Raw genomic sequence first — 72,089 nt, 5'->3', positions numbered from 1 at the left:
CCAGAACTTTCTGCCACAGAAATGTGAGGAACATGTGTTTTTTTAGCCAAATTTTGAGGTTTGCAAAGGATTCTGGGTAACAGAACCTGGTCAGAGCCCCACAAGTTACCCCATCTTGGATTCCCCTAGGTCTCTAGTTTTAAAAAATGCACAGCTTTTGCAGGTTTCCCAAGGTGTCGGCTGAGCTAGAGGCCAACATCTACAGGTAGGCACTTTGCAAAAAACACCTCTATTTTCTTTCAAAAAATTGGATGTGTCCACGTTGCGTTATGGGGCATTTCCTGTCGCGGGCGCTAGGCCTACCCTCACAAGTGAGGTATCATTTTTATCGGGAGACTTGGGGGAACGCTGGGTGGAAGGAAATTTGTGGCTCCTCTCAGATTCCAGAACTTTCTGCCACAGAAATGTGAGGAACATGTGTTTTTTTAGCCAAATTTTGAGGTTTGCAAAGGATTCTGGGTAACAGAACCTGGTCAGAGCCCCACAAGTCACCCCATCTTGGATTCCCCTAGGTCTCTAGTTTTCAAAATGCACAGCTTTGGTAGGTTTCCCAAGGTGCCGGCTGAGCTAGAGGCCAAAATCTACAGGTAGGCACTTTGCAAAAAACACCTCTATTTTCTTTCAAAAAATTGGATGTGTCCACGTTGCGTTATGGGGCATTTCCTGTCGCGGGCGCTAGGCCTACCCTCACAAGTGAGGTATCATTTTTATCGGGAGACTTGGGGGAACGCTGGGTGGAAGTAAATTTGTGGCTCCTCTCAGATTCCAGAACTTTCTGCCACAGAAATGTGAGGAACATGTGTTTTTTTAGCCAAATTTTGAGGTTTGCAAAGGATTCTGGGTAACAGAACCTGGTCAGAGCCCCACAAGTGACCCCATCTTGGATTCCTCTAGGTCTCTAGTTTTCAAAAATGCACAGGTTTGGTAGGTTTCCCCAGATGCCGGCTGAGCTAGAGGCCAAAATCTACAGGTAGGCACTTTGCAAAAAACACCTCTGTTTTCTTTAAAAAAATTGGATGTGTCCACGTTGCGCTTTGGGGCATTTCCTGTTGCGGGCGCTGAGCCTACCCACACAAGTGAGGTATCATTTTTATCGGGAGACTTGGGGGAAGGCTGGGTGGAAGGAAATTTGTGGCTCCTCTCAGATTCCAGAACTTTCTGCCACAGAAATGTGAGGAACATGTGTTTTTTTAGCCAAATTTTGAGGTTTGCAAAGGATTCTGGGTAACAGAACCTGGTCAGAGCCCCACAAGTCACCCCATCTTGGATTCCCCTAGGTCTCTAGTTTTCAAAAATGCACAGCTTTGGTAGGTTTCCCAAGGTGCCGGCTGAGCTAGAGGCCAAAATCTACAGGTAGGCACTTTGCAAAAAACACCTCTGTTTTCTTTCAAAAAATTGGATGTGTCCACGTTGCATTTTGGGGCATTTCCTGTCACGGGCGCTAGGCCTACCCACACAAGTGAGGTATCATTTTTATCGGGAGACTTGGGGGAACGCTGGGTGAAAGGAAATTTGTGGCTCCTCTCAGATTCCAGAACTTTCTGCCACAGAAATGTGAGGAACATATGTTTTTTTAGCCAAATTTTGAGGTTTGCAAAGGATTCTGGGTAACAGAACCTGGTCAGAGCCCCACAAGTCACCCCATCTTGGATTCCCCTAGGTCTCTAGTTTTCAGAAATGCACAGGTTTGGTAGGTTTCCCTAGGTGCCGGCTGAGCTAGATGCCAAAATCTACAGGTAGGCACTTTGCAAAAAACACCTCTGTTTTCTTTCCAAAAATTGGATATGTCCACGTTGCGCTTTGTGGCATTTCCTGTCGTGGGCACTAGGCCTACCCACACAAGTGAGGTATGATTTTTATCGGGAGACTTGGGGGAACGCTGCGTGGAAGGAAATTTGTGGCTCCTCTCAGATTCCAGAACTTTCTGCCACAAAAATGTGAGGAACATGTGTTTTTGAAGCCAAATTGTGAGGTTTGCAAAGGATTCTGGGTAACAGAACCTGGTCAGAGCCCCACAAGTCACCCCATCTTGGATTCCCCTAGGTCTCTAGTTTTAAAAAATGCACAGGTTTGGTAGGTTTCCATAGGTCCTGGCTGAGCTAGAGGCAAAAATCTACAGGTAGGCACTTTGCAAAAAACACCTCTGTTTTCTTTCAAAAAATTGGATGTGTCCACGTTGCGCTTTGGGGCATTTCTTGTCGCGGGCGCTAGGCCTACCCACACAAGTGCGGTATCATTTTTATCGGGAGACTTGGGGGAACGCTGGGTGGAAGGAAATTTGTGGTTCCTCTCGGATTCCAGAACTTTCTGCCACAGAAATGTGAGGAACATGTGTTTTTTTAGCCAAATTTTGAGGTTTGCAAAGGATTCTGGGTAACAGAACCTGGTCAGAGCCCCACAAGTCACCCCATCTTGGATTCCCCTAGGTCTCTAGTTTTCAAAAATGCACAGGTTTGGTAGGTTTCCCAAGGTGCCGGCTGAGCTAGAGGCCAAAATCTACAGGTAGGCACTTTGCAAAAAACACCTCTGTTTTCTTTCAAAAAATTGGATGTGTCCACGTTGCGCTTTGGGGCATTTCCTGTTGCGGGCGCTAAGCCTACCCACACAAGTGAGGTATCATTTTTATCGGGAGACTTGGGGGAACGCTGGGTGGAAGGAAATTTGTGGCTCCTCTCAGATTCCATAACTTTCTGCCACAGAAATGTGAGGAACATGTGTTTTTTTAGCCAAATTTTGAGGTTTGCAAAGGATTCTGGGTAACAGAACCTGGTCAGAGCCCCACAAGTCACCCCATCTTGGATTCCCCTAGGTCTCTAGTTTTAAAAAATGCACAGCTTTGGTAGGTTTCCCAAGGTGCCGGCTGAGCTAGAGGCCAAAATCTACAGGTAGGCACTTTGCAAAAAACACCTCTGTTTTCTTTCAAAAAATTTGATGTGTCCACGTTGCGTTTTGGGGCATTTCCTGTCGCGGGCGCTAGGCCTACCCAACCAAGTGAGGTATCATTTTTATCGGGAGACTTGGGGGAACGCTGGGTGAAAGGAAATTTGTGGCTCCTCTCAGATTCCAGAACTTTCTGCCACAGAAATGTGAGGAACATATGTTTTTTTAGCCAAATTTTGAGGTTTGCAGAGGATTCTGGGTAACAGAACCTGGTCAGAGCCCCACAAGTCACCCCATCTTGGATTCCCCTAGGTCTCTAGTTTTCAGAAATGCACAGGTTTGGTAGGTTTCCCTAGGTGCCGGCTGAGCTAGATGCCAAAATCTACAGGTAGGCACTTTGCAAAAAACACCTCTGTTTTCTTTCCAAAAATTGGATATGTCCACGTTGCGCTTTGTGGCATTTCCTGTCGTGGGCACTAGACCTACCCACACAAGTGAGGTATGATTTTTATCGGGAGACTTGGGGGAACGCTGCGTGGAAGGAAATTTGTGGCTCCTCTCAGATTCCAGAACTTTCTGCCACAAAAATGTGAGGAACATGTGTTTTTTTAGCCAAATTGTGAGGTTTGCAAAGGATTCTGGGTAACAGAACCTGGTCAGAGCCCCACAAGTCACCCCATCTTGGATTCCCCTAGGTCTCTAGTTTTCAAAAATGCACAGGTTTGGTAGGTTTCCCAAGGTGCCGGCTGAGCTAGAGGCCAAAATCTACAGGTAGGCACTTCGCAAAAAACACCTCTGTTTTCTTAAAAAAAATTGGATGTGTCCACGTTGCGCTTTGGGGCATTTCTTGTCGCGGGCGCTAGGCCTACCCACACAAGTGAGGTATCATTTTTATCGGGAGACTTGGGGGAACGCTGGGTGGAAGGAAATTTGTGGTTCCTCTCGGATTCCAGAACTTTCTGCCACAGAAATGTGAGGAACATGTGTTTTTTTAGCCAAATTTTGAGGTTTGCAAAGGATTCTGGGTAACAGAACCTGGTCAGAGCCCCACAAGTCACCCCATCTTGGATTCCCCTAGGTCTCTAGTTTTCAAAAATGCACAGGTTTGGTAGGTTTCCCAAGGTGCCGGCTGAGCTAGAGGCCAAAATCTACAGGTAGGCACTTTGCAAAAAACACCTCTGTTTTCTTTCAAAAAATTGGATGTGTCCACGTTGCGCTTTGGGGCATTTCCTGTTGCGGGCGCTAAGCCTACCCACACAAGTGAGGTATCATTTTTATCGGGAGACTTGGGGGAACGCTGGGTGGAAGGAAATTTGTGGCTCCTCTCAGATTCTAGAACTTTCTGCCACAGAAATGTGAGGAACATGTGTTTTTTTAGCCAAATTTTGAGGTTTGCAAAGGATTCTGGGTAACAGAACCTGGTCAGAGCCCCACAAGTCACCCCATCTTGGATTCCCCTAGGTCTCTAGTTTTCAAAAATGCACAGCTTTGGTAGGTTTCCCAAGGTGCTGGCTGAGCTAGAGGCCAAAATCTACAGGTAGGCACTTTGCAAAAAACACCTCTGTTTTCTTTCAAAAAATTGGATGTGTCCACGTTGCGTTTTGGGGCATTTCCTGTCGCGGGCGCTAGGCCTACCCACACAAGTGAGGTATCATTTTTATCGGGAGACTTGGGGGAACGCTGGGTGAAAGGAAATTTGTGGCTCCTCTCCGATTCCAGAACTTTCTGCCACAGAAATGTGAGGAACATATGTTTTTTTAGCCAAATTTTGAGGTTTGCAAAGGATTCTGGGTAACAGAACCTGGTCAGAGCCCCACAAGTCACCCCATCTTGGATTCCCCTAGGTCTCTAGTTTTCAGAAATGCACAGGTTTGGTAGGTTTCCCTAGGTGCCGGCTGAGCTAGATGCCAAAATCTACAGGTAGGCACTTTGCAAAAAACACCTCTGTTTTCTTTCCAAAAATTGGATATGTCCACGTTGCGCTTTGTGGCATTTCCTGTTGTGGGCACTAGGCCTACCCACACAAGTGAGGTATGATTTTTATCGGGAGACTTGGGGGAACGCTGCGTGGAAGGAAATTTGTGGCTCCTCTCAGATTCCAGAACTTTCTGCCACAAAAATGTGAGGAACATGTGTTTTTTTAGCCAAATTGTGAGGTTTGCAAAGGATTCTGGGTAACAGAACCTGGTCAGAGCCCCACAAGTCACCCCATCTTGGATTCCCCTAGGTCTCTAGTTTTAAAAAATGCACAGGTTTGGTAGGTTTCCATAGGTGCTGGCTGAGCTAGAGGCAAAAATCTACAGGTAGGCACTTTGCAAAAAACACCTCTGTTTTCTTTCAAAAAATTGGATGTGTCCACGTTGCGCTTTGGGGCATTTCTTGTCGCGGGCGCTAGGCCTACCCACACAAGTGCGGTATCATTTTTATCGGGAGACTTGGGGGAACGCTGGGTGGAAGGAAATTTGTGGTTCCTCTCGGATTCCAGAACTTTCTGCCACAGAAATGTGAGGAACATGTGTTTTTTTAGCCAAATTTTGAGGTTTGCAAAGGATTCTGGGTAACAGAACCTGGTCAGAGGCCAACAATTCACCCCATCTTGGATTCCTCTAGGTCTCAAGTTTTCGAAAATGCACAGGTTTAGTAGGTTTCCTCAGATGCCGGCTGAGCTAGAGGCCAAAATCTACAGGTAGGCACTTTGCAAAAAACACCTCTGTTTTCTTTCAAAAAATTGGATGTGTCCACGTTGCGCTTTGGGGCATTTCCTGTCGCGGGCGCTAGGCCTACCCACACAAGTGAGGTATCATTTTTATCGGGAGACTTGGGGGAACGCTGGGTGGAAGGAAATTTGTGGCTCCTCTTAGATTCCAGAACTTTCTGCCACAGAAATGTGAGGAACATGTGTTTTTTTAGCCAAATTTTGAGGTTTGCAAAGGATTCTGGGTAACAGAACCTGGTCAGAGCCCCACAAGTCACCCCATCTTGGATTCCCCTAGGTCTCTAGTTTTAAAAAATGCACAGCTTTTGCAGGTTTCCCAAGGTGTCGGCTGAGCTAGAGGCCAACATCTACAGGTAGGCACTTTGCAAAAAACACCTCTATTTTCTTTCAAAAAATTGGATGTGTCCATGTTGCGTTATGGGGCATTTCCTGTCGCGGGCGCTAGGCCTACCCTCACAAGTGAGGTATCATTTTTATCGGGAGACTTGGGGGAACGCTGGGTGAAAGGAAATTTGTGGCTCCTCTCAGATTCCAGAACTTTCTGCCACAGAAATGTGAGGAACATATGTTTTTTTAGCCAAATTTTGAGGTTTGCAGAGGATTCTGGGTAACAGAACCTGGTCAGAGCCCCACAAGTCACCCCATCTTGGATTCCCCTAGGTCTCTAGTTTTCAGAAATGCACAGGTTTGGTAGGTTTCCCTAGGTGCCGGCTGAGCTAGATGCCAAAATCTACAGGTAGGCACTTTGCAAAAAACACCTCTGTTTTCTTTCCAAAAATTGGATATGTCCACGTTGCGCTTCGTGGCATTTCCTGTCGTGGGCACTAGACCTACCCACACAAGTGAGGTATGATTTTTATCGGGAGACTTGGGGGAACGCTGCGTGGAAGGAAATTTGTGGCTCCTCTCAGATTCCAGTTCTTTCTGCCACAAAAATGTGAGGAACATGTGTTTTTTTAGCCAAATTGTGAGGTTTGCAAAGGATTCTGGGTAACAGAACCTGGTCAGAGCCCCACAAGTCACCCCATCTTGGATTCCCCTAGGTCTCTAGTTTTCAAAAATGCACAGGTTTGGTAGGTTTCCCAAGGTGCCGGCTGAGCTAGAGGCCAAAATCTACAGGTAGGCACTTCGCAAAAAACACCTCTGTTTTCTTTAAAAAAATTGGATGTGTCCACGTTGCGCTTTGGGGCATTTCTTGTCGCGGGCGCTAGGCCTACCCACACAAGTGAGGTATCATTTTTATCGGGAGACTTGGGGGAACGCTGGGTGGAAGGAAATTTGTGGTTCCTCTCGGATTCCAGAACTTTCTGCCACAGAAATGTGAGGAACATGTGTTTTTTTAGCCAAATTTTGAGGTTTGCAAAGGATTCTGGGTAACAGAACCTGGTCAGAGCCCCACAAGTCACCCCATCTTGGATTCCCCTAGGTCTCTAGTTTTCAAAAATGCACAGGTTTGGTAGGTTTCCCAAGGTGCCGGCTGAGCTAGAGGCCGAAATCTACAGGTAGGCACTTTGCAAAAAACACCTCTGTTTTCTTTCAAAAAATTGGATGTGTCCACGTTGCGCTTTGGGGCATTTCCTGTTGCGGGCGCTAAGCCTACCCACACAAGTGAGGTATCATTTTTATCGGGAGACTTGGGGGAACGCTGGGTGGAAGGAAATTTGTGGCTCCTCTCAGATTCTAGAACTTTCTGCCACAGAAATGTGAGGAACATGTGTTTTTTTAGCCAAATTTTGAGGTTTGCAAAGGATTCTGGGTAACAGAACCTGGTCAGAGCCCCACAAGTCACCCCATCTTGGATTCCCCTAGGTCTCTAGTTTTCAAAAATGCACAGGTTTAGTAGGTTTCCTCAGATGCCGGCTGAGCTAGAGGCCAAAATCTACAGGTAGGCACTTTGCAAAAAACACCTCTGTTTTCTTTCAAAAAATTGGATGTGTCCACGTTGCGCTTTGGGGCATTTCCTGTCGCGGGCGCTAGGCCTACCCACACAAGTGAGGTATCATTTTTATCGGGAGACTTGGGGGAACGCTGGGTGGAAGGAAATTTGTGGCTCCTCTTAGATTCCAGAACTTTCTGCCACAGAAATGTGAGGAACATGTGTTTTTTTAGCCAAATTTTGAGGTTTGCAAAGGATTCTGGGTAACAGAACCTGGTCAGAGCCCCACAAGTCACCCCATCTTGGATTCCCCTAGGTCTCTAGTTTTAAAAAATGCACAGCTTTTGCAGGTTTCCCAAGGTGTCGGCTGAGCTAGAGGCCAACATCTACAGGTAGGCACTTTGCAAAAAACACCTCTATTTTCTTTCAAAAAATTGGATGTGTCCATGTTGCGTTATGGGGCATTTCCTGTCGCGGGCGCTAGGCCTACCCTCACAAGTGAGGTATCATTTTTATCGGGAGACTTGGGGGAACGCTGGGTGGAAGGAAATTTGTGGCTCCTCTCAGATTCCAGAACTTTCTGCCACAGAAATGTGAGGAATATGTGTTTTTTTAGCCAAATTTTGAGGTTTGCAAAGGATTCTGGGTAACAGAACCTGGTCAGAGCCCCACAAGTCACCCCATCTTGGATTCCCCTAGGTCTCTAGTTTTCAAAATGCACAGCTTTGGTAGGTTTCCCAAGGTGCCGGCTGAGCTAGAGGCCAAAATCTACAGGTAGGCACTTTGCAAAAAACACCTCTGTTTTCTTTCAAAAAATTGGATGTGTCCACGTTGCGCTTTGGGGCATTTCCTGTCGCGGGCGCTAGGCCTACCCACACAAGTGAGGTATCATTTTTATCGGGAGACTTGGGGGAACGCTGGGTGGAAGGAAATTTGTGGCTCCTCTCAGATTCCAGAACTTTCTGCCACAGAAATGTGAGGAACATGTGTTTTTTTAGCCAAATTTTGAGGTTTGCAAAGGATTCTGGGTAACAGAACCTGGTCAGAGCCCCACAAGTGACCCCATCTTGGATTCCTCTAGGTCTCTAGTTTTCAAAAATGCACAGGTTTGGTAGGTTTCCCCAGATGCCGGCTGAGCTAGAGGCCAAAATCTACAGGTAGGCACTTTGCAAAAAACACCTCTGTTTTCTTTAAAAAAATTGGATGTGTCCACGTTGCGCTTTGGGGCATTTCCTGTTGCGGGCGCTAAGCCTACCCACACAAGTGAGGTATCATTTTTATCGGGAGACTTGGGGGAACGCTGGGTGGAAGGTAATTTGGGGCTCCTCTCAGATTCCAGAACTTTCTGCCACAGAAATGTGAGGAACATGTGTTTTTTTTAGCCAAATTTTGAGGTTTGCAAAGGATTCTGGGTAACAGAACCTGGTCAGAGCCCCACAAGTCACCCCATCTTGGATTCCCCTAGGTCTCTAGTTTTCAAAAATGCACAGCTTTGGTAGGTTTCCCAAGGTGCCGGCTGAGCTAGAGGCCAAAATCTACAGGTAGGCACTTTGCAAAAAACACCTCTGTTTTCTTTCAAAAAATTGGATGTGTCCATGTTGCGTTTTGGGGCATTTCCTGTCGCGGGCGCTAGGCCTACCCACACAAGTGAGGTATCATTTTTATCGGGAGACTTGGGGGAACGCTGGGTGAAAGGAAATTTGTGGCTCCTCTCAGATTCCAGAACTTTCTGCCACAGAAATGTGAGGAACATATGTTTTTTCAGCCAAATTTTGAGGTTTGCAAAGGATTCTGGGTAACAGAACCTGGTCAGAGCCCCACAAGTCACCCCATCTTGGATTCCCCTAGGTCTCTAGTTTTCAGAAATGCACAGGTTTGGTAGGTTTCCCTAGGTGCCGGCTGAGCTAGATGCCAAAATCTACAGGTAGGCACTTTGCAAAAAACACCTCTGTTTTCTTTCCAAAAATTGGATATGTCCACGTTGCGCTTTGTGGCATTTCCTGTCGTGGGCACTAGGCCTACCCACACAAGTGAGGTATGATTTTTATCGGGAGACTTGGGGGAACGCTGCGTGGAAGGAAATTTGTGGCTCCTCTCAGATTCCAGAACTTTCTGCCACAGAAATGTGAGGAACATGTGTTTTTTTAGCCAAATTTTGAGGTTTGCAAAGGATTCTGGGTAACAGAACCTGGTCAGAGCCCCACCAGTCACCCCATCTTGGATTCCCCTAGGTCTCTAGTTTTCAAAATGCACAGCTTTGGTAGGTTTCCCAAGGTGCCGGCTGAGCTAGAGGCCAAAATCTACAGGTAGGCACTTTGCAAAAAACACCTCTATTTTCTTTCAAAAAATTGGATGTGTCCACGTTGCGTTATGGGGCATTTCCTGTCGCGGGCGCTAGGCCTACCCTCACAAGTGAGGTATCATTTTTATCGGGAGACTTGGGGGAACGCTGGGTGGAAGTAAATTTGTGGCTCCTCTCAGATTCCAGAACTTTCTGCCACAGAAATGTGAGGAACATGTGTTTTTTTAGCCAAATTTTGAGGTTTGCAAAGGATTCTAGGTAACAGAACCTGGTCAGAGCCCCACAAGTGACCCCATCTTGGATTCCTCTAGGTCTCTAGTTTTCAAAAATGCACAGGTTTGGTAGGTTTCCCCAGATGCCGGCTGAGCTAGAGGCCAAAATCTACAGGTAGGCACTTTGCAAAAAACACCTCTGTTTTCTTTAAAAAAATTGGATGTGTCCACGTTGCGCTTTGGGGCATTTCCTGTTGCGGGCGCTAAGCCTACCCACACAAGTGAGGTATCATTTTTATCGGGAGACTTGGGGGAACGCTGGGTGGAAGGAAATGTGTGGCTCCTCTCAGATTCCAGAACTTTCTGCCACAGAAATGTGAGGAACATGTGTTTTTTTAGCCAAATTTTGAGGTTTGCAAAGGATTCTGGGTAACAGAACCTGGTCAGAGCCCCACAAGTCACCCCATCTTGGATTCCCCTAGGTCTCTAGTTTTCAAAAATGCACAGCTTTGGTAGGTTTCCCAAGGTGCCGGCTGAGCTAGAGGCCAAAATCTACAGGTAGGCACTTTGCAAAAAACACCTCTGTTTTCTTTCAAAAAATTGGATGTGTCCACGTTGCGTTTTGGGGCATTTCCTGTCGCGGGCGCTAGGCCTACCCACACAAGTGAGGTATCATTTTTATCGGGAGACTTGGGGGAACGCTGGGTGAAAGGAAATTTGTGGCTCCTCTCAGATTCCAGAACTTTCTGCCACAGAAATGATAGGAACATATGTTTTTTTAGCCAAATTTTGAGGTTTGCAAAGGATTCTGGGTAACAGAACCTGGTCAGAGCCCCACAAGTCACCCCATCTTGGATTCCCCTAGGTCTCTAGTTTTCAGAAATGCACAGGTTTGGTAGGTTTCCCTAGGTGCCGGCTGAGCTAGATGCCAAAATCTACAGGTAGGCACTTTGCAAAAAACACCTCTGTTTTCTTTCCAAAAATTGGATATGTCCACGTTGCGCTTTGTGGCATTTCCTGTCGTGGGCACTAGGCCTACCCACACAAGTGAGGTATGATTTTTATCGGGAGACTTGGGGGAACGCTGCGTGGAAGGAAATTTGTGGCTCCTCTCAGATTCCAGAACTTTCTGCCACAAAAATGTGAGGAACATGTGTTTTTTTAGCCAAATTGTGAGGTTTGCAAAGGATTCTGGGTAACAGAACCTGGTCAGAGCCCCACAAGTCACCCCATCTTGGATTCCCCTAGGTCTCTAGTTTTAAAAAATGCACAGGTTTGGTAGGTTTCCATAGGTGCTGGCTGAGCTAGAGGCAAAAATCTACAGGTAGGCACTTTGCAAAAAACACCTCTGTTTTCTTTCAAAAAATTGGATGTGTCCACGTTGCGCTTTGGGGCATTTCTTGTCGCGGGCGCTAGGCCTACCCACACAAGTGCGGTATCATTTTTATCGGGAGACTTGGGGGAACGCTGGGTGGAAGGAAATTTGTGGTTCCTCTCGGATTCCAGAACTTTCTGCCACAGAAATGTGAGGAACATGTGTTTTTTTAGCCAAATTTTGAGGTTTGCAAAGGATTCTGGGTAACAGAACCTGGTCAGAGCCCCACAAGTCACCCCATCTTGGATTCCCCTACGTCTCTAGTTTTCAAAAATGCACAGGTTTGGTAGGTTTCCCAAGGTGCCGGCTGAGCTAGAGGCCAAAATCTACAGGTAGGCACTTTGCAAAAAACACCTCTGTTTTCTTTCAAAAAATTGGATGTGTCCACGTTGCGCTTTGGGGCATTTCCTGTTGCGGGCGCTAAGCCTACCCACACAAGTGAGGTATCATTTTTATCGGGAGACTTGGGGGAACGCTGGGTGGAAGGAAATTTGTGGCTCCTCTCAGATTCCATAACTTTCTGCCACAGAAATGTGAGGAACATGTGTTTTTTTAGCCAAATTTTGAGGTTTGCAAAGGATTCTGGGTAACAGAACCTGGTCAGAGCCCCACAAGTCACCCCATCTTGGATTCCCCTAGGTCTCTAGTTTTAAAAAATGCACAGCTTTGGTAGGTTTCCCAAGGTGCCGGCTGAGCTAGAGGCCAAAATCTACAGGTAGGCACTTTGCAAAAAACACCTCTGTTTTCTTTCAAAAAATTGGATGTGTCCACGTTGCGTTTTGGGGCATTTCCTGTCGCGGGCGCTAGGCCTACCCACACAAGTGAGGTATCATTTTTATCGGGAGACTTGGGGGAACGCTGGGTGAAAGGAAATTTGTGGCTCCTCTCAGATTCCAGAACTTTCTGCCACAGAAATGTGAGGAACATATGTTTTTTTAGCCAAATTTTGAGGTTTGCAAAGGATTCTGGGTAACAGAACCTGGTCAGAGCCCCACAAGTCACCCCATCTTGGATTCCCCTAGGACTCTAGTTTTCAGAAATGCACAAGTTTGGTAGGTTTCCCTAGGTGCCGGCTGAGCTAGATGCCAAAATCTACAGGTAGGCACTTTGCAAAAAACACCTCTGTTTTTTTTCCAAAAATTGGATATGTCCACGTTGCACTTTGTGGCATTTCCTGTCGTGGGCACTAGGCCTACCCACACAAGTGAGGTATGATTTTTATCGGGAGACTTGGGGGAACGCTGCGTGGAAGGAAATTTGTGGCTCCTCTCAGATTCCAGAACTTTCTGCCACAAAAATGTGAGGAACATGTGTTTTTTTTGCCAAATTGTGAGGTTTGCAAAGGATTCTGGGTAACAGAACCTGGTCAGAGCCCCACAAGTCACCCCATCTTGGATTCCCCTAGGTCTCTAGTTTTAAAAAATGCACAGGTTTGGTAGGTTTCCATAGGTGCTGGCTGAGCTAGAGGCAAAAATCTACAGGTAGGCACTTTGCAAAAAACACCTCTGTTTTCTTTCCAAAAATTGGATGTGTCCACGTTGCGCTTTGGGGCATTTCTTGTCGCGGGCGCTAGGCCTACCCACACAAGTGAGGTATCATTTTTATCGGGAGACTTGGGGGAACGCTGGGTGGAAGGAAATTTGTGGTTCCTCTCGGATTCCAGAACTTTCTGCCACAGAAATGTGAGGAACATGTGTTTTTTTAGCCAAATTTTGAGGTTTGCAAAGGATTCTGGGTAACAGAACCTGGTCAGAGCCCCACAAGTCACCCCATCTTGGATTCCCCTAGGTCTCTAGTTTTCAAAAATGCACAGGTTTGGTAGGTTTCCCAAGGTGCCGGCTGAGCTAGAGGTCAAAATCTACAGGTAGGTACTTTGCAAAATACACCTCTGTTTTCTTTCAAAAAAATGGGATGTGGCCACGTTGCGTTTTGGGGCGTATCCTGTCGCGGGCGCTAGGCCTACCCACACAAGTGAGGTATCATTTTTATCGGGAGACTTTTGGGAACATAGATTAGCAAAACAAGTGTTATTGCCCCTTGTCTTTCTCTACATTTTTTCCTTCCAAATATAGGAGAGTGTGTAAAAAAGACATCTATTTGAGAAATGCCCTGTAATTCACATGCTAGTATGGTCACCCCGGAATTCAGAGATGTGCAAATAACCACTGCTCCTCAACACCTTATCTTGTGCCCTTTTTGGAAATACAAAGGTTTTCTTGATAGCTATTTTTTACTCTTTATATTTCAGCAAATGAATTGCTGCATACCCGGTATAGAATGAAAACGCACTGCAGGGTGCAGCTCATTTATTGGCTCTGGGTACCTAGGGTTCTTGATGAACCTACAAGCCCTATATATCTCCGCAACCAGAGGAGTCCAGCAGACGTAACGGTATATTGCTTTCGATAATCTGACATTGCAGGGAAAAGTTACAGTGTAAAACGTTGAGAAAAATTTATGTTTTTTTCACCTCAATTTCAATATTTTTCTTTTTCAGTTGTTATTTTCTGTAGGAAACCCTTGTAGGATCTACACAAATGACCCCTTGCTGAATTCAAAATTTTGTCTACTTTTCAGAAATGTTTAGGTTTCTGGGATCCAGCATTGGTTTCATGCCCATTTCTGTCACTGACTGGAAGGAGCCTGAAAGCACAAAAAATTGCAAAAATGGGGTATGTCCCAGTAAAATGCCAAAATTGTGTTGAAAAATTGGGTTTTGTGATTCAAGTCTGTCTGTTCCTGAAAGCGGGGAAGCTGCTGAGTTTAGCACCGCAAACCCTTTGTTGATGCCATTTTCATGGGAAAAACCACAAGCCTTCTTCTGCAGCCACTTTTTCCCATTTTTTTGAAAAAAATGAAATTTTCACTGTATTTTGGCTAATTTCTTGGCCTCCTTCAGGGGAACCCACAAAGTCTGGGTACCTCTAGAATTCCTAGGATGTTGGAAAAAAAGGACGCAAATTTGGCTTGGTTAGCTTATGTGGACAAAAAGTTATGAGGGCCTAATCGCGAACTGCCCCAAATAGGCAAAAAAAGGCCTGGCATTGGAGGGGTTAAACATACACTGCACCCTGCCCATGGGGCTACCTAGGGCCTACCTTAGGAGTGCCTTACATGTAAGAAAAAGGAAGGTTTAGGTCTGGCAAGTGGGTGTACTAGCCAAGTTGAATTGGCAGTTTAAAACTGCACACCCAGACACTGCAGTGGCAGGTCTGAGCCATGTTTACAGGGCTACTCATGTGGGAGGCACAACCAGTGCTGCAGGCCCACTAGTAGCATTTGATTTACAGGCCCTGGGCACCTCCAGTGCACTGTACTAGGGAGTTACTATTAGATCAGATATGCCAATCATGGAAAGCCAATTACACATACATTTTACATAGGAGCACTTGCACTTTAGCACTGAATAGCAGTGGTAAAGTGCCCAGAGTATCAAAAACAGCAAAAACAGAGTCCAGCACACATCGACAACCTCGGGAACAGAGGCACAAAGTTAGGGGAGACCATGCCAAGGATACCAAGTCTAACAGGCAGGATCATCTTTGATTGGTTAGAGGCTTAGGCTCAGGATAACTAAAATGTGTCTGATTTGCAACCACTATGGACTTAAAGTCTGCTTTCAACTATGTGAATCACACTAAAGTTTGGAGCATTATGTTGGAACTGGGAGTGGAGGCTAGTATTCTCAATGTTCTTAAAGAACTATTCAGTGATGTGTGTTCCTCTGTAAAGTTTGACCCTGGAGGGAAACTAATGATAGTTTGTTATTTTCTTGGGGTGTCCGAAGTGTATTGGCACCTCTTGGCACTTTTTTTATTTACACTTTACACCAATGGCCTTCATCTTCACCTGTTCAATTTAAATGCAGACATGTTGCTTATTGGTACTCACTTGGTCCCTCCACTACTTTATGGGGATGACACGGTATTAATTGCAGGAGGAAACTTGGTGTACAGAAGGTCCTGGCTATGTGAACTTTACGAACAATTTGGAGCTAACCGTGTACCATTCTAAAACTTATATCATGTTTTATGGGCCCAAAACGAACAAGTGAAGCACTTTCTTTTATTAGCACTACCAAAATTGTGCTTGTTTCATCATTTCTCTAACTGGGTTTACATTTTGACGATCAATTTACTTGAAATCAACATGGCACAGTTTCTGCAGCCAAGTTTGCACGTATTGTGAAAGGCTTCTTTAAGTTCATAACAAATTTAGGTTCTAAGCCCTTCAAGGAGTTTGTGACAGTTTACAAAGCTAAATGGCAGTCAGTTGCTACCTACAGTTCTGGAGTTTTGGGGACTAAAGATTTTATGGATATCCAGAGAGTTGAAAATATTTGTCTGAAAACTTTGTTTGAGGAGTTCCAATCAGTACAGCTACCTATAACAGCCATGTAGAACTTGGCCTTGATTATGTTATCACTCTTATTAGAATTCAACCACTCCTACAGCTGTTAGCAATCTGAACAAAGACTAAAGTCAACTTCAGCCTTAATGAGATTAAGGAGTGCATGAAATTAGAAAAAGCAACTAGCATCCCTTGTCTAATGCATATTAAAAACATGAGCAATATTTTGGCTTCACTTACTTTTATAGTAGCCCAGAGACCTTTTCTTCTGCTTTTAGTCAGACTATCAAAGAACATGTTTTGGACTGGTCTAGGAGAAACAGTAATGTGCAAGCCTTCGTTCCATTCCCAGTTCCTAAGAGTACCTCCTCAATTTTCCCTAATCCTAAAGTACCACAACCCACTAAGGAGTCCTGTCCTGAAGTGTCCACAATTCACCTCTGTTAGGTCTTCCCCCAACCTTTTCCCTGCCTCCCTCCATTTTTCTGATCTCATTGTTTCTGGTTTCAAGACTGCTCAAATTTACCACTGCTAACTAATGCTAAAGTTGATGTGCTCTCTCCTCTAAACATGGTAACATTGGCTCCTACACAAATGGCATATTTAATTTATCCATAAGTCCCCATTAAAGTGGACCATAAGCACCCTCTATAAATTAAATGCTACTAGTGGGCCTGCAGCACTGATTGTGCCACCCACATAAGTAGCCCCTTAACCATGTCCCAGGCCTGCCATTGCAAGGCCTGTGTCTGCAGTTTCACTGCCACTTTGACTTGGCATTTAAAACTACTTGACAAACCTTAAACTCCCCTTTTATTACATATACATCACCCCTAAGGTAGGCCCTGTGTAGCATACAGGGCAGGTTGCAAAGTAAGTAAAAGGCAGGACATATACTTATAAGCTTCACATATCATGGTAGTGAAAACCCCCCAAATATGTTTTTCAGTGTTGCGAAGCCTCCTCCTTTTATAGGCCAACATTAGAGATTCCCTTATATGCTTTTGACTGGTAATTTCTGATCTGAAAGGAGTGACATTGTCATGTTTGGTGTGGTTGAAATGGTAATGAGAAATCCTGCTTACTGGTGACTTTGGATTTATCAATACTATTTTAGAAACAACACTTTTAGAAAATTGTCATTTCTCTGCATTTACTGCTCTCTGTGCCTTACAGCCTGCCCCTCTGCTGCTTGAAAGCTTTGCTTGTGTATTCCACCCAGACAGCCATAAACACAGGACTCTGCATGCTGACGGGTCTTCTGGGACAGGAAGGGTGGAGTGGCTCTCCAGTACACTTCAAATGCTAGTGCCCTGACCTCATACAAATGACTGATAACCCCCACAGATCTCCTGTGTAGGAGGCTGGCCTGGCTTATAGTGGGTACCTGAGGGTACCTACACCTTGTGCCAGGTCCAGTTATCCATTATTAGTAGATTAGTAGTGTTCTAGCAGCCTAGGCTGATAGAGATAGCTATAGCAGAGCAGCTTAGGCTGAACTAGGAGACATGCAAAGCTCCTACTATACCACTTATATCATATAACACTATATCATAAGAATCACAATACTCAGAGTTACTAAAAATAAAGGTACTTTATTTAAGTAAAAATGTGCCAAAAATATCTCAGAGGATAGACTCCCTTAGGAGGTAAGTAAAATACACAGAATATACACACAAACCAAAATCAGGTAAGTAAACAGTTAGAAAAGTAGTGCAAACACTGTAGAATCCAATGGGATGCATTAGGCCTAGGGGCAACACAAACCATATACTAAGAAAGTGGAAAGCAAACCACTTAGGGGCCCCAGACCTAGTGTAGTGTGTAGAGAGTTGCTGGGAGTGTAAGAAAACACTAAGGGTGTCCAAGATACCCCAACCCAAGACCCTGAAAAGTAGAAGTAAATTGACCCTACTTCCCCTGAAACACATTAAAGTTGTGATAGGAGATTCTGTAAATGCAACAACTGACTGCAATGCACTGAAGACGGATTCCTGGACCTGAGGACCTGCAAAGGAAGGGGACCAAGTCCAAGAGTCACGCAAGTGTCCAGGGGGGACAGGAGCCCACTAAACCCTGGATGAAGGTGCAAAATGGCTGCCTCCAGGTGGAAGAAGCTGAAGGTTCTGCAACAACGGAAGATGGCAGGAACTTCTCCTTTGCACAGAAGATGTCCCATAGCGTGCTGGAGGATGCAGAGTTATTTCTGCACAGAAAGACCGCAAACAAGTCTTGCTAGCTGCAAAGATCATGGTTGACGAAAATGGGTGCTGCCCGGGCCCAGGAAGGACCAGGAGGTCGCCCCTTGGAGGAGGAGACAGAGAGCCCACGCAGAAGCAGGCAGCACCTGCAGAAGCACTTGAACAGGTGTTCAAGAAATCTGAGCACGGCGGTCATCTCAACACTACAAAGGAGGGTCCCATGAAGTCAGTGGTCAACTCAGCGAGTTGAGCAATGCAGGACGGAGTGCTGGGGACCAGGGCTATGCTGTGCACAAAGGATCCCTTGTAAAAATGCAAAGAAGCCCTAGCAGCTGCAGTTCACGTAGTACACAGGATTATTGTCTGGCATGGGGAGGCAAGGACTTACCTCCACCAATTTTTGACAAAAGGACCTCTTTACTGTCGGGGTCACTTGGATCCAGCTCCTGTGTTCCAGGGACCATGCTCGTCGAGATAAGAGGGGACCCAGAGGTCCGGTGATGCAGAAGTTTGGTGCCTGCGTTAGCAGGGGGAAGATTCCGTCAAACCACAGGGGATTTCTTCTTGGCTTCCAGTGCAGGGTGAAGGCAGACAGCCCTCAGAGCATGCACCACCAGGAAACAGTCGTGCTACAATGTTGCTGGTAGTCGTCTTGCTACTTTTTTGTGGTTTTGCAGGCGTCCTGGAGCAGTCAGCGGTCGATCTTTGGCAGAAGTCGAACAGGGAGATGCCGAGAAACTCTGGTGAGCTCTTGCATTCATTTTCAGAAGAGAAACCCACAGGAGAGACCCTAAATAGCCCTCAGAGGAGGATTGGCCACCTAACCAGGTAAGCACCTATCAGGAGGGGTCTCTGACGTCACCTGCTGGCACTGGCCACTAAGAGGCCTCCATTGTGCCCTCGCACTTCTGCATTCAAGATGGCAGAGGTTTGGGACACACTGCAGGAGCTCTGGGCAACACCCCTGGGGGTGGTGATGGATGGGGATGTGGTCACTCTCCTTTCCTTTGTCCAGTTTCACACCAGAGCAGGAGCTGGGGATCCCTGAACCGGTGTAGACTGGTTTATGCAAGGAGGGCACCATCTGTGCCCTTCAAAGCATTCTCAGAGGCCAGGGGAGGCTCCTCCTCTCAGGCCCTCAACACTTATTTCCAAAGGGAGAGGGTGTAACACCCTCTATCAGAGGAAATCCTTTGTTCTTCCTTCCTGGGACTGGGTTGCCCAGACCCCAGGAGGGCAGAAGCCTGTCTGTGGGTTGGCAGCAGTGATAGCTGCAGTGAAAACCCCAGAGAGATAGTTTAGCATGCTGGAGCCTGGGATCCATGCTGGAGCCCCGGGGATGCATGGGATTGGCACCCCAATACCAGATTTGGCATGGGGGGCAATTCCATGATCTTAGACATGTTACATGGCTGTATTCAGAGTTACAATTGTGAAGCTACGTATAGGTATTGACCTATATGTACTGCACGCGTGTAATGGTGTCCCTGCACTCCCAAAGTCTGGGGAAATTGCCCTGAACTATGTGGGGGCACCTTGGCTAATGCCAGGGTGCCCTCACACTTGGTAAATTTGCACCTAACCTTCACTAAGTGAGGGTTAGACATATAGGTGACTTATAAGTTACTTAAGTGCAGTGTAAAATGGCTGTGAAATAACGTGGACGTTATTTTACTCAGGCTGCAGTATCAATCCTGTGTAAGAATTGTCTGAGCTCCCTATGGGTGGCAAAAGAAATGCTGCAGCCCATAGGGATCTCCTGGAACCCCAATACCCTGGGCACCTTGGTACCATATACTAGGGAATTATAAGGGTGTTCCAGTGTGCCAATCAGAATTGGTTAAAATGGTCACTAGCCTGCAGTGACAATTTTAAAAGCAGAGAGAGCATAAGCACTGAGGTTCTGGTTAGCAGAGCCTCAGTGACACAGTTAGGCACCAAACAGGGAACACATTCAGGCCACAAACTATGAGCACTGGGGTCCTGGCTAGCAGGATGCCAGTGAGACAGGCAAAACAAACTGACACACAAGTACAAATGGGGGTAACATGCCAGGCAAGGTGGTACTTTCCTACATTCTGGCAGACAGGACTGGGTTGAAAGGGGAAATGGAGCACTCTTTGAAGATGTCCTCCACTTCAAAGGAAGCTTTGAGTCCCTAAAATCAGACACTTCTGGACCTACAACTGGTCTCTGTCAAAGGGGCTGCCATACTGCCCTAAGGATTCATCTGGATTGCTTTTCTGGAAGGATTGCTCTCCCGCTTATCTCCCTGTTGCCTGCAGGCCCGACTCTGCTAGAAGGATTCTGCCTTCACCCACAAGCGCTCTCCATGGACTTGGACTGAAGTTGTCCACTGTTCTGAAGTCTCAGGATCATCAAAGACTTAGGGGCATATTTATACTCCGTTTGCGCCGGAATTGCGTCGTTTTTTTTGACGCAATTTCGACGCAAAACTAACTCCATATTTATACTTTGGCGTTAGACGCGTCTAGCGCCAAAGTCCATGGAGTTTGCGTCATTTTTTAGCGTGGACACCTACTTTGCGTTAATGAGATGCAAGGTAGGCGTTCACGTCTAAAAAATCGACTCCGAGGCATGTGCGTCGGATTTATACTCCCGGGCAAAATTCACGCCCGGGAGTGGGCGGGTCCAAAAAAATGACGTACGGCCGCTTTTGCGCCGTTTTTTAGCGCCTGCAAAAGGCAGGCGTTAACGGACCTGTGGGCTCTGAAGGAGCCCAGAGGTGCCCTCCCATGCCCCCAGGGACACCCCCTGTCACCCTTGCCCACCCCAGGAGGACACCCAAGGCTGGAGGGACCAATCCCAGGGACATTAAGGTAAGTCTTTTTTTTCATTTTTTTTGTGGCATAGGGGGGCCTGATTTGTGCCCCCCTACATGCCACTATGCCCAATGACCATGCCCAGGGGACATAAGTCCCCTGGGCATGGCCATTGGGCAAGGGGGCATGACTCCTGTCTTTGCTAAGACAGGAGTCATTTCTATGGGGGTTGGGAGTAAAAAAAAATGGCGCAAATCGGGTTGAGACGAAAAAATTGCCTCAACCTGACTTGCCCCATTTCTTGACCCCCAAGCCCCATATCCCCCTACGCCGGCGCTGCCTGGTGTATGTCGTTTTTTTCCACGCACACCAGGCAGCGCCAGCAGCTAACGCCGGCTAACGTCATTGATTAAATACGGCGCCCGCATGGTGCTTGAGAATGGCGTTAGCCGGCGCTAATTTTTTTTACGCAAAACTGCGTTAGCGCAGTTTTGCGTCAAAAAGTATAAATATGGCCCTTAATCTGAAGAAGAAAATTTGGCTGTGGTGCAAAATTCAATGGAGTGCCTGCAGATTCGACACAGCACCTGTTTCAGGGCTGAAAAGGTGCTGTATTTTCTGCCGGATCAATGCAGCGGCTGTTGCCTCTTCCCAACACGCTTTAGATTTTCCATGCATCATCCGAGGACGTCAAACTATCCTCACATTGCAGTGAGGAGCCAAGGTTACATGTCCGAAAATCGATGTATCACCTTGCTGTTTGGAAAGAAACAATGCATCACTTTCACTGCAACAAAAAAACAACATATCACTTTACTTTCTGATGCATCTCATCCTCTGCAGCCCTCTGTGTCGTTATTTTGACACATCCCAGGTACTGAGGTCCTCATTACGACTTCGGTGATGCTGTGGGTACCAGAAGACCACCAGTGCTGGCGGTCTTCCGACCGCCATATTACGACTACTGAAGGATTGCCATCACAATTCGGTCTGTGGCACAGAGGTGGCTCCACAGCTGTCATCCCAATGCCAAAAGGACTCAGCCCGCCGTATTACGAGCAGCAATATGGCGTGGCACTGTCCTGATGGCAGGGTGCTGCCGGAAGTGGAAACTCTGGGTCCTGTTCCTTCGCCGGACAAATTAAGTCGATCGCCCGACAAGGGAGGAGGGTGTAAGGTGTAGTGTGTCCGTTTGTGAGTGGATGTATGTCTGTGTGTGTGAATGTAAGTGTGTATGCATGTGTGACTGTTAAAGTGAGTGTGTGTTGGTATGTTTGTATGAATGTGTGCCTGTTGGTGCAAGTGAATGAGTGTATGTAAGTGTTGGTGAATGCGTGTATGTAAGTGTTGAGGAATGCGTGTATGTAACTGTTGGAGAATGCATACATGTAAGTGTTGGTGAATGTGTGTATGCGGGGAGGGTGGTGCTGTAATGGAAAGGGGGATGGGGGGTCATGAAAATGAAGGGGGGTTGGGGAGTCCTCTGCTAGCAACAGCAAAGGAATTTCCTGTCGCTAGCAGCCTTTCCGCCAGGGTTTTCATGGTGGTGCTCGTACTCATACTACTGCAGGCGGTCTTCAGAGGACCACCAGCCGGGAGATGCTGTCCTCTGGCTCGGCAGTCCTACCGCCCTGGCGGTACCAGCTGAGATGTGGCAGTTTGGCAGAGGTCAAACCACCACACTCGTAATGTGGTGGTCTTCACAACCGGCCCATCAGAGGTAAAACTACTGTAGTGTGGTCAGTTTCATGTATCCTTTGCGCATTAGCTTTAGGCTTTCGGCCTTCGTGCACTTTGCCCTGGATGTATTTTATTCCTTTGCTCGCAGCATAGAGCCTTCGTGCACTTTGCTCTAAATGCTTTTTATTCAGCTTCGTACTGTTATTTTTCAAATAGCCAGTTCTACGGTCTTGTATTATTTTTTAGATCACACTGTTTAGCCTACTTCAGCACTGGAGTTTTCAATAACATATTCTTGTTCACTCTGTGCTTCAGTCAAGGATACAGTCTGGTACATTGCCGATAGCCGTGGTAGGAGTTTAGTCTTTGGCATTCTTGCGCAGGGACATTTTGTGATCACACTGACATGTTATTTAAAAAAACACTTCCTTGTCCTAATAGGGGAAAGAGGGAGATTCCGACCAGGGAACCACAACTAGACGCTGACTGCCTCGTTGCAGATGCTGAACCAGATCACAGGTCTTTGCTCAAGTATGAGGGTTGATGGTTTCCCAGGGAATCTAAAAGGCAAGTTAGAAGCTTAACATGCTGTGCTCGAAATATAACTAATTGAGAGAGAGTAGAATTTATTAACATCATGATAGCGTTATTCTTATGTTTTACTCTCCTCGTGACTATTTCAATCTTACTGTGTTGTATGGTTCTGGTTATTGCGGCTCACGCCTTAATATCTAAAAATGCAGTCGTTTTATTAGAACAATATATAAAACTCAAACTGCCTTTGTCATTTGTATATGAGATCATACTGTAAATGAGAGAATTGGTTTGGATCTGAGTGACCACGACTTCCCTGAGAAGTTCCAAAGATGTCATGCGCTCAGCTGCCCAATCATCCCTCCCCCATGGGAGAGATGAGGCACTGCTAGTTAGCCGGAGCAAAACCGGATTTATGGTGACAGAGGTCCTTCCAAGTGGGTCAGACTTAGTCCCCCACACCGGGAACGATCCTGATACCTAGAAATCCAGTAGTCCCATTTAGGATAATGAGAGCCCACGCGACATGGTGCCGCCAACGATTGGTCTGGCTCTAATTTTCGCGTCCGGCTGACTCTCTCGGTCTCATATATCTTTTGACTCCTCAGTTCCATTAACAGAGACGTCCTTGGCACTGAGGTTTTCCGCCACCACAATACAGGTACATCCTATTGTTTTGTGGTCGGTTGCTCAAGCTTGAACTCTGAAAGGAATCCCCCGATTTTGGTGTGCCTTCTCTGACCTAGCGCTGTTTTCATAATGGCGAATCCCCAAGTGATGAACATAGCAGTTAATATGCGACAACCGCTCACAGGACATCTGATAGCACATGGTCTGACGAACCAGGGGGGTCCGGTCACTTTTGTGGTGGATGCCCATGCAGCCTATAGAACAGAACATTTTTATTCTTGGGTCATATTTCCTGCAGTTGATGGGAATTCAAACACATTTCATGATTACACTTTAGCGAATGTCCCTGGACAATACAGGGCATATGCATATTTAGAAATACCTCTATCTTATCAAGAACATAATAATTGGCTTGATGGCGCCCTACCCCACTCCATAGCACCTGTTAGGCTAGGTCCACTAAGTAACGATGGTCCTACCTGGCCTTTATTGGCTACATATACACCACATCCAGCGGTTGCTCAATTGGCGGTGGCTGAAGTTCGTCGTTTATATACAGAATTAACGGCTACATATAGACGGTTAGTTCAATTTGTGATTCAGACACTTAACACAAACCCAGCGCGTGCTGCTCCGGCACAACCACATGCAGTGGTTCCGGGTATCAATCCGGCCACTGTACACTCGGCTATGTGTAAAGTACTGGCTAATCGAGAGGAAACTCCATTTTGTCTGGCGCAAAAAATTAATATGCTGGAAGCAGTATTTCCCCATATGGGACCTCAGGATAAACATAGAATATTGACGATGTGTTTGCCGTATGGAATGGTTCCTACAGTGGATCATTGTAATACCTGGGGCACGGTGTTTGCTGCGCTCTACACTACAGCACACGGTGCACCGACATTGGCTAATTTACCGGAGGTGCTCAAACAAATTGAAGATGGATATGGGGCTGCCCCGGCCTTAGATTTAGGGATGCAACTGATAGGCAATTTTACCACAGTTTCTTCCATCATATTGAGTAATCTAAAAGGGGGGGCAGTGGCACTAGCGGCGCGTATGCGTCTTCGAGACGTCCCGCAGCTTAATCAAGAGCGGGAGCTGCCGAGAATAATAGCAGAAACATATTCAAGTATCGGTCGTGATAGCCTAGGGGCTAGACCGCAGAAACCACAGTTTCAGGTTAAAGGTAGTAAGGATACTACTAAACAACAGCAACCTGAGGGTACTAAAAAGCACTGGGAGAAAAACAACAAACACCTAAAAAAGAAAGGGGAGAATCTCCGCAACCGGAGACCCCGCAGGCTAGGTATAATCTCAGGAATAGGGATAACTTGAAGACCCCTGATAGATATCAATATACTGATACACGCCAATCTCGTTCCTTTCAAGACTCATCGGAGAAGAGAAATGAGAGAGGTGGGCGGTCAGAGCGGAGGACAGAGTATGTGAAACCGAGACAGGAATCACAACGCTCATCGGAAGTTTCTGTCAAGAAGGAAGAGAAACCGGTCCGACAAAAACAGCAGTTTAAAAAGAAGAAAGTGGCGGCGGTCTCAATTAGACATGCCACACAAGAAGAGAGTTCTCTTGAAGAACAAGACATGGGCACTAGCACTGTTAGACAGCGCGGCAGAGGTCACAATAGTTCGCCGGAATCTTCTAGAGCATCTGGAGGTGAAAGCAACTGATGACTTCATACAAGTCGAAACGGCAGATATGCGTGTCTCTGATAGAGTTTATACAGTAACTTTGCAATTAGAAGGGGACATTGAGCGCACTATAAATGCCATCTTTTGGGATCGTGTAGTCAAAATGTATGACATTCTGCTAGCCGAACAAGATTGGCCCCCAGGCTTTGTTCGCGACTGTCCAGTTAAGGAGGAGGTTATTACACCTTCTTTCTCACCACTTGTTCCAGGAGAACTCGCAGAGTCCTATAGCATTGAGTGGGCTCTGGCACAAGCACCCGCTTTATATAGAAATCATGTGGGGTGGGATAGGGATTCACCTTACCATGTAATTCCAATTAAATGCGAGCCTCAGCCACAACCGCAATATCCTATAAAATTTGAAGCGAGGGCATCGGTGAGGAATATACTTACACAATTGGAGTACCAGGGAGTTATTGAACCCTGTATCTCGCCGATGAATAATCCCTTATTTCCTGTAGCTAAACCGGACCATTCTTATAGGATAGTGGTGGACTATAGACATTTAAATGGCCATACACGCACCTATGCAATACAAAATTCACACAGCGCTGCGCTCATGAATAATATTGTACGTAAGAAATACAAAACAACTTTAGATATCTCGAATGGATTCTTCTGCCAGAATATAGCGCCCGAAAGTAGGGACTATACGAGCTTTAGTGCGTTTGGCTCTCAGAAAAAGTTTTGTAGTTTGCCTCAGGGGTATAAGAATAGCCCAGGACTATTTTTGGCTTGTGTAACTGAAATTCTGCACAAGTTAGACCCTGAGGCTTTGTCATATGTTGATGACATATATCTGACAGACGATGAGTTACTACAACATTTAAGTCGGGTAGCCCGCATTGTTGTGGGATTTGCCGATATTGGCTACAAATTTAACTTCCAAAAGTTGAAAATTGCCTTCCTCAGCATAATTTTCCTGGGATATGAGCTGTCGAAGGAGGGAAAGAGCTTAGCGTCACACTTTTTGGAAAAATGTGCACGGTTGCAACCTCCTAATACGATTAAGAAACTCCAGTCATTGTTGGGATTTCTAAATTTTGGCAGAACTTACATTCCTGATTATGCTACACGTATAAAACCATTGTACGAGTTGATACGCCAACATTTTTCGAGTAGATTTTGGACGATTGAGCATACACATATTCTTCGAGATTTGCAAACTGATCTCTTAGCGGTAAAGCATTTACACACATGGGACAATAAGACACATCTGGTCATCAGGGTTATAGCTGGGGCCGTTGGGTTTACATATGTTACCTTTAATGAGGGTGAGACAGTCCCGATAGCATACAAGTCCCACTTGTATTCTGCTGCAGAACAACGTTTTGCACAAACTGAGAAGATTCTCACTGCTGTACAGATGGCTGTGATTAAAGAACGACCTCTTGCCCAGGGCCAACACGTCATTGTCGTTTCCCCGATTCCAGCCTTAGAGGCTGTTACAAAAGCGAGTGTTCCTAATTCGAAAGCATTACACCCGCGATGGATACAATGGGCAACGTCTTTGACAGCCACTGATGTAGATTACATATTTGACCCGAACCTGCAGACACAGGAATTTCTCCAATATGAAATGGAATACCCAGTTCCCGCTGGTACGTTGCCTATTGATCAATATCAGGTGGTCATGTACACTGATGGCTCCGCGCAACCTGCGGTGGGAACTAAACAACAGTATTCTGCTGCATTTGCGGTGGTGTGCGGCCATATGGAGGGGGAGAGGTTCTGCCCCCAACATACTTATACGCAGACCTTGGGAGACTGTACGGCACAGTTGGCTGAGCTGAAAGCTCTAATATTGGCCTTGGAACATGCTGATCCGGCACAGTTTACACTGCTTGTTTGTGATTCCTATTACTGTGTGCAGTCTTTCAATGAATATTTACATTACTGGAGGTTGAATGGGTTCAGAGATTCCAAGGGTAACACCATTAAACACAAATTACTGTGGGGGAAGGTTGCGGATCTGAAGGAGACGCTTCCTAAGGTCCATGTTGTACATACACTTGGACACCAGTGCGTTGGAATACACATGGCTGGAAATGCTTTCGCTGATGAAGCCGCAAAGTCGGCAGTGGCAGTTGCCACTGTGGCCGCAGTGACTCGTTCGAGTTCCAAACCAGACACAGAGATTTTGGCTGCCGTGAAGGCTACGGCTGATGGCACGCCATTTCCTAAAGGATTCCCTTCTAAATATAGTTACTGCATGGGTGGTATGCTAAACGCTGTAGTTAAAATCCCAGGCGTTGGTGTACGTACTGTGCCCAATAAAATTGAGCGACCTCAATTGATCACTGCAGCTCATGAGGGGGCGGCGTCTGCACATGCTGGCGTGGCTGCCACAATTTCGCTCTTACAGGCCCGTTACTGGTGGCCTGGTCTCTATAAAGAGACAAAACAGTATGTCCTTTGTTGTGATATTTGTCAACAAATTAAAGTTTCTACGGCTAGACGGCCGCAGCAGACACCCCTTCTAATATCGAATAAACCATTACAGTGTGTGTACTTGGATCATTGTGGTCCTTTGACCCCTGATAGTGCATACAAATATATATTGGTAGCTGTAGATTCGTGCTCCAGATGTGTGGGTCTGGCCACAGCGCTCGGCTGACGCTCAAACTGTTATTAAAGATTTGGGCATCTTTGTCGATATATATGCAGTTGCGGCATTCCATTTGGACCAGGGCCCTGCTTTTGCCTCTAAGGCATTCAGGGACACCATGGCTTCGTTGGGGGTCCAACTCCAGTTCTCGTCTCCATTTCATCCCGAGGGAAATTCTGTCGTGGAGCGTTTAAATCGCGATTTAAAGCAATCCTTAACAGCCAGAGTTATAGGTACGGGTCGTAGTTGGCTAGCCCACCTGTATGGAGTACAGAGAGCACTGAATAACTTGCCTAGAAGGTCCCTGGGGGGTCGTACTTCATATGAGTGCCTGTTTGGAACACGTATGTATGTTCCTGACCTGGATGGTCCTGGTGTGGAGACGGCAGATACGCCCTTTGACATAAATGATCGTGTCACTGTTTTGCAGGATTTACAACAGTTTTGTGAAGATAACTCTTCTGCCAGTGCTGCCTCCACAGGAATTACGGATGTACCAGTAACGCCTACTGGTTGGATTCCCAGAGTTGGGGATCTTGTGCGTGAAAAGGTTGCGGTGAAGAAAGAATTTGGCCCTTCCTATCGAACGCCAGTCCCTGTACTAGGTATTCACGGAACAAGAACTGTGATTTTGCCACCGCTGCAAGGGGCCAAAGGTAATCGCTCTGTCTTCATCGACAATGTCAAGTTACAACATGTGGCCGATTCTACACAGCAGACCAAGAGGAACGCCCAGTAGTTCCCAAATCCCTCTCACTACTGGGGAAGATGTTCCGCTGTAGGTGATTTGCACCGACACTGTTTCCTCTCCGAGCTTGGGGAGGGTGGAAGATGATCTTGCGATTGTTCCACTTACAGCAAATAATTTGGATTCTTTTGATCACGTTGCTGTGACTAATGATGTTTCTGAAAGTGTTGTCTACAGCGTCCCACGGAGTGAGACTCAATCTGCTCCTTTGTTTACGGTTGCACCTTTTGCGAGAACTGCCTCCGGCTGCTTTAAGAACAATGAAGACACTGTGTCGGACTCTTCGTCCTCTTCAACACCAACCCTGGGTCCACGTAAGCTGTTGTATAGGCTCAAAAGTACCTATTTTGTGTCTCCTTTTAACTATATTTGGCTTTTGATGACTGTGATGGTTTTTTTTCAGTGGCTGGGGTTTGTTGTTACCTTTTTTCTGGTAATACATGGTCATTTTCTTCCTGAACGATCTGAAATTGAGCACGTGGAGAAGGTGTTGAGACCACATTTTTCATCACACATAGTCCGAACAGACTTGTACTTTGTGAACATTTCTGTTGTACCAATTCCGGATGGGATTGTGTGGGATAGAGTATTGTTTGATATATATGGTCCCACTGAGACAATTCAAATACCATATGTTCTAAAGTTATCAATGAATGATATCGTTATACCAGGCATTGTATCTGATGATTGGGATGTGAAGGCAGTAGATTCTATGTTGACAGGATTGCAATATTATACTGTCTATGACAATGAAGATGCTTACCAATTTAGAGATAATTATGGTGATATGTTTTGCTACAATTATTATGGACACCACTTTATTCATAAAGCCAGTAGCCCGAAAACTATATTTGAATATATGCAATGGGAACATTGCCCGACTCCTCCGCAGGGGAGTTCTAAAACTTATTATGATAAATTTGCATATTTTTCTGGGCATACTCAACAGAATGCTAAGTCTTACTATTTTAGGGTTACTCCGCATACTAATAAGCAAATGTTATTGACTGATACTAAATTACTGTATTCAAATTTGTTTGTATCCAAACTTTCAGTTGAGGGGTATGAATATTGGTCCAAAACTGTTGATTTGAAAAGTGTCTGGGGAACGAAGAATTGGCAAATGCGGGGTAGGGACACATTGTTTAGGGCATGTATTATTCCTGTCCAAATGATTTTCTTAAATGACACTGTACAACAGACTAGCTGTTTGGGCTTAGCAACAATTGGAGACTTGAATTTGCCTAGCATACCTGTCCCTTCCAAATTGAAAAATTGGCAGCAATATGTTAATGCCACGTTTAGTGAGCTTACAGACTGGGTCCAGAATGGTACGCTTAACACTTCGTTGACATGTCCGGGCGGGTGGTTATTGTGGCCCATAGACACTAATAGGTGTCATAAACGTTTTGTCACCTCTTCAGGGGGTTTCAGGACTAGTAGGGCAGACCCTCGCTACATATCACCAGAACATGCTGATATCATTACTACATATAGTGTGGGGAAGCTTTGTCAACAATGGTTAAAGTCATCCACGCTAGATGCAGTTAAGTCACATCTCACCTTACTGTCTAATAATACTGACTTGCAAGATTTTTTGTCAGGTCCAAGAGTACCCCAGAAGAAACACTTTTTGTATGAAGTATACAATGAGATTTGGAAACTTTCACAACAAGAGGCGGCGGCCCGGTTAAGGCAGATAGATCAGGAGAATTTAAAACAAGCATTGTCTGTTGTGGATAACGGAATGCATACCCTATCCGACCGTGTGTATACAATTGACAACATTGTTTCCTCTGCTATCGACATTATTAGATCAGATATGTCTTCTTTATATCATGGGCAGAGTCAGACGCGGTCCATTATGCAGTTGGGTTGGACTCTACGGAAATTTAAGGCGGGTCGCATTCCATGGCAACACATCAGAGCCAGGGAGATATTTTTTTCCTTTAATTTGACACGTCAACAGCAGCTGATGGCTAAAAAGGAAGCAACATATGTTATGTTACATATTGAAAAGTTGGAAAAGTTGCCTTTTACTGTGGCTGAGATTCCGTCAGCTGAATGGTTAATACACAGGGTTATAAATTTACCTATTTCTACTCTGCAATTCACTTCTTGTTTGAGGCATATTCCGGTGGGCAGATATGAGAAATTGGGAGACAGTTACATACATGAGGTGTGGGAACTTCCCTTTTTATACAGATGTCTTAATGGAATGAAGGAGGCTTTTCTTAGCGGCAGCGAATGTGAAACTTCTGTCAGCCATTCGATGGTTTGTAAGCAGCTGTCCTTGCATGGGGCATGTAATGCCTCAGTTGCGAATTTAGCTTGCTATCTAAAGGGAGTTCCAGTCCCCGTGAATAAAAACACGTTCCAGGTGCTTTCAAACGGCAGATACGTCCTTCTTAACAGGGAAGCCTGTTGTGGAATGCGTGCCGGAATAGTTTACATAGTCGTTGTCACCAAGGCCGTTACGTGCTGCGGGAATGTGTTGTTTCCCCCCACTCAATTTAGGGAGGTAGCAGACATCTGGTCTCACATTGCTACTTCAAAGATTAATTTCGACAAGTTGAGTCGACTAAAGGCTTTATTGTTTCAAAAGCATGTGGCCCTCACATCTGCACGCGAAACCTACGCGATTCAGGTGGCGAGGTCATCGGCGGAAATACAGTCCCTTTTAAATACTAACTTTCAGAGCCACATTGGTGAACTCGTAGGACGTATATTTAATGCCTCCAGCACTGCTGGAATTGCACATTTCTTTAAAGCCGTTGGTGTTGGTTTTGTTCATTCCTTCTCTTCCATATTCGGTTTGATACCTTCGGCTATTCATTCTATTTTCGGAAGCATTTTTGGGGGATATCCGATTACTCTGGCTTTGTTGGCTGGTGTTTTGCTGTTGCTGTTGTTCTTCCGCAATGGCTGTCCCACCGCAACGAGATCCCATATTGGCGCTCCCATCAGCGCAGCTGTGTCGTGAACGCATGATGCAGCATTTTGGAGCAACACTCCCAGGACAGTTGGAGTGTGACTGGTCTCTGTCATTCCGACCAGTTTTGGATTGTGTGCAGCCCGTGTTTCGGTGCCTTTGGTGCTCGTTTGAACATGCACTGGCTTTCTGTCTCTCACTGCAGCGCCCCGCAGTGGTTGATACTGATCTGTTGATGTTCTCGATTAGCGCTCATTCCCAGACTTGTGCACTGCGGTTGCGTTTGCTTCGTGAGGCAGTTTATGAGATTCCCTTCCTGGAGGAAGATGGTATTGTCTCATTCATAGGCCCTGCACGGGGTGCTGCCCTGGATGGTTATGGGGCTTTGGAACACACCTGCTCCATGATAGTATTTGGCGTGGATTTTCCAGTGTTGACGTCTGTCGACGTGGAGGATCTCCTGCTTTCCGTGGCTTCCGTTTAAGAATTAGATTTTTTGTAATTGACATTGTAATGATTTGGCTTTACCGTCACATGCTTACAAATTTAAAAATACTTTTATGCTTTGGTGTCCTCTGGACTTGTCGAAATGTATTTTGTATGTTTTTGTATCTGGGGCATATTATTGTTTAAGAACCACTTGCTACCGACAAGGGGAGGGTGCAGTGTGGTCAGTTTCATGTATCCTTTGCACGTTAGCTTTAGGCTTTAGGCCTTCGTACACTTTGCCCTGGATGTATTTTATTCCTTTGCTCGCAGCATAGAGCCTTCGTGCACTTTGCTCTAAATGCTTTTTATTCACCTTCGTACTGTTATTTTTCAAATAGCCAGTTCTACGGTCTTGTTTTATTTTTTAGATCACACTGTTTAGCCTACTTCAGCACTGGAGTTTTCAATAACACATTCTTGTTCACTCTGTGCTTCAGTCAAGGATATAGGGGGTCATTCCGACCCTGGCGATCATAGACCGCCAGGGCCGGGGACCGCGGATGCACCGCCAACAGGCTGGCGGTGCATCCAGGCCAATTCTGACCGCGGCGGTAAAGCCGCGGTCAGAAAAGGGAAACCGGCGGTTTCCCGCCGGTTTTCCTCTGGCCTGAGGAATCGTCCATGGCGGCGCTGCAGGCAGCGCCGCCATGGGGATTCCGACCCCCTTCCCGCCAGCCTGGTTCTGGCGGTTTAGACCGCCAGAACCTGGCTGGCGGGAACGGGTGTCGTGGGGCCCCTGGGGGGCCCTGCATTGCCCATGCCAATGGCATGGGCACTGCAGGGGCCCCCTAATAGGGCCCCACAAAGATTTTCAGTGTCTGCATAGCAGACACTGAAAATCGCAACAGGTGCAACTGCACCCGTCGCACCCTTTCCACTCCGCCGGCTCCATTCAGAGCCGGCATCCTCGTGGAAGGGGGTTTCCCGCTGGGCGGGCAGGCAGCCTTCTGGCGGTCGCACGCCAGCCCAGCGGGAAACTCAGAATGACCGCCACGGTCATTTGACCGCGGTGCGGTCATTCGGTGGCTCCCGCCAGGCGTGCGGTTACCGCCGCCGGCGGGAGTCAGAATGACCCCCATAGTCTGGTACATTGCCGATAGCTGTGGTAGGAGTTTAGTCTTTGGCATTCTTGCGCAGGGACATTTTGTGATCACACTGACATGTTAGTTATAAAAACACTTCCTCGTCCTAATAGGGGAAAGAGGGAGATTCGGAACAGGGAACCACAACTAGACGCTGACTGCCTCGTGCAGATGCTGAACCAGATCACAGGTCTTTGCTCAGGTATGAGGGTTGATGGTTTCCCAGGGAATCTAAAAGGCAAGTTAGAAGCTTAACATGCTGTGCTCAAAATATAACTAATTGAGAGAGAGTATAATTTATTAACATCATGATAGTGTTATTCTTATGTTTTACTCTCCTCGTGACTATTTCAATCTTACTGTGTTGTATGGTTCTGGTTAATATCTAAAATGCAGTCGTTTTATTAAAACAATATATAAAACTCAAACTGCCTTTGTCATTTGTATATGAGATCATACTGTAAATGAGAGAATTGGTTTGGATCTGAGTGACCACGACTTCCCTGAGAAGTTCCAAAGATGTCATGCGCTCGGCTGCCCAATCATCCCTCCCCAATGGGAGAGATGAGGCACTGCTAGTTAGCCGGAGCAAAACCGGATTTAGGGTGACAGAGGTCCTTCCAAGTGGGTCAGACTTAGTCCCCCACACCGGGAACGATCCTGCTACCTAGAAATCCAGTAGTCTCATTTAGGATAATGAGAGCCCATGCGACCTAAGGATTCATCTGGATTGCTTTTCTGGAAGGATTGCTCTCCCGCTTATCTCCCTGTTGCCTGCTGGCCCGACTCTGCTAGAAGGACTCTGCCTTCACCCACAAGCGCTCTCCATGGACTTGGACTGAAGTTGTCCACTGTTCTGAAGTCTCAGGATCATCAAAGACTTAGGGGGTCATTCTGACCCAACGACCGCGGAAGCACCGCCAACAGGCTGGCGGTGCTTCCTGGGCCATTCTGACCGCGGCGGTAAAGCCGCGGTCAGAAAAGGGGAACCGGCTTGCAGCGCCGCCATGGGGATTCCGACCCCCGGTTTCTACCGCCAGGAACAGGATGGCGGAAACGGGTGTCGTGGGGCCCCTGCACTGCCCATGCCGCTGGCATAGACATAGTAGGGCACACCTGATATATCTTTGGAAGAGCACTTGTTTTTGAGAAAGGTAAGTCACTGTCTTTTTACCCCTGTGATGAAATCAGGGAATATGTTGATTTAGGCTTATCTATCATCCATAGTCCATTTTTCCTAGCACGTTGTAAGATACTGTTGCGGTCCCAAAGTTTAACAGCCAAGCCACAATTGGTCTTAGTGGGGCACCCAGCACTAGCAGACACCTGGAGACTCTATGCACCCACTCTACTGAGAACAAATGCATTGAGACATCACCAAATATGTTCGTAAACAACCATTTCTCCGGGAAGAAATCCACAATGGCTGCATCAAGTTTCTCTGGTATTTCAGTTAGGAGGATATTGTTTTTATGATCCCTTCTCAGATTCTTCTGCTCTGTTATATAAAAACACAGTTGTTCCAACAACTCTTTTACTTGAGTTTGAAGTTCTTGTACCACAGGTTGTAGAGACACAAATACTGACTCATTGTGTCTCTCCTTCTGGCATTTGTCTGAGGTCTATCCTCTTGAGTAAGTTCACAATGATGGCAACTGCATCTATCTTATCTTCAATAATGAATTTCGTGTTGAGAGTCTCCGGTAAGACTGCATTGCATTTTTCACTATGTCCTTCTAAAGTCATTTCCAATTATCCTAATGTCTCCTTGGCACTGAAGCCCCACACATGAACTCACCGTCTTCCCAGGATGTCATGTTCCTTGGAAACTCAGTAACAAGCAAGACCACTCCACTTATTCAGCCTATCAAATCTCGCATTGAATTTCAGAAATCGAGATCTTCTGTATCAGAAGATCAGAGGGGGTGAGGTTGCACAACTCTCCTTTATGGGATCCCTGTGCCCTGTACAACATTTCTAGGGGTTGCTTTTTATTCCTCCAACGAATTATGCTCCGCATGAGTGGACCTCTCCCCTCTGCTAACTGGTTGGTACAGATTGGTTTTACAATTAATGTAATCTCGACTGAGGGACTTTTTTATCAGGGGTCAGGCATAAATACTAACCTGTACAGTCCATGTGTCAAAAGATCTGAGACATGGTACCCCCTCTCCTTACCTAGGACCAATGTTTTTTTTAAAAATTTTTAATTGGGGCACTCTCAGGGCTGCAACTTCGCCCCATCATCCAGGGCAAGGTTGCTCCCCCTGCCTCAGAAGGAAGCTGATACAGCTTTTTTCAGGGCCCTAAAGCACATTCCTCTTTTTTTTCAGCCATATCAGATTCTAATAATAACCGGGCCAAAGATTTTTAACCTCATTGTCGGGAAGAGGGGGGGGTCATTCCAGCTCTTCCTGCGACAAGGGGATTCACCCCTCTTCCATATCAGTGGATGTCGATTCCAGTGATGAAGTGACAAGGGCACATACGTCGCTACACTGCACATCTCTGCAGTGTGAGCATTCTTACTTCTGTAAGCTGGCTACTGCAGGACAGGTCCTCTTCCCCTCAACAGCAACACAAAGGCCTTTAGCTCTGCCCACAGGCTTGACTCCCAGTCCCAAATTAAGGCCCTCATTATGGTACCAATCCGTCACTATACAGCAACACCCACAAGTCCGCCAGCCCATAGGTCAGTGATAAACTGGCGGTAGCCAAACCCACACCATTACTCCAACAGAACTATGCCCAAAGCATTATGACCCACGAATAACCGCGGTGGATATACAATGGCGGTAAACCATTAACAGTACATACTGCCGCGCTCAAAATACACACACAAACAAAACCACACCACATTGGACAATTCAAACTACACACACCTGACACACAAACACACATCACACCCACAAACTCCCACACCACTATAAAACACACACCCACACTACCCACAAACCTTTAAGATTAGAAATAATTGCCACCAGAGAGAGACAGTAAGAGCACCCACACAATCAGAGCCACATAACATCATCACCTATACACCATCCACGCACCTTACATCACACACCCCAACACATCAACCCACATGCCCTCAACCACACCACTCACACTACAACCATTGCACCACAACGACACCCCAGATTCTCTGAGGAGGAGCTGAGGGTCATTCTGGAGGAAATCATCCGGGTAGCCACAGCTATTTGGATCACAGGTGCAGCAGACATCCATTGCTAGGAAGATGGAGCTATGGCGGAGAATCGTGGACACGGTCAATGCCGTGGGACAGCACCTCAGAACAAGGGACGACATCTGGAAGATGTAGAATACCGAGCCCTGCATGTAACACCAATGCATGGACACCCCTCACAGACCTGCATGGACACCTATCACCACTGCATGCACACTGGAGACAATCTCCTAGCCCACCAAATAGCTACTCACTCAAAGGCAAATCTGCCAGGACAACAACAACCATAGAGTGCAACATACCCATGCACTTGATGTCACACGCAGAAACAATAATACTGCATTTACATCCCCACAGGTCCCCCAGCCAATGTTACCAGAGAAAAGGTACCAGCAACATCAAGTCCCCCCCTCCAGAAGAGGCCCACAGTGATGACAGCAGCTCTGCTCGCCTAGATCTGGATGACCAACCTGGCCCATCAGGGATCTCCGGACAGTCGGTTACCCAGGCACACTCTCACACCACCACAGAGCCTCCACCCTCAGGAAACACCACCACAGCACCCATCCAGCGGGCCCATACCTCTGTCCCCAGGACACGTCAATCAGCAGTGTGTCCACCATTACAGGGACCCCATGCCTCCCCACAAATACAGGACGATTAGGGACCTGGGGTCAATGGCCGTGGGCATACGGTTCAGGGGAGAGAGGCACAGACAACAGGGAAGCTGGGAGGACTGCTGTGCGACAGGGGGAGGACAGGCCCAGGGAACTGACCCTCCAGGAGGCACTCACCACGATCCTGGGAGCATACCAACATTCCCAGGATATGCTGGGCCAGATCATGGACAAGTTGCAGGAGAACATGCGGCTGGAGGAGGTACAGTACCTGGGGATCAGGGAGGACTTGAAGGACATCAACACCACCCTGGTCTCCATTGCAGGGGTGCTGGCAGACATGGCCAACATGATGAGGGAGGCAGTGGCACCCCAAAGGGCCTCTGCCACTAGCCAAAACGATGAACAGCCCACCACCTCCACTGCCGCTCTTGGACAGGAGTCCCTGCCACAAGGACAACAGGCCACTAGCATCACTCCCCCTGCAGAAGGAGAACCACCCCGCAAACATTCCCTGTGATCCAGGCTGAAGCCAAAGACTATTACCAAGACCCCTGCCATGAAATAAGACTCTCCTGATTGTCACCCTTGTGTCCCACTCTGTCATCCTCCCCACCTTGAACTGCCATTGCTCTCCTTCCTATGCCCCCTTGGACAATGCACCTGTGATACAAATAGACTGGACTCTAACCTGGACTTTCCTCCGCCATCACCCCAGCCCATTGCACATCCCCCTCTAACTCTTAGCACTTAAATAAACACCCTTTGAAAAAATACAAGTATGGAGTATGTGAAATGATTTAAGCATGTACTCGTTTAACAAGGTATAAACATTGGAAATCAACTGTACAGAAATGTATACATAGGAATGACCTGTAGTTGGCTGCAGTAAACACACTAGGAGCAATAGTGTGGCACAAATATCTGCAAATAGACATACCAACGGCTACAGTGAGTGGCCATAGAAGTGGGAAAATCAGCCCACCAGTGACAATTTCAGACACAAAACTGTCAACTAAATGTGAAGTTACAATGTCTTGGAAGTATTGACGTATTATTGCACTTCAGTTGTCCTCATCCTCATTCATTGCCTCCTCATCTTCACTGTCCACAGGGTCCACTGATGCCACACGGACATCTCCAGCCTCATCCTCCTGCAGAAAAGGCACTGGCGACGTAAGGCAAGGTTGTGCAACATACAGCATGCCATGATCTGGCAGACCTTCTTGGGTGAGTAGTACAGGGATCCACCTGTTAGATGAAGGCAATGAAACCTGGCCTTCAGGAGGCCAAAGTAATCTATATAATTCTTCTTGTTAGCCCATGTGCCTCATTGTAACGTTCCTCTGCTCTTGTCCTGGGATTCCTCACAGGGGTCAGTAGCCATGAGAGGTTGGGGTAACCAGAGTCACCTGCAAATATTGAGGGACAGCTGTTAGCCACACACCATACCGATACACCAACATCCACTGGGTGGGAACCAGGGCTGACCTATTAGCCACACCCTGTGCCTCTGGAGTTGAGCCATAACATATGGGATGCTGCTATTCCTCAGGATAAAGGCATCATGAACAGACCCAGGATATTTTGTATTGATGTGAGAGATGTACTGGTCCGCCAGGCACACCAACTGCATATTCATGGAGTGAAAGCTCTTTCGATTTCTGAACACCTGTTCATTTCGCTGGGGGGGTGACAAATCTAATATTTGTACCATCAATTGCCCCAATAATGTTGGGGATATGTCCCATTGCATAGAAATCAGCTTTCACTGTGGCCAAATCCTCCACCTGGGGGAAAACAATGTAGTTGCGCATGTGTTTAATCAGGGCAGACAACACTCATGTCAGCACTATTGAGAACATTGGCTGAGACATTCCTGCTGCCAAGCCCACTGTCAATTGGAAGGAGGCAGTTGCAAGGAAATGGAGCACTGATAGCACTTGCACAAGAGGGGGGTTCCCGGTGGGGTGATGGATAGCAGAGATTAGGTCAGGCTCCAATTGGGCACACAGCTCTGTGATTGTGGCCCTTTCAAGTCTAAAGGTGTGGAGAACGTGCCTGTCCTCCATTGTTGCGAAGTCCACCAGGGGTCTGCACACAGGGGTATATCTCCATCTCCTATTCATCCGCAGTGGTTGCAATCTATGGGGCAAAATGGTGAGCAGATGGTCAGCATCTCTTATTTCCAACCACTACACTTCAATGCATGTTGTGATTGTAACAGTATTTTGTTGGAGAGGTCCAAATGGTGCATATGTGTACTGTGACGCAGTTAGGAGCCATGGCTTGTGCCCCCCCCCATGAAATGACGTCCACCTGTCCCGTTTGGAGGGACAGGTGGAAATGAGGTAATTCCGCTGACGTTGTGCGCCGTTGCTGGAGGCGGTAAAAAACCGCTGTGCAACTCCTCCTTGGTGAACATTGGGCACTATGGAGTACAGTGGACAATGGTGATATACGCCAGCGGTGACGGTATGCACCGCTGTGGATGTCACCGCCATTTTCTATCTGTTCACTCACTTGCTACCTGACCTTCAATAGGAGAGGACCTACACTGCATGTGCTGCTGTGACCTGTGTCTGGAACCGACCATGGCGTGTGTGACTGGGGAAAGGGCCCCTGCCTTCACCTCGGCAGAGTTGGAGCGACTGGTGGATGGGGTCCTACCCCAGTACTGAATGCTGTATGGGCCTCCAGACCAACAGATGAGTACACCGTGAGTACGATGCATGGGGCATGACTGTATGGACTGCTGTGTGTGAAGGCCTCATGTAGGGGGGGGTGTGGTGGATGGGCCCTGGGCAGCGTGCTGCATGTATGGTGGGCCATGTCTGTGCTAATGGGGATGGAAAGGGGCATGGTGGGCCATGAGTGTAATAGGCAGGACAGTCAGACTAATACCTTCCCCTGTGTCTATTTCCCTGCAATTAGCACCCATCAGAAAAAGGGTATATGGTGTGACACCGCCAAGGACGTGCGGACCCTGGGGGTCTACAGCAGGCAGAGCACCCACTGTCGCAAACGGTGGGAGGACCTGAGACACTGGGCAAGGAAGACGGCGGAGACCCAGCTGGGGATGGCCTACCAATGAGGAAGGGGTGCACATCGAACCCTGACCCCCCTGAAGCCCTGCATACTGGCGGTGGCCTATCCGGAGCTGGATGGGTGATTGGGGGCATCAAAGCAGCCACAAGCAGGTGAGAATAGTGCCCCAATATACAACTTGCTCCTGGTGGGGTGTTATCTGGATGGGGGATGTGGGCCTGTGGGTGCCCCTAAGCCAGTCCTGACATTGCAGAGTAGGTCCCATGTTGGTCAGGGTTCTGATGTAAAATACCGCCAACCAAGCTAGTAGGCATCCACTACTGGGCGGGGGTCTGTGGGTCTCAGATATGCTGCAGTTGGCATTAGGTGTCCCTATCCATGGCCTGGTGACTGGCATTTTGACTGGTAGTGCATTGCCTAGTGCGTAGGGCTGTTCCCTGTGTGTGTGTGTCGTGTACACCAACGGTGGTGTTGTTGAAGCCATTGATCAAGTGTATTCTTTTCTCCCCCCACCCTTTTGTTTTGTCACCCTGTCCATATTTGCATTAGCATCATCTGGTGGAGGAGCAGAGGCACCGGCGACAGAGGGAGCTGCATCCCACAGGGCCCAGGAGGCCGCATCCACCGACGGTGAGGGCACCAGTGGGACGGAGGGCGAGGGGAGCACCAAGGTGGGGACCGGAGGTGACAGTTCAGACACGGATTCCTCCTCCGATGGAAGCTCCCTGGTGGTGGCAGACACCTCTGTGACCACCCTATCTACAGGTACAGCCACCACCCCCGTACCAGCACTGCCCTCCCAGCAGCCCCTCAGCATGTTCCCGTGCCCGCTCACCCAGGAGGGTGGGCATTCACAGTGGCATGGCGGCCCAACAGAGATCAATCCAGGCTCTGGCCTCCACTCTGATGGCAGCCATTGTCCCTGTTTCTAGCCTCCCCCCTCCAACTTCCTCTACCCGATCCCATTCCCCTCAACCCCAACCTATCCCAAACATACAGGCAGACGAGCATGCACCCAGTACAACACACAAGAGTGGACATGGAAAACATAGGCACCACACATCATCCCACAGGCACTCACACAAACATCATCCAGATGTAGACATACCAACATCCACTGCCTCCACTGTGGCCCCCTCCTCCTTGTCCTCTACCTCCCTCCCAGTTGCGTCTACACTCACACCTGCATGCACTACATCCTCATCTACCACATCACCAGCACACCTATCACCACACACCCCTCACTAGCAGTCTCCACCCCAACTTCCATGCATACATCCCCTGTGTCCTCTCCCACTGTGTCACAAACACAAGTACTCAGACACCCAACAGCCATCCACCTCACAACAGCATCCAGCCCATGCACCTGCACCCAAATACAGCAGACAGACACCTCCTACCACCACTCCCTCTTCCTCCACTCCCAAACCATCTCCCTCTTCCCGCCCCAATGTCTCTCAGAAGCTTTTCCTCTCCACCTTTGACCTCTTCCCTAGCCCCCTCTGTACCTCACATCAGGCCAGGGTGGTCAAAGCCCAGCCAAGCACTTCAGCCACCCAGTCCAGGGACACAGTAGTCTGCACAGCTACCAGGTGGGAGAGGATCCTGGGCACCAGGCAGCCAAACTGATAGTGTGCCTGCACCAAGTGCAGCAAGGAAGGGCAAGGAGACACCCCCAGCTGCAAAAAGGAAGGGCAAGGAGGCACCCCCGGCTTGTAAAAGGAAGGGCAAGGAGCAATCCCTGGCTTCTCATCCGAGGCTGCAGTGGATGGGCTAGAGCCTCCCCCCACCACTGCTAGCACCGCCACCAGCACTGTCACCAGCACCACTGCCAGCAGCAGCAGCCCCAGTGGGCAGCTGTCCGAGGTTGCAAGGGATGGGCTGAAGCCTCCCCCCCACCACTGCTAGCACTGCCACCAGCACCACTGCCAGCAGCAGCAGCCCCAGCGGGCAGCTGCCCGAGGCTGCAGTGGATGGTCTGGAGCCTCCCCCCACCACTGCCAGCACCTTCACCAGCACCACTGCCAGCAGCAGCAGCCCCAGTAGGCAGCCATCCAAGACTGCAGGGGATGGGCTGGAGCCTCCCCCACCACTGCTAGCACTGCCACTTCCACCACAGTATGTAGTCTGGCGTCCATGAGCTGTTGTGCAGCCTGGCCCCAGCAAATCCTGTGGGTCTGACACCCAGGTGAGAGACTGTGACCTTGCACTCCCCAAGATCTGCATCACGGGTCATGTTGCCTCCTCCAGAACCAGTGGAGAAGCCATCCAGTCACCCCATCCTTCCCCGGATGAAGCTCACTGGGCACAATGCCCCCTCCAGAACCAGTGGAGGAAGCCATCCACTCACCCCATCCTTTCCAGGATGAAGCTCACTGGGCACAATGCCCCCTCCAGAACCAGTGGAAGTAGTCACCCACTTGAGAGATTGTGGCCTTGCACTCCCCAGGACCAAGCAGTGGGCAAATCACCCACTTGAGAGACTGTGGCCTTGCATTCCACAGGACCAGGCAGTGGGCAAATCACCCACTTGAGAGACTGTGGCCTATCACTCCCCAGGATCATGCACAGTGCATGTTGCCCCCTCCAGGACCAGTGGAATTGCACCATCGTCCGGCTGAGGTGCCCTCCCATTCCACGTCTCCCTGAGGTGCCTGTCTATTTTCGACCTGATGTCCCTGCAGTGTTCTCTCCATGTTGTTGCAGGAGTGAGGTTGGGCCTTGGAAATTGTGATGTGGCCCTGTGGCCCATGGACATTGAGGAGTGGGCAGCATCCCTTGCATTGTAAATATGTATATACTTTTTGATTTGGATGCACAAATTTCACCTATATTTATCTTATTACAGCCGTTTTACACTATAGTAGTTGTCCTTGCATTATTCCTGAGGGGTACGGGTGTATATGTTATGTTACTGCATCTGGTTGTGTGTGTGGTGTTGGGGGTGTTGAGTGTTGTGTGTGTGTGTGTCACTCTCTTTTTCCTCCCCTGTCCCCTGTGTGCTAGGCGGCAGTACTCACTGTGGTCGTCTTCGCCGGCGTTGGTGTTCATAATGGAGCAGAAGGTAGAAGAGCATGGGGAAGACATGCAATTTGGGCTCTATGGTGGCGTGGTTCTTCCCTGAGTCTCCAGAGGTGAGTTGTTTCCCTTCTGTGTTCTATTTCCGCCAGGCTTTTGATGTCGTTGGTACCGCCCCGGAAAAGGTGGTGGATAGGTGTGTCATATTACTGTGGGCGGTACATTGTCTTCCACCTGGCTGTTGGCTGTTACCGCTGTGATGCCTGTTGGTTTCGCCTTGGTGGTTGGTGTGTTAAAGTGGCTGTCTGTCTGAGCGGTTTCCACAGTGGTCATAATTTCATATTTATTATCGCCTGCCTGTTGGCGGTATTACCGCCTCTTTATCACCGTCCGCCAAGGTTGTAATGAGGGCCTAAGTTCAAACCTATCCTACACCACTGTCTTGGACAGCTGGGTTGGAGAGCAGACACAGGTATACAATGCCTTCAGAAACATGGAGCTGGCCCCCTCCAGCTAATCAAGATGCTTTTTTTCATGCTCCTTCACAGCATGAAAACAGTGCCTTGATTGGATGAGGGAGTCGGCTGTGGGCTTTGTGCTCGGAGCACATGCTGAAGAAGAACACGGATGTGCTGCAGAACACTAAGTAATGTAAGTGTTTTTTTTATATATTTGTGTGCATGTAATGTGTAGTTTTTATGTGTGTGTGTTTTGCGGTCCTCCAATTTAATTTGCTACCAACCACCACTGTTAGCAATGCCGAGGAGGCCCGGGAAACAGTGCTGAAGTATGCCGTAAACCATGGGGTGTAAGTCCATGAACCCCTGTTTAATTTAGGTCATGAGATTAGAATTACACAATTGGCATTTAATCCTCAATATTGCTTACGATAAAGCCATCAATCTTCCATGTAATGCATTCTGTAAACCAAAACCAGCTCTTGTCAATGCTAATGATCCAATGTTCCTAAAAATGCAACATTTTTACCTTATTCCCAAACCACTATGAACACATTTTTATAACCCACTAAGTTTTACCCAATGTTCATGCTCTGAAAAATGAATCATTTTCAACATTTTTCTGATATTTTTAAAGCAGGGAACCTACAACATCCACTTGTATTGAACATTCTCCTGGGTTATATTTTGATTTATTGTAAGTTCTGCAAATTACCATATTTAATTGGAATATTCAGTCTATTCAAATCAATATTTAGGATGGAAATTGTATGCCAGCCCTGAACTTTGATACCTTCAAGCGGCAAATGATACTCATCATTTTATTTGTATTCAAATTTTGCACTTTACACTCAAAAGTTTAAAGACCCCTGCTGCACGCCCTTCCTGGCCCTAAATGACCAAAAGGGTAATACCCCTGTTTGAGTCCTTGTCTGTGTGTTGCTTTTAGACTGGGACACCAGGACAGTGGGCAATTGAAGATTGGAAGAAGGAAAAAGGTTTCACATGTGAACAAATGTTCCCACGTCCTGTGGAGGTCGGTGCTTGCAAGTTCAATTAAGTCACTTACAGTGGAGATGGATTCTGGGAACTACTGTCATGTCACTTCTTGTAGCATGAATGCAGTCAAATGAGATCCACTTGTCTAGCATCTTTCTTTAATGCGGTCTGGATGGAAAATCAATGTTATGTCTGTAGAGATGGATTCTGTGAAAGCCAGTGATCGTGCAGAAATATATATTGCTGAGTGAGATCCTGAGAAGGTCCATGTAATGAGAATGTTACTCACACATGGTCAATACTGCTATGCCAATGCAGCCCTGAGATGTACCTCTACTGTCAACATGTACAGTGTGCATTAAAACAAAGAATTCAGTTGGAGGTTCTCATGTAGTAGCTGTTGTGTTGCTGTTTTTTGGGATATTGAGATGGTGTTATAATGGTGCCTTCAATGAAGATGCCATTGTTCAAAAACGACTCTCACCAACAATTTATCAGTGTATGATAAATAAAATGGAAATATAGAAGATTTCAAACAATTTCATATGCTCATATCGTACTTCAGACATGCTGCATACAACAAAAGAAAATCACTGTGTCTAACATCTTTGCATTTTAGCAATTGGACAAACACAATAGGGTGGCCATAAAATATGATGCCAGATCATGCCATATGTGTATTGCTGGGATAGAAATGGGGAATGATGAAGGTAAAAAGTCATGCACTGTGCCTTGTGCCTCAAGAGCATGGTTGCAGTGATTTCAGGGGCAGCAGTTTTGGGACTAGTCTAAAGACCTAGCTGCAGTCCATTTCCTGTGGGTGTTGCATGCAGTGTGCAAAGTGTAATTGCTTCAATTTAGAGATGAGAGCACTCAGAAATGGATGACTGAAATCTTTCCTCCAAAACTGAGTTACTATGTTATGATTTGCAACCATTTGCTACTGGTCATTTGATTGTAAACAATAAAATCAAGCTGAAGCAAAGAAAGACAAAATTGCATATAGATATGGTGACCTGAATTTGCAATGAGTTATGGCCTATTTCCTTATGAGTTTGATCATTGTCTGCTAATTAAATAGAGTGAAGCTGCAGGTTTAATCTTGTTGCTTGTTATAGCTGTCAGAATTTCAAGGCATTATACATCCACCTGTCCAGGCACCAAATGCACATGTTTGGTGTGGTTTGTCTGGGTGTCACCTTGCATTCCAGGTATAACTTGGACAGATGAGCAAAAGAAACCATAGTTTTTGAGGCAATGCCCAGTCTACTAAGATATTCTTTTATGGTGTGTGTCTTGGAGTCTCAGCATGATGGCAGTTCCCTTTTGAGCTCTGGTGAAATCCCCTGTGCTTTTGCATGTTTTAGCACCATTACCCCTCCAACACTTGACTTAATGCATGGGGACATAACAAAACTGTAGTGCACACATCCAATGTCAAAATCTCTGGCATATCAATGAAGGATTCAGCTGGATGTTTAAGTTCAAGGTCTGCCGCGATTCCCTCAAGATGGCTGTGCTCTGCCAGTAATGCTTAAGAATGTATTCCTAATGTTGCATAGAAATCAGACACCCTGCCTTTGTGCCAATTCCATTCAACATGAATACTTCAGTTGCAGTATTCTGCTGCACTGGGTCACTTACAATTGGTAAGTGCATGGATGAAGCCACAAGATGGCTGTTGTTGTCCAGAGCACTGCACCCAAGTGCTCCGTAGTGGCTGATTGCATTACCACAAAGGTGCTTGCTTCACAGACGCCACCGTGCAGCATTCTGTCTTCATGCTGGGTTTGAGGGGATCACTTTTGCACCTGTTGGTTCTCTGTGCTCTACTCTGTGACTCCACTGGCTCCTCCTGATTATTTTGTGCATGCACACAGGTACTTCTGCTGTGTGGATTTGACTGTGATGATTCATCAAGCTGAATAAAGGCCCGTATTTATACTTTTTTTAGCGCCGCATTTGCGCCGCTTTTTGGCGCAAAACGGCGCAAACCTACAAAATACAATGGCATTTTGCAAGTTTGCGCCGTTTTTGCGTCAAAAAACGACGCAAATGCAGCGCAAAAAAAGTATAAATACGGGCCAAAGTGTCTACCCCTTTGATTTTCCTGTGACACTGTACCCAGTTACATGTTGTGAATGTGCTGCTAGTGCATCCACAACAAGGCTCCACTTATTATCTCTGGCGCTTTATCTCTCAGTCACAACATCTATACTATCACTATGGATTCCTCTACCATTTAGACTACACATGTCCAATCTCATTTGCCAATAGAGTTTCACCGTGGCAGAAACCCAAGACCATTAGAGAAAGACGTTAGAGGTCATTTGAAATATCCAAGCAGGAACTGCTGAGTCCGGACTCCCCGACTAAAGACAATATAGATCATTCATCCACACTAGCGGTCACCCTGAAAAAAGTAAAAACTGTGCATGATGTAGCACAAAGTACCAAGACCAACATGGATTTACTACAAGTCAAGCTGGCTGGAACTAGGAAAGATCTCAAGGACCTAAACGTTATAATCACTAATGTGGAGGGTAAGATAAGTGCTATTGAAGATCACAACAACCACCATGTGAAGCAAATCTTGAAATCTGATCTTTAATAGCCAGTCTCTAAAGTAACATTTCCAAAGAAGAAGATCACAAGAGAGGCAGCAATCTTAGAGTCTTTGGATGACTTGAGAGTACTGAGGATGGAGCTCTTTCCATGACTGGATATCCTAAGGTGTGGCTTTCATCGACACTGAACATCACCTTCACTAAGGGGTTTGAATTGGAGTATGCTTATCATGTTCCAACCTTTAAACCCAAGACCCTAAACTCTCCAAGCCTTTGTTTTCCAAACTTTTGAGACGCCTACATTCTGAACTAATGTGGGCCCACATGTGGGAAGTTAAATCAGTCAAATGGCAGGCTGCTAAAATTTCCCTTTCACAAGATTTTGCTAGGGACACTGTTGCTCAAAAGAAAGTTTTTCTTGCCCTCAGAAAGAAACTCATTGAAAAATCTACTGAGTTCTCCTTCATTGGTTCCACCAGATTCAAGATTGTTTTCAAAGGATAAGCTATGACTGCTTGAGAGACCCACCTACAGAATAAACTCATATGACACACATATGGAGCATGATCCCAGTCCTGTGCACACTCACTCCTGGAATTGCTGTTGTACTCAACCAATATAATGTGATTGCATTGCTGTCTCTTTCATTGACTTTTTCACATCATGTTTGGCTTGACATGAAGCAATTTGTATCTCCTACTCTCAAAGATCCACCTTCTCTGAAACTCTATAGGTTTACCATCTCCTAAGATGGGACAGTACAATGGTTCGGTTATGATTGCATATCGATCTCTTGCATACATTTTTCCATAACCATTTATGACTTTTACAGTTCTTTCCTCTTTGCTAACCAGCTCATCAAAACTCACCTTCAGCATTCATTATGCTTGAATTTCGCTTCTGTAGTGCACCTCTATGTCATATATGTGAAAAAAGAACACTTCTTGTCTGATCAGAATGCTGTTGTGAGTTGATACTCATTGATTGTATCTAATGGTATTATGATGTGGTATGGTATGTTTTCAGGACCCTGTTTTTCTTACTGCTCAGGCAAATCAGTTTATGTTGCTATTACATGATATGTTGAGTTCAATCTTAACTGCTGTTCAAGACTCCATATCATAGCTACACTTACACATTTTTGTTTATACCTTTACCCAACGTTCTACAAATTGCATTATATATTTGCGACTCCAGTATCATGTTCTCCCATTTGTGGCTAATGTTTCTTGTTTTCGTTTTGAGGTATTTGCCTGACTGATGGTTTTATGAAGCACAGGTGGATCCTCTTACATAGATTTCCCCACAGTCCTTTCCAGTAGACCTCATCTCTGAAGGACTCCCCAACTCCAATTTATAGGGTGGAGATTTGAGATTTGGTCATGTTTTCGGTTTTGTTTATATTTTTCTACCATGAATATCCCTCTTGCTACCTACACTCTCCCATATGTGTTCTAGCTTGTATTGCTTTCTCTAACTCTTTTATTGCCTTTTCCGATATGCTTCTACTCCCTTATTTGATCCATCCGGTCAATGCTATTCACACTTTTCAGAGAGCACAGGTGCCTCAAAAATATCCTCTATCAGAATTGATGTCAGTGCTCTTGGTTATCCCCTCATTTGAAAAATTCTGGCATACCCATAATCGCTTCAGAACAGGATAATGAAGGGAAATGATTAATTACCTGACATAAATGTGTGTTGTCAGAATTATACACAATAAATGTATATGCCCCAAACAGAGATGGACTTCAGCTCCAGTTTTCTTGAAACTCTAACATGCCCTACTCCCTCCGTCATCTCATATCATCCTCAGTAGTGACTTCAATTAACTAATGTATATATTGTAGACAGACAATACCCTTTTAAAAACAGACCTCCCAGAGCCCCTAAAAGTATGCACAATCTATGTTCCTCCTAGGCCCTAGTGGATGTTTGGAGATTACACAACTCCACAGGTAATGACTTCACTTTTTTCTCCTCATATATCCCTCACTTTTTTCTCCTCAGAGACCATATCCTAATCAATTGAACTAATCTCTGATCCTGGAGCTACCACTATCTCATTACAGATTATGCCTCCTCAACCCAAAAGCCATTCATCGTGCATGAAAAGTGACATTTTGGATTTTTAGCCAATAATTCTGATGTGTGAATTAAAACAAGACTTAGGCCCTCGTTATGAGGCTGGCAGTCAAAAGACCGCCAGCCTCGTGGTGGAGGTCGGACCACCGTGGCTGTGGTGGTCTGACTTTCACATTACAAGTTTGTCGGTCGGACCACCAACCGACTGCCATCTCGGCCAGGATCCAGGATCCTGGCTGGTTGACTGCGGTCTTGGTTGTAATCAGTCAAGGCCCTGCTGATTACAACCCTGTTCTCTGTCAGCCTTTTCATGGTGGTTTTCCTACCATGAAAAAATTGGCAGAGAACAACTGCAGGGGGCCACAGGTGGTCCCTGCACTGCCTATGTCTATTGCATGGGCAGTGCAGGGGCCCCAGCCAAGCACCACTGGAACACGCACTGTCTGCTTTGCAGACAGTGCACGTTCCGAGGGTGCTGTCAGCCCCCCTCTGTGCTATGAGATAGCACTCGGCTCCCTTAAGGATCTTGTTGCATTGTTCCCTCTGGTCAGAGTGGCGGGAACACTTTATTTAAAAGTTTCTGCTGGTCAGCTGGGTCAGGCCAGCGAAAACCTTGTAATAGGGTGGGAGGAGGCCACCACAGTGACTTTAGCATCCTCTTTGTGAGTTTTGTGGTCACGCATTAGACCTGCCAAATTCATAATGAGCTCCTTAAATCTTTTCCTAGAGGAGCATAGAGCATATATAAGAGGCACATTAGTCTCATTTTTTCACACTAATGTTTCGTTAGATGCACAAAATCCCCATGCCATATTTACAAAGTGACACAATGCATGCATTGTGCCACTTTGTAACCCTTTGTGCTACATTATGCCTGCGCCAGGCATAATGTATGCAAAGGTGGCGTTCCCCGTTAGGGGAGTGAATCTAATCAATTTCCTCATCATTTTTTGGGCACTTTTAACACCTGCTCAGAGTAGGTGTTAAAAGGGGGCACACTATTTTTTACATTGGGCCCCTATGGACTCTGCAGGAGTAGCATCAAAATGTTGGCGCTACTTCTGCAGAGTACATCAATATTGTCATAAAAAATTACACTATTGCCCACTACCCTTCGCCACAGTGTGCTGTATTTTAAATACGGCGCACACATGGCGGCGATAGGGCGGGCACAAGGAAAGTGACACTGCACTGGGTGCAGCACCACTTTCCTTAAGTTTGCCTAATGGTTTCCATTCCAATAACACTTTGAGGCACCCCAAAATACTTAATCAAGGGCCAGATGATAGATCACATGCTGAGAGAAATACATTTATAAAAAGCTTCTGAGAATGACTATCTATTGAAACTTAAACCAAAGCACTATTTTGCAGACTGTTGAAAATGGCCCTTTTTGCAGGGTGATCCCCAAACTTTTTCCCTTCCTTCTCCTGTATTTTTCTGACCTTTTTTTGTTGGATTTAAGACTCTTAGGGCCATATTTATACTTTTTGACGCAAAACTGCACCGCCGCGGTTTTGCGTCAAAAAATTTACCGCCGGCTAACGCCATTTCGTAGCACCGTGCGGGCGTCAAATTTATACTTTGACGCACGGCGGCGCAATCAACAGGTGGGAGTCATTATTTTTGACGCACATCGGGGCGTCAAGTCGTAAAGGAAAACGACGTTAACGCGGCGGAAATGACTGTGGGTCGATTTACGACACCGCAACCCGGATATGCACCGTTTTTTTACGCAATAGCGTAAAAAAAAAACGCGAACACTGCAAGTGCACCAGAGGAGAGTCAAAATGGATCCCAGATGCCACTACAGACCCCAGGAAGATGACAGCAGACCAGGAACCAGCCAGGACGATCCATACAAGAACCAGAACATTTATCGAAAGAAAACAAAGTATCGCTTCAGTGCAGAGGAGCAGGAAATCCTGGTTAAAGAGGTGACGGAACACCAGCACCAACTGTTTATCACCTCAAAGTTGCCAATCAGTAGGAGAGAGGCCATATGGCAACAAATTGTTGACAAGATCAACAGTGTGGCTGAAGTATGCAGGACAGTCACCGAGTGTAAGAAATGCTGGCATGACTGCAAACGTAGGACAAAGGAAAAAATGGGCAGGAACAGGAAGGCAGCACTGCAGACTGGAGGTGGGAGTCCAGCACACCAGGAGGCCCTGGACCACATGGAGGAGATGGTCGCAGCCGTCATCCCTGAGGAGATCGTCACAGGGATTCAAGGACAGGACAGCGCAGACTACCACGAGACAACACACATGCAGGGTAAGTCGCACGGGGAAATAAAATACAATAATGTTGACTGTAAGCAGGGGGGGAAATACCTACTACACATTGCATGTAAGTCATCATTTACATGGAGTGCCATGGGTAAAGGGGCACCGCAGTGGCATGGCCTGCACAGACAGAAGCTGGGGCACAACATTACACTACACCAACAACAGTCCTTTGGGGGCATGCTGTCATGCCAACAATGGAGCAAAGGGAAAGCCTTGATAGGAGGGAAGGCCACTACGTCAAACTTACATCCTGGCACTCATCAGCCAACATATCTCCTACATTAACTAGGGCCATATTAGCAATCCTCTAGCCAAAACGACAACTGCAATGTGACTGCCACAACAGTTGACACTACCACCTCTGATCTGTGTGCAGCTCAAGTAGCCAATGGCAGTAACCTCCCAATGGAACATACATACCTAAATTAGAGGGTGAGGATGACATCTGCAACAATCTTCTGAAACAAGACAAAGGCCCCAGTACACGCAAATGTCAATGCCCATAGGTGTCACAAACATCAGCCAATGTAAACAACAATAGGAGTGACACAGCACTAAGGACACACCCATGCTGCATATGTCACGGTCCTTCCCGTGCCTGGCAAAACAAGGCAACATCACAAAAGTAATACTGCTCAGACAACAGCATTGAGGAGGGGACACATGGAACTGGTCACTGAAATACACCTGCACAGTCAGAGGGGGAAATAGGACACTGATACGACTATCAGGGCAATCCAATGTAACACACATTACCCAACATCAGCAGGACACATTAACAATATCAACATCCATATCACATCATAACATTGCCATGCATAGGATATGCTACATGTCAATTACATTTAAGTCAATGTGAACGATCAGGGATTGGGGCAGGTCCTGAGAGTCAATTGTGCTGCCAGGACCATCAGAACACCCACAGCCAGTGAAAGGTCTCACCATGAGAATGGATATACATGGAGGGTCGAGTAGGACAAAAAGGTGGCTATTCTCTATTTGGTATAAAGCAACACCTAGAGGCGATGAGGCTGAAAAGTCTGATAACTCAATAACATACATGTGACACACAGGTGGGCCATAGGCCTATAACAATGCCCATCTGAAGGACAGCAGATACCAATACTAAACAAGATCACAAAGTGAATTCATCAAAAGGCAGGCACGTCACGTCAAAATTGTTACAACACAACCAATTGTACCCTGTTTCATTGCAGAGGAAGATGGATCACCTGCCGATATGCCTGTCCCAGATTTCCCTGATGACATGGATGACGAGCCCATAAACATTCCCCAGGAGACCATCCAAAACGTCCTTGAAACCCTCCAGACCCCACCTTCAGTCACAAGGAGGAGCACAGAACAAGCAGCCATCACAGAAGAACCACCCACCACCCCAATTGCAAGACCTGCCAGCTCCAATACAGCTGAGGACTCTGACGACACTGGCACCAGCTTTAAAAGAACTGTAGTTGGAGTACAGCGGGAGCTGGCCAAGGAGGTGCGGTGGGGATGCAAACTATGGCAGCCAGCCTTGAGGGGGTGCGCTTGTGCATGATGTCATCTGCAGATCAGGCAGCAGCTATGCAAGCCCTAACATCCATACTGCAAGGACTACAAGAAACTGTCAAGGAATTCACCACTGCAGTAAGGGAGTTGCCACAACACCTCGCACCCCAAACCTTCCACTGCATGCACGAATGCAATCATGACTCCTTCAGGGCTGACCTGGCTGCCTACCATCGTGATGTGGCTGCTATTCTCAAAAACCAGCAGACCCTCCTTGCTGCAGTACTGCCCTTAAGACCTTCACAGGGAGCAGCGACCGGGATGTCTGACTCCACGTCTTCTAACACTGAGGTGTTTGTTGCCCCTTCACAACCAACAACAACAAGGACAAAGCAGGCAACACACACATCAGAAGAAGAAGACATGGAACAGATCACATTCACACGGAAGAGTACCCGGAAGGCCTACTTTGACCAAGGTCCTAGGTTTTGTCAAATGCCAGTCTTACTACAACTATACTCAATGACTGTTCTGCTAACCACTGTATAACTTGTCAGCATTGCCAGTGAATGTCTCTCTCCTACTAATCGGCAAATCCTGTCCCTCTGCACTGTCTGTAACATCACCCCAGCATGTCAGGAGCATTATCCACACCCCTTCTGTAGGATCACCATGTAAGATTGCAGTAGAACGGACTCAGCAAACATGGACAATGTACATATTGCACTACAGCACCTATCAATAAATTGCACTTGCACACCAAATATGTCTCTGTGTAATTTGACACATCAACTGTGTAGTAGATAACACAAATGTGCCTGTGTGACAACCATGTAGCTTGTCAATACAACTGTCCTGACATCATGTAGTCAGATACATCTGTGCAGTGGCCAGGATTGCATCATAGCCTGCCCCTCCTGAGGAGAATAACTGATGAAGGGAGAAACCACACACAATCATGCTGTGTTGTACAGAATAATGCTTCATCAAGAGAAATCAAAGTCAACTAATAGTGGCTGATAAATGTTGTCACCATGCAATACTAACACATTGAATTATGCAGTCTAATCTAAGCAAACACTACAAAACACAGCATCAATCAACCTTTCTGAGTAAACATCCAAATAGGTAATCATGCTGAATTTTAGCACAAATGATCAATGTCAGTTATGAAGACAAGAAGACAAGAGTGTTACCAAGACCTCATCTTCAAAGATGTCCCTGAACATCACACTGCAGCCCGACCTAAAAATGTCCCCACAATACCAAGTCTGGAAGCACACTTTGTGACGTAGAAAACATACTCATCAACACAAATCCTTTGTGATCCATGTCAACTCCGATTGGTGGTTCTAACAAATGGTGGATACTTATCAAGGTAGCACAGGGGTAGCTGCCATTTTAAACCTCAGTTTGTTTTGGTTTGTAGCATAGGACACAAATGTCATAGAACAACAATCACCTACACTGATGGCAAGGCCATGATCAAGTAGCAGTTAACACATAATGCAAAGGGTTATCTATATATTTATTCATAACTAATCACACCAGAGGCAACTAAGGGAAAAGTCATACCTACACTAATCTAACCTGACTACTCATTACCCACAACTGTCCCTAACTAACCTAAGCTAAACTTACTCTACACATATAACAAATTGATCTAAACATCAACCCCCCACCCACCATTATGAGACAGGACACATGCAGGACAACACATACTAACCTACACACATACTATACTATCCTAAACAATCATATATTTTTTTGTAAATGTTTTGAATTTTTTTTTCTTTTTTTTTTTCCTTTTTTTTTAAACACACAGGAACCCCAACATTGACCCACACCCACCCACCCACACACCTAATAATGAAAAGTAGAAAGAATCAGGACCAACCCACCCTCCTCCCTAACACTAACTAAGCTAACAACCTATACTAACCTAACACTAATCCCCCAAGCCCACTAATCATGATAACAAGGAAAGAGGAGGGAGGGGATGGAATTATTTACATTGAACATATCAGTCCGAGAGGTTGGCCCTCCGGAGGGTCCGTCTGATAGACCTGACCCGCTTCTTGATGTAGGCCACATCCTGGCTAAGCCTCCCCACCTTCCTCATAAATTTGTCCATTTTGCGTTCCAAAGCCTGGAATGCCGCAGGGTCGATTGGAGGGGGTGCTGCTGTTTGGGCCCCGGCAGAGGTGCTCTGTGTGGGTGTTAAGCCTAGCCCACTGGACTGTCCTGGAGCTGTCACACTGCTGGGTCCTGGTTGTGCTGCAGAGGCAGGGACAACTGTCCCCGCTGTGGCTGGGGCCACTTGGGGAGAACCGGTGGTTGTGGTGGTGGTGGCTGTAGTGGGCAACGTTGGGCCACCCTGTGGTGAAGACCACCATGCTCCGGAGGCCCGATCCGACGGGTATTTACGGGCCATGCGTCGGAACCCCGACTGCACCTGCAGGATGTGTCGGTACCTCATGGCCCGCCTCTCAAATTCATGCCTCTGTGCGGCACTCATGTTTGCAGCTGTGAAGACAAAGGGCAACTATTTACCATAGGAACTGCATTGTGTGGAATAGCACAAGTGGTCAATCTGACAATATATTTACTGAACTTGTAACAGCTCATATCACCATACAGATCATTGAAAGTCTCAGAGAAAGTACATGGGAAGCCTGCATACAAAGATCATCTCACACATAGCATATACAATAATCTACATGATGGGTAATAACTGGCAATAACCTGTCATCAAAGTACTTACAGTTGCAGCTAACAATCATGCTGCACCTCCTCCGCCTATTGCCTGGACTACATATGTCAGTGTATGTGATAACAATCACAAACTTCAAGGTCTGCAATTTGTAATGGAATTTGCTAGTATAGAACTCATGTGCCATAACTGAGTGTGTACACTAGGTTTAAAACCATGCTTCATATAATCACAAGTATGTGTAACATACTGGTTGCTTCAGTCCTAGGTACCCTATTCACAAACCCATGCCTGTCTTTGAGGGGGGAGTGGGAAGAACAACAAACAATCCCAAAATAGATGCACACCCAGGAGTGTATAGAAAGCTCAACATGTTTTTGCCTCCATACACACACCACCAGTGAAGGGCTATCAACAAATTGGAGTCAGCTAAACCTTGTCCTATCCAAGGTCCACACATGTCAAAATGTACTGACGTAGGCCAACATCACATACTTCCAGTGAGGCATATTTTTCTACAGACACAGAGGAGCAAGAACACCCATGATCATGAATAGCATGCACACCTAGGCCGTTGCACTCTAGTCCCACACACTTCTAGTACAACTTGTGGAAGTACATGCTCCCGGAAGATCCAACCTACAGTGTACTCAGTACATCGGTTAATAGGGAAGCAGCAGATTTCAGACAAACCATTTGCAGAAGCTATCTGGGAGAATGTCAGTCTGACATGCAGACTCAGTCCGAGACGAGTCCCAGTGCAACTCTTAAAGTAACTATTGTATTCCACATGACTCACCCCATTTCCCATAGCGGGCCCTACAGGAATGGCCTACAGACCCAAGATCAGACAAATAGGTCAACTCAAAATGAAGTGATAACTGAAATCCCACTAATGGAACAAGACTAATGATTGGGCAGCGCATCAAACCTTGCAATCTGTTCAACACACAGTAGTCCATCACACATCACCAGCAAACACAAAACATACCACACATGTCAACACTCACTGTAGGTGTTGGGGTCCTCAAAACGAGCCACCTCTCCCACTGTGTATGGGTGCAGGTCCACCCGTAAAGCATGGAAGGAAGAATATGATCAGAATCCGTGCACTGACAAACAATTTCAAATACAAACACAATGTGATAATCTGACATGAGTAATGAAACACTTTCACACATGCTCATACTGCATGGAATAATTCCTGTGCAACACTTACATAGGATGGGTCTCCTGCTACAGTTACACACACTTCTATACACATGCAGTGGCCCGGACTGTCATGTGGTGGCAAACATGCACCTCCATTAGTGTGCAGCAACAATATAGGTGTGTATTCATCTCATCATGTACATCCAAGAGAGACATCCAAAAGCTGGTTACTTGAGGACTGCATGACCTGTCAAACAGCCTATGTGGTCATGACACATTTGTGACAGTTAGGTACATGGTACAGAGGGCCAGGTACTTTGGCAATACCTCATGTTGTTACAGGGTGGGTGGGGGTCAACTAAATTGATGTGTCCAAACAATGGTGATTGGCACCAAACATAGATGTTTGTACCCTAGTCCATACCTTAGGACTGCCATCCCTATTCGGATTTTGGCACAAGTGACAATAAATACCTGTCTAATATGTTAGCTGAGGGCACCTGAGTCCTTTACAAATATGGTTCATGTTCAGATCTGGCATGTATCAATAAAATGTGAAGCAGCACATTTATCACGAACAGGCATGGCACTTCCGTGAACACTTTCCCTACACACTAACCAGACACACATGTGACATATGTGTGGGCGACATTGCTAACTTCAATTGACGTGAAGGCAGCACTCATTTTCAGCATCATGTAGGGTTTCAAAAGTCAGTCTAGCTATAGCGTCAACATATGTAGGTATGATGTTACTACATCCATACTTCACTGGCTATTATGACCTGTAGAGTCCTGATTGCCTCATTAATGTGTCGCTTGTCTGACACAAAGGCGGCACTACATTACATTCTGCTACAAGCAACCTGTATGTGTGGAAAACATGAGCTGCCTGACTGCTAGCATTTGTCATCCTTCACATAGTGCATCAATTACCCTGTATGTTTCCCTAGCATTACACACAGTCAGCTACTTATCTGGCAGATTGGGTACCAATCATCACATGTCACTACACAGCTTTAAATTGTGCACATTTACATGATCTGTACTCACCAACATGGCCACCAATCCTGATTACCAGGTGGTCCAGCACATCTTGCTCCCTGGAGATCAGGTCAGCCCAGCGGTGCTTCAATTGATGGTCATTCCGTTGGCTCCCATACAGACGCACCAAGTGATGGCGCACCTTCCCCCACCTGACTTTTCGGGCCTCCGTGTGATACCCCTGTATCACCCTACCCCCAGCCTCCAGCATAAGTGGGAGGAAATGGCAAACCAGCCATATAAACCCCCCCCAATACCTCCTCACTAATCCTGGAAAGCCGTGGCCTACCAGACATTTAAGCACTGAAAAAGGGGAAAAAGTAGTAGAAAAAAAGAAAAGGGGGAAATGGGGAAAGTTAGAGTGAGGAAATACAAAGAAAACTTAACAAATAGAAGAGCCCAACTATCTCCTATATCACAGTACCCACAACAGACTCCCACAGACAATAAATACACTGGACTGGACAAATTTATACAACACAGACTCAGACATGATTCTACAACAATATATTGATGACAAAACAACAAGTAAGATGGCACTCTGGACACAAAAGCACTAATACACAGGACAACACTTTGCACACAGCCACACAGTCTAGAATAATCAGAGACTGCAAAGTGAAAGTGAAAGTACACCCACTGTACATAATCTGTAAACAGGATAGCCTATTACATCACATCCTGCATAACATGGCCACAGTTTTTTTCCATTATGCGTCATATTTTCACGCATACAGGTTGTGCGTCATATTTTTTGACGCACAGGAGTGCAGATAATGCAGAGTCAAAATATTTTTCATATTTGGGAATTAATATTTGTTTGCGGCATATTTGACTGTTCTAGAGGTGAAAATTAAGCCGCAGCCAATTATGATATCTATTTCTGAAAAAAAAATGGACTCTGCATTATTTGCACTCCTGTGCGTCAAAAATTATGACGCACAAGCTGTATGCGTGAAAATATGATGCATTATGACAAATATGTATTGCATTTGTCCAAATGAGAAATGGAATTTTGTATGACCAAACGGTGCTAAGTGATAAACTTTGGAGTTAGCTATAGCAAATGTCCCTTATAGGATGTATAGAAGGTATTCACAGTGCAATAGTAATGATTGGCCAGAATGGCTATTACTCATAATTGTGCACATATGTAGGTAATTGCTGATAGCAAATTTCAAAATATGAAAGAGATACCAGGATGTATTCCTTGGCAAAATTGTGAGCACATGTATCAAGCTATTCCAAATTGCATAAAGGCCAATTAGGTAATGCAATTGTCGCCTAAACCTTTTTTGGGGGTAACCATGTCTTAATTACGAGTTAATGTAGCTAAAATGTGTTTCACTATTGACATGTAGGGCACACATGCGCCTTATGCATGTGTGTGCTTCACATGTGCATAAAAAATGTATATTTGGGGTGCAGCAGAGGTGGACTTAGGCCCCCAGCACCCTGGGGTTTGCTGTTCCTGACTTGCAACTTTATCCAAGGTTTTCCCAAATTCAGTAATGCTAAACCATTGGCAGCAGGCCCATGGAAGCAAATTGAGTATGATTCTCTGTTTGATAATCTGTAATCCCATTTGCCCATTTGACGTTTGCCCTATTGATTCTTAGAATTCTGACATACCATTTAGCATTTATTTAATAGCAAAATCTCAACGTTCCTTATGTCATGATAGCAAATAGGTTGTTGATGTATGTGGCCCTTTATGCATTACCTGGTTTAGTGGCATGCTTCATTCTTCCTGCTAGGTTACAACTGGGACACTACTGTGATAGGCTGCTTGCAACCATTTTGTTGATTGGATGGTACATGTACATGTGTGTGGTCCAATATTGATCCAGAATCAACTGTTAAGGTGTACATTGTCACTGTAACGTCCACGTCTCATCATGAATTATTGGCAGCTAATCGTGTATCTAATGAGTATCGTTTGTAGCTAAATGTGACAAAAGTCATTGAGGACATGGTAACCTACACGTGGATGGTCCCACCCTGTCACTGAAGACGTGTAATGAGACTTTCAACTGGGCAACCGTGGTGTGCTGAGTGAGAGAATGTCTCAGGTGTCTGGATCCGGCATGTGTCATTGCAACATTTGTAGTCAAGTTGGCCTCTGTGGATTGAAATGCATCAGGAAACATCATAGCCTCTGTGCAGAAGTAAATGGCTGGTATTCAGCACACACGACTCATCTCTATTATTTGAACAATGTTACTCAGCGTATGAACTGTCAGGGTCCTCATATGTAGTGACTTTTCATGGACATTATCTGAGGTTGCTGGTTCTGCTGGAGGCCACGTACACCATTAAACGCCATGGGCCAGGTACACTGTCACACTTTGTAGTTTAGGCATTAATGAGGCCCAGACAACGGAAGGGCCATGATTTAGCTATTCAAGGGCACTGTCACAAATATGATACAAATAACAATCAGATGATGCAATACAATGTATTTGAGTATGCATTGATGAGGCAAATGACAAATTAGCCTCTGAGGTACGAGAGGTTTTGGACAGCAAGTGTGGTCCATAGGTGGACACCGGGTATCTTTAGGGTGACCCACGGACAGGTGCCAGTCAGGCTGACAGGATGCTGGGTCAATTAGGAGCCAGCTCTTTCACAAATTACATGATCAGTGGTCTGACTAGGACTGGTCAGAGGGAGGAGTAGACAGTTGACATGTCACACTGTGTATGTCCTGTGTTGTCTTGAAGGTGACACATGAACCCTGATAAAGTGTTACACGGCCACATTAGTAGCAATGCTTAATGGTGTAATTGCCCAAATGTCTACATCTATGCTGTAGGAGGCATCAGCAGGGACGGGGCATGTAAATTTGGGTGGTGTGCATGGAGGGGATCACTGGTGTGGCCTCCATCAGTGTCTCACTAGTCCTGTCGGATGAGATTTGCTTTAAAATGGCCTACAGTACCTTGCACACGAGAATCAATCTACAGGTGATACCAGGCCTTAAAAACTCCAAGCCAGTGTATTATATGAGCTGAGTTCCATGCAGTCAGATGGTACTATGACAATGGTAGGCATAGGAAAGGGTGTGGCACACTGGATGACTCTTGTGAGTGTGTGTATGTAGATGAGGGAATCTCAGGGTACACATATCAGCATTCCAGGGACCTCTTCAGACAGGTGGGGTGTGACCAGCCGCATGGGTGTGTAAGGTTTTTAGAAAAGGGCTGACATGTTGATGGGATGTGATGTGCTGGATGCTTGTCATATGTGTGGCACTTGTGCTGTGTATGTTCTGCTTATGTGTAACTCTAGTGACAGATAGTCATTGCAAAGATTGTAAGTAGTTGGAATTACTGCTGCCAAGAGTCTGGTAATACATTCCTGTTCCTGAAGCAAAAGCATGTCAACTGCCTGATGTATGAGGCCTGTTTTCCCCTAGTTGAGTGATGGTGTTTTAGTTGTGTGCCATCTGCTGCGATGAACCATGTTTCCTACATGTATGTGTGTAATAGGTGTGGTCCTCAGCTATTGACCTTCAAAGGTGAACTGTACATGATGTCAGTCATTTACATTGTGTGTGTATGTGACTGTTGGATGATAGGCATTACATTTGTAGTGTATTTTTCTGTGTCCTGATTGTTATATAATTAATGCTCCATGAGACGACATTCTTCTTCTGATATTTAGAGCTAAAGGTGTGCAGAAATGAATAGCCAGACCATGATGTGGTGTTTGTTATCAGTGTTTATTTACAATAGTTCATTAAGTGGTGATGGTGATAATTATGAAAAGAAATTGTTCACAATGTGTTGGCGCCTACGCACTCCAGCAGCCGTCTTTGGTTGTTCCCCCTCCTGTTGCAGGCCAGCATCCTCCTCTTCCTCGTCTTGAGGCATGTATGGGTCTGGTTCGAGGAGGGGAATGTTCCTTTTGACACAAATGCTGTGCAATATTGCACATGTGAGGATGATCCTACAGACCATCTCAGGGGAATATAGTAGGCTACCACCAGTGATGTCGAGGCAGCGGAACCTTGACTTGAGGATGCCGAAGGTCCGCTCGACAATGCTGCATGTCCTGTTATAGGCGTTGTTGTATGCCTGCTCTGCAGCAGTACTCAGGTTGCCAAATGGTGTCATAATCCATGCCTGGATGCCATACCCCTGATCAGCTGAAAGAGAAAAAGAATGGGATCATGTTGATGTAGCTTGCACTATTGAAAAGACCTTCAATGGCAGTAGTTGTCTTGTGTTGTCTGTGACTATTTAGTGTACTAATGTGACATCCTATACTTGTAGGCTATACCATCTGCATTGTGTTGTTTCCTTGGCTGAGCAAGTGTTTGTCTGCTAACAGTTTGTCATCAGTATGTTTTGGGATTTTCAGTGCAGTGTGCCCTCCCTAGCATTGTGACTTGTGATACAGGTGTCCTTGTGTCTTCACTTGGGGTGAGTAGATAGTTCAATGTAGAGTTTCATTTATAAGTGTTGTTAGCACGTTCATATGAAAGTACCCTGGACATCCCATACCTTTAGACTTAGGCAGTGTATTAATGTAAAGGTCATTGGGACACTTACAATTTGCAAGGTGACATTCGGCTACCACACTCATTAATATCTTCACATTAGGCTGTACAGTAAATTCCGATGTGTCACAGGTTCAATGGTGACTTAAGAAACATGGCTAGTGATGTCAGGACCTCAGTGTGTTCCTGTCTAGATGTTGCTGTTGTGGTGTATGTGTTGTGTGTCCTAGAGGGTTGCTGTGCAGTGTGTATATTAGTAGGTTTTAGTACTTACCAACAAGTAGTCCATTGCCATACCGTCCATCCTGGAAGTGTTGGTTGATGGTGCAGTGACGGAAGATGAATGAGTCATGGACACTCCCAGGACATTTAGCCACGATGTTGGTGAACATTCCTTGGTGATCGACAATGGCCTGCACGTTGATTGAATGTGTGTGCTTCCTGTTGCAGTAGAGGTGTTCAGTTGCAGCAGGTAGCACAAGGCGTACATGTGTGCAGTCGATTGCACCAAGGACGTGTGGGAAGCCACTGATTGCGTAGATCCCCTGTTTAGTTTCCTGCTGCTTCTGCAGTGTGTTAGGGAAGCAGATGTGGCGGGGTGTCAGGCGAATGATGGCATCCAGTACTTTGGGCAGAAATGCGGAGAATGATGGTTGTGATATTCCGCCAACCAGGGCACCAGTTGTTTGAAAAGAGCCACTTGCCAGCATGTGAAGTACGGCAAGCAGCTTTGTTTCTGTTGGTATGGTGTGGGGTGTCACCAAAGTGGGGGCCAACTGCTGTTCAATGTTTCTCAGCAGCTGCTGTATGGCCTGCCAGTTCAACCGGTACCTCTGTATGATGTCGTGTTCCCTGAGGCCCTGAAGGGTGGTTCTTGGGCGGAATATCCTCTCCTGCCTTCTGGGTCCCTGCTGGTGTTGTTGTAGCTGCTGTTGTTGCTGCTGGGCTCTGCGTCTGTGTGCACGCTGGATAAGAATCACCTCCATGTCTCCCTTTTGCTGCTCTGCTGCTCTGCTGTTTGTTCCGTGTGTTCTGATTAAATACAGGTGTGTTTGCCCCATTTTAACGCCTGCCCTGACCCAGGCGTTAAATTTTGACGCAAATCGGGCTGTGCGTCATTTTCTTGCTCCGCCTCCCGGCCGTGCGTCATTTTTGCCGGAAAGCATAAATACGACGCACGGCCGTTAAAGTCATTTTTTGGATGGGAACGCCTACCCTGCATATCATTAACGCAGGGCGGGTTGCCGCATCCAGAAATTAACGCACACGGCGGAATTCTGTCGTCCGCGGGCTCGGGCATCAAAGTTTAAATACGGGGCAACGTTTGCGCTGATTGTGCGTCAAAATTTTTGACGCACAATTGGCGCAAACGGAGTATAAATATGCCCCTTAGCACTTTGCCGCTGCTAATCAATGTTAACATGGTCTATTTGGCTTAGACAGCTGTTTGGCATGGTTAATATACCTGTAAGTCTCTTGTAAAGTGGTATGAGATATACCCAGGGCCTGTAAATTAAATGTTACTAGTGGGCATGCAGCACAGATTGCGTGACCCATATAAGTAGCCTTTCAATCCTGTGTCAGGCTTGCCAGTGACGGCGTGCATATTTTACTGCCACATTGACTTGCCATTTCAAACTATTTACCAAGGTCTAAACTCCCCTTTTATTACACCTAGGTCACCCCAAAGGTAGGCCCTAGGTTGCCATATGGGCAGGGTGCTGTGTAAGTAAAAAGTATGATATGTACTCTAATGTTTTGTATGTCCTAGTAGTGACAAACAGCCTATTTCCTTTTTCACTACAGTGAGGACTGCTCCTCTCATAGGTTAGCATTGGAATTTTTTTTTATAAACTTTTAAATGGCAATTTTTGATCTGAAAGGAGTAGCGTTGACATGTTTGGTATGTTTGGAAAGGTATTGAGAAATCCTGCTTGCCAGTGTAGTTGGATTTTACTTTACTATTTTTGAAATGCCACTTTTAGAAAGTGAGTATTTCTCTGTGCTTCTAACGCTAGTATTTTGCAGCCTGACTTCAATCTATGTCTAGGGCAGAGTGACAGTTACACTTTGTGCATACTTTTCAGACAGCCACAACACAGAAAGGGATGGGTGTGATAGGAGAGACATCTGCATCCGTCTACATACTGATTGTCTTCCTGGGCTGGGAGAGGGAGAGGTCGTTCACACCTTACATGTCACTAGCTTTTGTCCTGCTCTCACACAAAGGGCTGATTTACCCCCTTACTAATGTCAGGAGAAAGGGCTGGGTTGAAAGGGGTTTGTTTTACACTTGGAAGGGTTTCTTTACATCAAAGACATTTTTGAATATAAGTACAAGGGCTCTGACTCCAGGTTGGTATAGCACTTTTGGAATGAGGACTGAACTTCTATGAAAAGGACTGCTGCACTGCTCAAAGGACTCATCTAGACTGCTCTTCTGCTGTTGCCCTGCTGTCTTCTGGGTAACATAAAGAACTCACTGGATTGCTTTTCTGTTTGTTGTCCTGCTGCTCTTAAGACTACAGATCTGGTTGCTCTGGTCTGCTGGCCCACTGCTGTCTGCCTGCCTCTCCCCCAAGTGTCCTTCTAGAGGCCTCTGGCTCATGGTGAGCATTTTATATGTTTACTCTATCGCTTTTATACCCAGCACGTGCTGAGCGCTTATTGCAGGATTGATGATCTTTGATGCTTTTCAGCATGTGTTGTGCTCCCATTGACTAGCGCTGCTGCACGCTACTCTGAAAGTATTGCAGAGCGCCGGGAGAGGCAGAGGGCAGTCCTGCCTATGGCACAACCCTCACCTGACTGGCACACGGAGCCACTGGGCTTCACTCCCCACAAAGCTGCACCCAGCACAGTGAGAGACACCGGCAGATGCCCCTGCCACAGTACTCCGCCTCACAGAATGAGGCTGAATAACATGATGCAGCCCTGTTAGGAGGAAGTCCCTGCAATGCATTGTGCTCCTCAGGTGGCCAGGAGAGACTGTTGTGTAGCCATTTTAGTTATAGCTCCACATGAGTTATTTTAGCGAATTAGGCCTGCTGCTGTGCACTTTAACCTAGACATATTTTATTTAGCTTTGGTTATTATTTTAAGAATAGCCACATTTGCGGTCTTGTTTTATTTCTTTCTATCTAGCTGTTCTTTGCCTAGGACAGCACTGCGTTCTAAAACAAAACATTTCTTTCACTCTGTGCTTCTCTCAGGGCTGCAGTAAGATAGGTTGCCGGTAAACATGGTAACGCTTTGTCTCTGGTATTCATAGAAACATATCCATCCTTACGTAGGGATATTTTCTCAGAACATAAGCTGTTTTATTATAAAAAGACTTCTCTGTCCCATACACTTTAGAGGGAGATTCTAGCCAGATGACCACGACTGTATGCTGATTACTGAACACTTTGTTACAGTTGCTTGTGCAGACTTCAGGCCTCTTGCTCAGGTATGAGGGTTGATGTCTTCACAGGGGAACCTGAAGGGCAGAACTAGAGCTTAACATGCTGTGCCTAGGTAAGAATTATAGTAGTGACTCTAGTGACAATATGATAGCATTATGTTTATGCTTCACTCTCCTTGTCACAGTTTTAATCCTGTTATGCTTCATCGTCCTGGTTATTGCAGTACATGCTTTATTATCTTCATTAAAGCCTTATCGAAACATGTACTGCCTCTGATTGTCCTTGCATATGTGAGACTAATGTAACTGAGAGAAAGGAATGTGATCTGAGTGATCACAATCTCCCTGACGAGCCAATTGTGTCAGGCGCTCGGCTGCCCTGTCATCCCTGCTATTGGGTGGAGATGAGGCACTGCTAGTTAGCCAGAGCAAAATCCGGATTAGACTGACAGGTGTCACCTGTAGTGGTTTCAGACTCAGTCCCCCACACTGCAGGCAATTCTGCAGCTCAAATCCAGTAGTCTCATTAGAATAATAGGAGCCTATGCAAGAAGACCAAGGGAGGTTTCCCACGACCCCAATGCCACCACAGCCACTGGAATTAGAGCAGCTGCCCTTCTAGCTCGTGGGCAGCTGCACTTTGCAAATATTGCATGCAGGGGATCCGGAGAGGTCTCCCCCCAGATTCTGCAGTTTGTACCTTTTGCCCACCATTTATGTGTATACAGCGTACGTGGGGGCACTCTTTTGGGAAACTCATAAATACCAGTGGACCTGACTGCCTCAGGAAGTATTGTCTCAGAAAACCAGTAAATACCATAATTTCCATGGTGGGTGTGCAGGGGCTCCTGCAGCCTACACTTTTGGCATCAACACCCTCATTACAATCAAGCCATTGGGATGACCATAACCCTGCTAATATGTGGACGGGGGTTCCTGGAACCATTTTCTTTGACAGTTACTGATGTGCTTATTGTGATCTGTGATGATTCATGTGTTTTGCCTCTACCTTAACTATGGCATTTCATGCTCTGATGCTATTTGGTTTGCTTTTTTGATAACTGTGCTGTCTGGAGAATATGTTCTTTGTCAGTAATAGTATAAAAAATACCATATCTATGATTTATGTTGTTTTACTTTCATGATACATGTCTAGAATGTAGACACATATTTTTATATAATCATGTGTGGAGCCTCTTCTGTGGTGCACTTATTGTGTTAGTGGTGGAGTGTGTTGCTCAAACACTTTACACATTGCCTCTGGGGATGAGCCTGCCTGCAGTCTTAGGTCCCCTCAAGCATCTGAAACTTGAATACAATACAATCATTACTTAGCAGGCTCATGTTTGGGTGCATTCTCGAAAAAAGCTAAAAAAGGTTTGTACCTAAATAAAGCAGGAAAATCCTGCACTGCCTACTTGAATTAAAAAAAAAAAATAACAACCTCTTTTATAGCATAAAATATTGTGATAGAGTAATTAAAACAAACACTAAGGACATCTTGAATGTTTTCAGGAATTTTTATGCCAATCTGTACACTCCATCCACAAATTATTCTCTAGAATCTTGCCTTCATTTCTTAAAAAGCAATCCCTTTAAAAGCCATCTCTGAATCTGGCAAACAATCTTTAAATGGACCAAGAGGGAGGAAGGAGTTATTGGATGTAAATATATTTCTATCAGGTGGTAAGCCTGCATGCCCAATGGCTTGTCCATCACCTTTTATAAAACCTTTTCTTCAACAATCGTTTCACCTCTCAGTGTGGTTCTTGACAATTTTGCCACATCTGGCAAGAAAACAGGGACTGCTGCTGAAGCCACCATTGTGGTTATTCCAAAGGAAGGCAATGAACATGTGCTACCAAAAGGTTTTAGGCTAATTTCCATAATAAACATGGAAGCAAAAATCCATGCCAAAATATATTTTGCCATATCATTAAAAAGCCTCTCTTTCTAGGTCAGCGGTGGCTGCAATAGCCTGAGACACTGAAAAAGCTTTTGATAAGGTTACTTGGTCATAACTCGAAGCAACACTCCATTAATGTGGACTTGGCAACTCCTTTTTAAGGATGATCATGGCCTTATGTGCAAACCACTCAGCAAGGATTAGAATTAATGTTTTCACATCAGAGTCATCTATCTTCCAACAAGGCACTCGTCAAAGGTGCCCTCTGTCTCCTCTTTTATTTCTATTAGCAATAGATTCTATTCTACTATTACTAAATAATACAGTGACTATGAACAAATCATTTTTAAAACACCAGCATACGCTGATGATATTTTGATGTTCACTGAAGAAGCAGATAAAGCTATTCATTCATCTTGAACATTAATCACGACTTCTCCAAATGCTCAGTATACTCCTTAAACAAATATAAAACTGAGTTGCTTTATCTTAATTCTCTCTTTCATTGCATATGTATCAGTAACACAGGTCTTCACTGGCAATAAAAATAGATTAAAGTACCTGGGTCTTTGGTTTTGTGCTGACCTGACAGAATCCTTAAAATACAATGAACAAAAAATAATCCAGAAAATCAGAGATCTTCTGTCTTCTTGGTCCCCTAAACACATATCATTGTGGGGTAGACTGGAAATGTTGCAAATGATGTTGACTTCATTAGTAAACTTTCCTCTCTAAAATGTTACCAATCCATCTTTATAATACATTTTTTGTTTTTCATCAGTTGATAACTGCTATTTCTCTCTGGAGAATCCCACAGAAATATCTCCTTTTTAATTATAAAACATTATTGAATTATTAAATTATATTGATGGAGAATGCAAAGTGACAGATTGGTTTAATTACCAGGCAGCTACTCGAGGTGCTCACTGGTTAACTGATTATCCACTGACTCACTCCTCTGGCTAGATATTGAGATATACACTTAACAATGGCTCACCACAAGTTTTCCCTTTCAAAACAAATACTTCTAGACACTGCTAAAATATTAAAATTGGTAGAGAAGCACTTGCCTCTGCCATTAAAAGATCCAGCTTCTTATCTCTGTGAAAAAATAAAGTTACACAGACAACTAATGTGTATACCTTTGACCCCCGTTAGGCAATGAAGGGCTTAAAGCCTATAAAATATCTTCGTTGTGGCTCTGAACCCCTAACTTTCATCAACATTCAATCAAGATCCAACTTAAACTTTTACAATTTTCTACACATTAAATTGAAGATTTCCAAACTAGGTTCTCTCTCTGATCTTGTGCTGCTAAACATTCTCTTACTTTGGTGCTTATAAGGTCACACTGCCTCAAATATATACAACATTCTGGGAATCTATGACAATACACCCCTCCTGTTCTCATCCAGAGTAAATGGACTAAACATTTCCAAAATATTGGTAGTGCACCTCCATCGGCTGATACGTGGGACAAATTCTGTTCCCAAGCACTTCATAATAATATTATCCCCTCATTTGCCCAAACTAAACTCTTTGTAACTCAATTACTGTACTGATCTCCAGATAAATTATTTAAGCTACAACTGCAAGACATACCCCCATATTTATACTTGCTTTGCGTCAAATTATTTGACATAAATTCAGCACAAACCTAACTCCAAATTTATAATTTGGCGCTAGACACGGCTAGCACCAAATTATTGAAGTTAACATAATTTTTTGCTTGCAGGAAACTATCTTGCATCAATGAGATGCAAATTATAAAGGCCCTAGCGCCATATTTATTCCCCCAGTGCTAAACTGATGCATGGGGGAACGGGGCCTTAAATAATGGTGCTAAGCTTGTTTAGCGCCATTATTTAACTCCAGGGTCAGGGCAGGCATTAGGGGACCTGTGGGTCTATTTCCATGGTCAGAGACCATGGAATGGGCCCACAGGTGCCCTTCCCTAGCCCAAGTAACACCCCCACCCTACAGAGGTATGCCAGAGGATGGGAGGACCCCGTCACAGGTCAGTAAGGTAAGTACAGGTAAGTATTTTTTATTTTCTTTCAAAGTGCAATAGGGGGGCCTAACTTGGGCCCCCCTACATGGCACTGGGCCCAAATGGCTATGCCCAGGGGACACGTGCCATGGGCATGGCCATTGGGGTGGTAGGCATGACCATGGGGGGTTTACGTCAAAACATTACGCTAGTCTAGTTAGAGGCCTTTTTGTTGTTTCTGCCCATACTAGCATCATCCTTTGACGCACAACCTCTTGTTCCCTTGAGTCTCCCCACCGGGGAGTGTCCTTTTTCATGACGCTAGCAGGGCCTTACCGCCGGCTAAGGTCATTTAAAAAATATGACGCACGGCCGGAGTCCTAGAATGGCGATTGCTGGCGGTTTACTTTTTCAAGCAAAACTGCGTTAGTGCAGTTTTGCATGAAAAAGTATAAATATGCCCCATAGATTTGTTTTGGACTTGCAATGACCCGAGCGGTAATCTAGTGTTTTTTTTACCTGTAAATGGATTACATCTTATTGGTACAAAATAAATCTTAGCTCAATTTTATCTATATCAGTTGTGCTAGACCTCCCTACAATACTGCTGGGCCCACAGGTGTGATCTATTACACTGACCCTCTCAAGCTCTGATTTTGCCTTTTTAGACCTCTCATTTACAATTGTGATAAACGTTATTCTCATTGAATGGAAGCATGTTAATCGTGTTTGATTTCATAACTGTTGGGCTTGGGTCACTTACCTTAGATGCACACAGAGTACAAATGCTGAACTTCGAGGTACATCTAAAATCTCGTCGAAAATATGGAACTAACTGTGTCATTACATGCAAATCTCCTCTAAGATCTTGGGTCAGACACCCATAGTCCGAATTTTGGTGGGCTGTACATCAATTCACATAATTGTGTCAACCCACCTACATGGTAATTCCATTCCCCCTTCTCCCGTCTTGATGCTTCTCTACTACTCCCCTCTTCACCCTTTCTCTTTTTTGTCTCTTTTACTTTTATAGAGGTACTTTAACTCCTCCTTCAGGGGCATATTTATACTTGTTTTGCTCTGAATATGTGTCATTTTTTTTAATGCAAATTTGGTGCAAAACTAACTCCATATTTATACTTTGGCACTAGACACATCAAATTTCTAGAGTTAAAGTCATTTTTTGGACGTGGAAACCTACTTTGCGTCAATTAGATGCAAAGTAGGTGTTCCTGTGCAAAAAATGACTCTATGACCTTAGCGCCATATTTATTCCCCTGTGCTAAAATCATGCACGGGGAGGAGGGGTCAAATAATGGTGCTAAATGCATTTAACGCATGTGTCAGGGCAGGCACTAGGGGACCTGTGGGCCTATTTCCAGGGACACCCCCATGCACACCAGAGAGACAGCGGAGGATGGGGGACCCCATCCCAGGTAAGTATAGGTGAGTACAGGTAAGTATTTTTTTTGTAAGTGCCATAGGTGGCCCTGAAATGAGCCCCCCTACACGGCACAGAGTGCAATGGCCATGCCCAGGGGACCCTGGTCCTCTGTGCTGGCAATTGGGGGGGTGGGCGTGACTCCTGTCTTTTTTAAGACAGGAGTCATGTGGAATGGATGGTTTTGTGTCAGAAAATGATGCTAGGCTGGTTAGAGTCATTTTTTTAATCTAACCTGCCTAATGTAATTTTTTGGTTCAAAACCCCCTTCTTCCATACCGCCAGCCCCACCCGGCTAATGTCATTTTTTTTTACGCTAGCCTACCCTTTGCACCAGCTTGCACCATTCCATAAATATGGTGCCCGACTGGTGCTAAGAAATGGTGCAAGCCGGTGCTAAACTTTTTGGTGCAAAACTGCGTTTTTGCAGTTTTGCACCAAAAAGTATAAATCAGGGCCTCAGTCTTTTTTGGTTGGATTAAAAGATCTATGTGCAGAAGTTCACTGTGAAGTGATATACTTATTCAACCCATCACTCATCAACGCACCTATAATGTATACCAGAGTTTATATTTCATCTGTAGAGTGCAATTACTTATTAATAAATACGGCTGCCCACTGCTTTCTACCCCTTGCATATTACAGTGTAGCAACTTTTATTGTTATGATTCGTTGCACTAAAAATAATAAATCAACACCCCTCATGGTACAGCTAAAGGCATCTTATGGGCATTGAAATATCGCATTAGTGCATTTTGAGGTTATTAGCCATTGTTCGCTTCAGCCCATTGTACTATCGCTCCTGAAAAATAATTTATGAATGAAAATCTCCGAACAGGTCATTAAGGCCCGGATTTAAAAGGGCCTAGCGCCATTCCAACACCACGTTAGCATCATTTTTTTAGGCTAATGTGGCGTTGGAAGGCCAAAAATGGCGCACTATATTTACAAAGTGGCGCAATGCTTGCATTGTAAACCCTTGTGCCACTTTATGCCTCTGGAAGGCATAAGGTATGCAAGGGGGCGTTCTGGCACAGGGGGGGGC

This window comes from Pleurodeles waltl, chromosome 1_1 (genome assembly GCF_031143425.1).
Source record: "Pleurodeles waltl isolate 20211129_DDA chromosome 1_1, aPleWal1.hap1.20221129, whole genome shotgun sequence".
In the NCBI taxonomy this organism is placed as follows: domain Eukaryota; kingdom Metazoa; phylum Chordata; class Amphibia; order Caudata; family Salamandridae; genus Pleurodeles; species Pleurodeles waltl.
This window is presented reverse-complemented; position numbering follows the sequence as displayed.